General features: G+C 35.6%; 1 protein-coding gene across 1 annotated transcript; it reads right to left on the bottom strand.

Annotated features, from left to right (window-relative positions):
• Positions 1-23,339: 23,339 nt before the first annotated feature.
• On the bottom strand, positions 23,340-62,984 carry LOC126814450 (uncharacterized). Its single transcript, XM_050539585.2, has 5 exons — positions 62,469-62,984; positions 47,294-47,514; positions 42,278-42,478; positions 39,936-40,367; positions 23,340-31,118 (listed from the first exon to the last, which is right to left on the bottom strand). The coding sequence occupies exons 2-5, from the start codon at positions 47,481-47,483 to the stop codon at positions 30,652-30,654; spliced, it is 1,290 nt and encodes a 429-aa protein (XP_050395542.1). The 5' UTR covers positions 47,484-47,514; positions 62,469-62,984; the 3' UTR covers positions 23,340-30,651.
• Positions 62,985-72,089: the final 9,105 nt, after the last annotated feature.

Below are 72,089 nucleotides of genomic sequence, written 5' to 3'. Positions count from 1 at the left end.
CATCTGTAACCACCCACCCCACCTCTCCACAAATCAATACAGTTGTCCAGGGGTATCATAAACACTTATTAAGAGATGGCCAGTCTTAGAAATTTATGTTTTATTAATATATAACACGATCATCATTTATGTCAACATAATCACATTTTCCCTCAATTGTAAACATTGGACCCCACATATATCGAAAACGCCCCCGCAAACGCCTGATCACCACCCAGATTCGGAATCTACGCAAAAAAATTGATCTAGAAAAACTTGGCTTGGGTGGCGATTCCCCCCCTCCCCAACCAGCGAACTATATCTTGATTGTCTTCTCGTTATTGGGGTTGTCAGTCTACTTTCAATTCTACCCCCTCCCCTCCCCTCATTAGGAAACAGAATCGAATGAAACTTTAATTGGCAGGTACCCTTCGTAAGGAATACCAGTCACATTTGATGCTTGTTTTTCTTTACTCACGGGTCATTTAGTTCCTGATTGCAGCTAACCATGTTCATGTTCAGATCTTTAGGACTTAATCATAATCCCTTAACCAAGTGTCAATGTATGGTATGTCATGGTTCACATAGATGTCAAATCGATTCTTCCATGTGCCACAGAACTCAAATTTTCCCGATCATGCCCCCTCCCCTCATTGTCGAACTTAGTCATGACTTTACACCAAGTTTTATTCTGTCCTCAATTCTCTGCCATTGAAATTGTTATCTCCACTTGAACTTAGGCCAGGCATGAGACATCTTAATCGGCTCATTATTGTCGGCCTCCAATAACCGTTATCTTTCCGTCATTTTCGGAATGACAGTGGGCAATTCATTATCAATTGGTTAACTGCATTAGGATACATCTGTGTATCTTCATTTGCTCTGACAAACCGGAAATCTGTTGAAGAATTTTATTTTGAAAAGTGTCTGAAGAACTTGAAGTTGTAGATATTACGTGAAATGATGAACTAGGGAGATTAGGAGTGGCTGAAAAAATATGCATCTCTTCTTCAGCTTTCCTAACAGCAGTCATTAAAACTGAAAATGATACATCAGCATCAAGAATATGCCTAGTATTAGATTTAACTTGTGAATTGCTCAGGCCATGCCAAAATCTGTCCTTCAATATTTTATTTGAAGCAGGTTCAACTAGAATACCAGCATTAATTAACTTTGAAACAATATGTTTGATGTTACATGCCCATGAAGAAATGGATTCATTTTCCTGCTGCTTTGCTGTATATAATTTATTCATCAAAACCTCTACTGATAAAATATCACCAAATAATGGGTCAAAGTGCATAAATACCTCATTAATTGTTTGCGGATTAATTCCAATTAAAAATTCAGCAGCTGTGCCTGGTGCAGCTCTGCGAATGGTGTTAATTATAACAGGCACATAATGTGTACCTTCTTACTGTAGACCAATAATTTCTAACCGCCATTGATTATATAAAACATCCCCCTTATTCCCATCCCCAGAAAAAGTTGATAATCTCGGTGAAGATGTAGAAGGTGAATACGAAACAGTCGGCGTTTCAAATCTGGATGCTGAAGATAATCTTTGAAATGTAGAAGTGGGGTTAATTTGAGCAGATGAAGTATAGGGTATGAAAACAGGAGAAGATGTCTGAACTGGAGGGTTTAACTGAATTGCAGCTGCTGGATAACTCTGCAATGGGTTTCTATTCTGTAAATCTGATGGTGTGTTAACATAAAAAGTCTCATTACGTAATCTTGAGGTTTTTCGTGAAGTAGCATCTGTAATAGTAGAAGTCGAAAAAGCACTGACCGTTGATCGAGGACAATACACAGGAATACTTGGGGTTGACATTGGGCATGACAAAGATGAAGATTGGTCAATTAAAGGGCCATATCCTAATACATCCCTACACACTTCATGTTGCATATCTAAATTTAATTGGGACATCACCACTTTTAATTCATTAATAATTTTACGAGTTGTGTCTTCATTTGCATTTGCTTCTGCCATTGCGTTAACTATGCACAGATGTAACAAAATATTAATGAAAAATACCACATAAATGACAAATAAAAAATTTGGAAATTCAAAATTACACACCATGTAGATGAAAATATCTAAGTGAAAATCAAAATCAAACAAAATTCTCGGACTGGAATGTGGAATTCAATACCGAAAACAATCTACAAAGTTGAAGTCACAACTACAAAACCAGAATATATATGAAGATTTATAACAAAAAATCCAAGTCCCCAAAAAATACCCAACTGAAACTTGTCAAAACTCCTCAAAAATGAAAATACGAAAATGCAAGAAAAACAATCATCAGATACTGAAACGCTAATGTTAAATAAAAATCAAACAAAGTCACGAGCAATCAATTTCCCTTTATTAATTCAAGACGAGTTACAAGGAAAGAAAAACTGAGAAATAGAAATAGAAAGTTAAGTGCAAGTGTTTTGCTGATGTTAAGCTATGAAACTATGTTGAATGTAAACAAATAAAAAATGGCTGTCAATGTCACTAGGTCAATGTCACAGGAAGTAGGTCAATGTCAATGTAACCTATCACCTATAAGAGAAATTTAAAGCTAACCTAATTATAAAATAAATATGTCTGTTTTACACAGGATCTAATATTATAATGTTATGTAATTAATAGCACCTTCATTATTTTTAAATATTGATGTAATGTTGATATCTGTAATGTTAAAGATGTATTTTACCAAATAACTATTTAATGATTGTACTAATATGTTAAATGAATATTTTTACTACATAAATGTATAATGTAAGATGTACTATGAACAATTATTTATAAAATATGTACTTATATACAAGTAGAGTAACAGTAAAATAACCAGTATTTATTTTATGCTTTAGTCACCTTGATTATTTATAATAATCTAGCTGTCTAAATTACGATACGTGTATTTTACTTTGTAATTTATATACATGTACCTTAACACTAAGAACAAATATTATACGCTATAAGTATAAGATAAAGACAGATAATCTAGGCGTCCCCAGATATACATACACATTCACACCCTCAATAATAAATTACACAATATTACAATTAATACAAGTATAATAATATATTTATTGAAACAAAATGTTTACTTGGCCAAGTATAAGAAAAACAACTTACAGAGCTCTTTCGCAGAAATCCAGAAAAATCCAAGAATTTAACACAAAAACACAAATCAAGCAAGAGTTCACAAAACACAGATCACAAAACACAGGAATCAACTGTCTCTATATCACGTTGGGCGCCATTTTGTAGCAGGAGTTTTGACGGACAGACAGACTATCCGGCAGTCCAGGTCGTGGGTAAAGTTGTATAGACTAGTTGACTCCAATTAACAATACAACAGTTTATTTCAGGACAAAATACACTTCATACACATAACAAAAACACTGAAAAGATACAAAATGATTATTTACAAAAGTGAACTATTAAATACGGTATCTCTGTTATAATATAAGTACTATATTATTATGCATTAAAATGAAAAGACTATCTATTTACATTGAACCATTCTAACAAAGATTCAAGATATAAATACATATTTCAAACATACCCTAAGACAGGTGCTTTTTTTCCAGGAAAATAAAGATGATTTATAAAGTTATACACTTTATAGTCAACACAATACGAAACACTATAAAACAAATAGATATCACAATTAAAAGACTTTACACATGAGGGAAAAATATATTTAATCAACATTTACTTATGAAATATAAGGTTATTTAATTTCTATATATATATTATTATTAACTTGCTAATATTTACTTTAATAGTTTGGAATTATTTATATAGTTTAAAATGTCTAGTCCAGTCAAACAAATACAAAACCTACCTTGAAATAAATGATTAATTTGTGCTGTAATTAAGAAGAGCTGTTTAAAGATGGGTAGAAAATAGAAGAGTGAAGTTAGTAACCAAAATCAACAAAGCAGGTTTCCAAGGGAATGAAATCTACTCACTACCTTATAACAATAGCATTTTTAAACTTTAAACTAAAGTAAATATCACCCCTGGAAAGAAAAGGCTAGCTGGATACTCAAGACAATAGAGACTGACTGAAATAGTTAAAGTGGCTATAACACCCTAGTATAACAGTAACAATTCTCTGAAAATAACTTAACTAGATTTGGAAAATAAAGTTAAACAATTTGATTGAAGATATCAAATTGTCCTTACACTTCGAAATCTATCTAATGTCTGATGTACAAAGTGAGGTTTAGATAAAAAGAAAACTTGCTTGTAACCAAGAGAGTAGAATTGTACTCACCCCAAGATTTGGGCTCTAAGAAAACAGTACAGGTTAACAAGCCAAGTTAAAGGAGAGATGTTATTTTAGACCAGTTGCAATTAAAATTAGTGTCAGTTTGTTAGTTTAAAGGTGCACTCACTCAATACACTATATTACTTGACATAATAAAACCTATAAACATATTAAAATCCTGCTTCGCTACATACCTGCTACAATAACTTCTGATAATGGACCTCAATTTGTTAGCTATGAATTTGTCAATTTCTTAGATAATTTGAGTATACATCATATATCAGAACTCCTAATTATCATCCAGAGTCCAGTGGAGCTATAGAACGCTTAAATGGTAGGATTAAGTCGTTACTACAAACTAATGTTTGATCTAAAATTAGTTGGACTTCTGTATTACGTAAAGTCTTGCAAACGATTAGATCTACTAAGCATAATATAACCAATGAAACCCCTTATTTTCATATGACAGGAAGGGAAATGATGACAAAACTCAGTATATTAAAACCTGATAATTTTGAAAATGTTGTAAAAATGGGTAATATTTAATAATGCTTATAATGATACTGTAAGCAGAAATCGAAATAAAATGAAAACATGGTATGATAATAAATACAGAGAAGTTAAACATAAGTTTAAGATTGGAGATATTGTAAGAATTAAGTATAAGAGAATTCATGGAAATAAGTTAAGTTCAAACTTTTCAATACCTACAGAAATTATTGAGATACAAGGAAATATTGTAACTGTGAAAAATGGAAAAAAATGGCATTCTAATGATGTTCCTATGTATAAGGGTTCAACTGAAGATATGTATAATGATGCTGAAAGAAATAATAGAAATCTTTACTTATGGTTTGAGGTACAAAATAATAACGATAATAATAATGTTGTTAATCCTTTCAAGATGTAAATCCAGTACAAGTAGGTAGATATCCAATGAGAAATAGAGTAATTCCTAGATACTTACAAGATACATGGTGAATTTACTTAATACATGTAGGTGAAAATTTCTATGTAAAATGTTATTCATGTTTAAGAGATATTAATTAGTTATAATGTGAACTGCTTTAGATAAGTATTTGTATACCATATATAATGAGATATTATATTTTATTCCTTAGTTTCCATAATTTTCCAAGAGAGGGGAAATATGTGGTGTCTTTAGTTTTATTATGGCTGTACATTGTTTCCATATTTATTATACAGTGAGGTTGGACATGCCAATAAGGCAATAAGAAATAATGCACGAAGCTGTACTTACTTAACTTATATGAAAAACATGTACAATTGGAGACAAGAAATATTTTTATTATAATAAAGAGGAACAATAGACAATATTCTACAACCCCCTCCCCACCCTGTAATAAAACAAATGTGAAATCTTCTGAATTCCAGTCTAAACTACCGTTCCAGTCATTGGTGGGTGTCGTACACGAGGCAATATATGCTAAATTGTTCCATACTTCCCAACATCACTTCTTATTTAAGGAATCAACATAGCTAACTCACTTTGGTCCTGCTATTGTAATTCTAGATTTTTTTAATATAATACAAACTATAATTCACTTTTGGGAACAAAATATTTCATTATTTTGAGAAAACAAATAAATAATCAACGTTTTTCTATTTTCTCTTTTGCACGAGTCTTATTTATATTTATCTAATCTGCTATTTATATGATGTAATGAGTACAGCTGTATTTTTGTGACTTGTAGAAAGAGACTCAGATGACAAGTCGACATCTCGATGTAACGACAAAAATAACACAATGATACAACAGAGTAAAGTGTCGTGTGATTGCGTCAATACTGTCGTGATGTTGTGTTGTCGCGTTATAAAAAGGGCGAGATTTAACACAATCCGGTTAAAACTCAGATCCTATTTCGTTTCGTTTTTATAGTTCAAAATTTCGTTTTACTTGTCTTTACTACACTTGGATCTGGAAGAGTTGTTATTTAACTCGTGTTCTGAATGGTATCAGGGATAAGCCAATGAAACGGTCTGTTACGGCGAGCTTTAGGCGTGTTTTTCACGGAACTTTGGGTAATCCACTAGTAACATCAAAGCTGATTGGTTAATCAAATGTCTGACGTCATAGAGTCATAAGTCAGTCTTTTGGCCCATGACGTGACTTATAGCTATAACTTGTCAGATCTTCATGTAGTGTAGGCCATCGAAAGTATAAAAAAAGTGTGTTAGTCCTGTGGCTGAAGGGGGAATCAACACACGAGCTGTGAATTTATGAGACAAAGTTTTTCCAGACCAGTTTTTTGCGTAGATTCCGAATCTCATCTGGGTGGTGATCAGGTGTTTGAGGGGGCGTTTTCGAGATATGGGGGGGGGGGGGGTTTCCAGTATCTACAATTAGGAGAAAATGTGTTATGTTGACATAAATGATGATCATATTACATGTATATATTAATCAAACAAATTTCTAGGACTGTCCATTTCTAAATAAGTGTATATGATGCCTCTGGACAACTGTTTTGATTTGTGGGGAGGTGGGTTGGGGTAGCAGGTGTGCGTGTATGGAGGGGGGGGGGGGGCATTTTGAGCACAGAAACCACCGGAGTTAAAATAGACCTGAAAAGTGTTTTCTCGTCAGATCTTCATGTAGTGTAGGCCATCAAGAGTATTTAAAAAAAACGAAACGAAATATACATCTGTATTTTAATCAGATTGCTTTTTCATTCAGTACCAATTTCGTCATTCCCAATATTAAATTATAATGGTACTTTGCAAGAGATCTGGAAATGTACATAAAAAAACACAGTAAACAATAGATGTGATTAGATATTAGTTTATTCTTAATCTTCATCAGATGATCCAAAATCAAAGTTCATAATATCAGCGGGATAAATATTTTCCTGATGGCTAATCAACATTATAAATCTTCATTCCAGCCTTGTATCGCAGGGTCCTATTGTTCGATCATTGGTGTTGCAGCCTGTCTCCATATTGTTGCAACATAATTGTTGCATTTAATGTGCAGCAAAAGACTACTCGGGCAAGATGGTAATAAATAAAGAAAGAAAGGTTTGTTATTTTTCATCACAATTAAAATTCCTCCAGAAAATATTTTTTTCTAGTGTCATCTGCTGATGTACATGTAAGTCGCCTTTCGCCGTACATGGTACAAACAATATTTTCTAAACCAGCAATTACGTCATCAGAAACATCATTTGTCTGTCCCAGCTCTTTAAAAATTGTTAGAAAGTTGGAAAAGAAAGACAGATAGTCTTTACCACTGAAAGCATGTAGGCCGAGGGCCCGAGATATTCTCGACACTTTAAATACTAATCTTGATTGGATTAAAAAATATATCAAGAGTAGTATTGAAAGTGTCGAGAATATCCTAGACCCGACAACAAACCACCAGAACACCAAAATAGCTTGCCTACTCCTCTTCGCATAGCAAATTAACGGAGACGCTGAAATAACTTGTATTTTGCGTTCTTGCTCGGGCGAAATAGACATCCCAATAATTCTCATCACAAACAATGATCCAAATATGCACATGTTGATCGATAATGAAATGGGCAAAGGTAGAAAATATCGCGGAAGGCGACTTACATCAGTAGATGATGCTAGAAGAAAGACCGTAGTGGTCTTTTGCTGCATGGCTGGAATGAAGATTTACAATGTGAATTCGTATCTGAAGCATATCCAAAGGATATATGTGATCTAATTGGTCAGCAACCAAGAAGATATTTATCCCGCTCATATTATGAACTTTGATTTTGAATCTTCTGATGAAGACTAAGAATAAACTAATATCTAAACAAGTCTCTGATTTACTGTGTTTTTATACGCCCACTTGAAATGTGATCGTATATTGTTGTCATGAGACGAAGAAGCCTATTGATTTTCAGCGATTTTTGATAATTACAGTCAGAGTTATGGCCCTTGATCACTTTTTAATATCTTGTGGACGGTCAAGAGGCTAAAGTTAATATCCAATTGACTTTAAATTTATACACAGTGTTTAAGGTTATGAGACGAAGAAGCCTATTTATTTTCAGCGACTTCCGATAATTACTGCCAGAGTTATAGCCCTTGATCACTTTGAAAAATCTTGTGGAAGTTCTAGAGGCTAAAGTGAATATCCGATTGACTTTAAATTGATACACAGTGTTTAAGGTCATGAGACGAAGAATCCTATTGATTTTCAGTGATTTCCGATAATTTTTGCCAGAGTTATGGCCCTTGATCACTTTGAAAAATCTTGTGGATGCTCTAGAGGCTAAAGTTAATATCTGATTGACTTTAAATTTATACACGGTGTTTAAGGTCATGAGATGAAGAAGCCTATTGATTTTCAGCGATTTCCGATAATTACTGCCAGAGTTATAGCCCTTGATCACTGAAAAATCTTGTGGGCGCTTTAGAGGCTAAAGTTAACATCCGATTGACTTTAAATTTATACACAGTGTTTAAGCTCATAAGACGAAAAAGCCTATTGATTTTCAATGAATTTTTATGACTTGAACAGCTAAATCGATGATGTTAAAAGTTACGTATACTAAACGTTAGCATGCGGCAGAACTTTATAAAAACCAAACAAATTCTAATGTTTTTTTTGATAATTACCGAAAAAAGTAAAAATATGCGACAACTCTTGTTCACTGCCCGGACGATATAGCTGCTGTGGGCGTATGTTTTGTTGCCTGGCAACCTTTCTTTGTTATGTACGTCTTTAGATCTCATGAAAAGTACCTTTATAATTAATATATTGAATGGCGAAATAGGTACTGAACGAAAAAGCTAACGAGAAACCACTTTTAAGGTCAATTTTGAACCAAATAATTTCTGTCCACAAAAACACATGCCCCCCCCCCCCCAATCCCCACTTATAAACATATTTAGAGATTTTTCATCAAGCCCTAAATCGACGTGAACTGATTTCCCGCCAATCCCCCCCCCCCCCACACACACACACGCTCATCTGTAACCACCCACCCCACCTCTCCACAAATCAAAACAGTTGTCCAGGGGTATCATAAACACTTATTAAGAGATGGCCAGTCTTAGAAATTTATGTTTTATTAATATATAACACGATCATCATTTATGTCAACATAATCACATTTTCCCTCAATTGTAAACATTGGACCCCACATATATCGAAAACGCCCCCGCAAACGCCTGATCACCACCCAGATTCGGAATCTACGCAAAAAAATTGATCTAGAAAAACTTGGCTTGGGTGGCGATTCCCCCCCTCCCCAACCAGCGAACTAAATCTTGATTGTCTTCTCGTTCTTGGGGTTGTCAGTCTACTTTCAATTCTACCCCCTCCCCTCCCCTCATTAGGAAACAGAATCGAATGAAACTTTAATTGGCAGGTACCCTTCGTAAGGAATACCAGTCACATTTGATGCTTGTTTTTCTTTACTCACGGGTCATTTAGTTCCTGATTGCAGCTAACCATGTTCATGTTCAGATCTTTAGGACTTAATCATAATCCCTTAACCAAGTGTCAATGTATGGTATGTCATGGTTCACATAGATGTCAAATCGATTCTTCCATGTGCCACAGAACTCAAATTTTCCCGATCATTCCCCCTCCCCTCATTGTCGAGCTTAGTCATGACTTTACACCAAGTTTTATTCTGTCCTCAATTCTCTGCCATTGAAATTGTTATCTCCACTTGAACTTAGGCCAGGCATGAGACATCTTAATCGGCTCATTATTGTCGGCCTCCAATAACCGTTATCTTTCCGTCATTTTCGGAATGACAGTGGGCAATTCATTATCAATTGGTTAACTGCATTGGGATACATCTGTGTCTCATCATTTTGTGAAATAAATTCGTTGTGTGGCCATCTTGACTCAATTTTCGAGGTTAGTGATCAAAATCGGACACGCCCATGACGCCGCATCCATAGTGAGCTGAGAGTGGCCCCTTTCGCCATGCCTACTACGCTGCTTCCACAGTGAGCAGTTGTCGGCCAGAGATTCTAAATGAAATTTAGTTGATGCTTGATGAAAGTCATCGTATTAGATCTGAGGCAGACTCGACTACCCTTAATCCCCAATGGAATTTCCACATATTTTGACACAGGGGAACCCGTTAATTACCAAGATAAGAAAATGTGTCAAAAATTGGAATCAGCTGCCTCCAAAACGTATATTTTGAGACCAGATGTGATCATTTTGTAAAATTCGAATTTTCTAATGTTTTTTTTGATAATTACCGAAAAAAGTAAAAATATGCGACAACTCTTGTTCACTGCCCGGACGATATAGCTGCTGTGGGCGTATGTTTTGTTGCCTGGCAACCTTTCTTTGTTATGTACGTCTTTAGATCTCATGAAAAGTACCTTTATAATTAATATATTGAATGGCGAAATAGGTACTGAACGAAAAAGCTAACGAGAAACCACTTTTAAGGTCAATTTTGAACCAAATAATTTCTGTCCACAAAAACACATGCCCCCCCCCCCCATCCCCACTTATAAACATATTTAGAGATTTTTCATCAAGCCCTAAATCGACGTGAACTGATTTCCCGCCAATCCCCCCCCCCCACACACACACACACACGCTCATCTGTAACCACCCACCCCACCTCTCCACAAATCAAAACAGTTGTCCAGGGGTATCATAAACACTTATTAAGAGATGGCCAGTCTTAGAAATTTATGTTTTATTAATATATAACACGATCATCATTTATGTCAACATAATCACATTTTCCCTCAATTGTAAACATTGGACCCCACATATATCGAAAACGCCCCCGCAAACGCCTGATCACCACCCAGATTCGGAATCTACGCAAAAAAATTGATCTAGAAAAACTTGGCTTGGGTGGCGATTCCCCCCCTCCCCAACCAGCGAACTATATCTTGATTGTCTTCTCGTTCTTGGGGTTGTCAGTCTACTTTCAATTCTACCCCCTCCCCTCCCCTCATTAGGAAACAGAATCGAATGAAACTTTAATTGGCAGGTACCCTTCGTAAGGAATACCAGTCACATTTGATGCTTGTTTTTCTTTACTCACGGGTCATTTAGTTCCTGATTGCAGCTAACCATGTTCATGTTCAGATCTTTAGGACTTAATCATAATCCCTTAACCAAGTGTCAATGTATGGTATGTCATGGTTCACATAGATGTCAAATCGATTCTTCCATGTGCCACAGAACTCAAATTTTCCCGATCATGCCCCCTCCCCTCATTGTCGAACTTAGTCATGACTTTACACCAAGTTTTATTCTGTCCTCAATTCTCTGCCATTGAAATTGTTATCTCCACTTGAACTTAGGCCAGGCATGAGACATCTTAATCGGCTCATTATTGTCGGCCTCCAATAACCGTTATCTTTCCGTCATTTTCGGAATGACAGTGGGCAATTCATTATCAATTGGTTAACTGCATTGGGATACATCTGTGTCTCATCATTTTGTGAAATAAATTCGTTGTGTGGCCATCTTGACTCAATTTTCGAGGTTAGTGATCAAAATCGGACACGCCCATGACGCCGCATCCATAGTGAGCTGAGAGTGGCCCCTTTCGCCATGCCTACTACGCTGCTTCCACAGTGAGCAGTTGTCGGCCAGAGATTCTAAATGAAATTTAGTTGATGCTTGATGAAAGTCATCGTATTAGATCTGAGGCAGACTCGACTACCCTTAATCCCCAATGGAATTTCCACATATTTTGACACAGGGGAACCCGTTAATTACCAAGATAAGAAAATGTGTCAAAAATTGGAATCAGCTGCCTCCAAAACGTATATTTTGAGACCAGATGTGATCATTTTGTAAAATTCGAATTTTCACGCCAAAACTAACTACCATCTGGAATTATCTGAAATACATATATATATTCCCTAGAGAGCTTTACTACATACAGATCACATACAAGCTATTACCCAAAACATATTTTATTTCTATTTCTATTTTACTGAGGTAATGCGAAAGCCTTCTAATTCTGTGTAATATGACTGACCTTTATAAGTTAAAATGCATTCTACGTTTGACATCACATCACACGTTTGACATCACATCACACGGCGTCGATAGCATGTGGATTGTTTACACAGGACGTAAAAACGTAAACTGGTCTGAGCGGAATGGTGCCTTCACTCATTTTTATATGCCCACATGGAAATGTGGACGTATATTGCCGTCGCCCCTGTCCGTCCGTTATTATCGTCAAAAAGTTATTATCCGATTGTTTTAAAATTGATATGTGGTTTACATTAGTGAGATGAAGAACCCTATTTAATTTCAATAATTTCTATTCATTGTGTCTAGAATTACGGCCCTTGTTTCACTTTGTTGAACCTTGTTAAATTTGTGAAATTTATATGCATAATTTAAATAAGTGAAACGAAGAAGCCTATTGAATTTCAGCAATTTCCGTTTATCATGTATAGAGTTATGGCGCTTGTTTCACTTTATTGAACCTTGTGAATGCTCTAACATCAAAAGATATCATCCGATCTTTGTGAAATTTATATGCATTATTTAAATTAGTGAAACCACGAAGCCTATTGAATTTCAGCAATTTACAATAATTACTTCTAGAGTTATGGCCCTTGTTTCACTTTGTTCAACCTTGTTATTGCTCGACTGATGAAAGTTATCATCCGATATGTATGAAATTTATATGCATCATTTAAATTTGTAAAACAGAGCTCTGTTGAATTTCAGCAATTTCCATCAATAATTTTTAGAGTTATGACTATTGTGAACCTTGTGAAGGTTTGAATGACAAAAGTTGTCATCTGATCTATATGAAATTTATATGCATTATTTAAATTAGTAAAACGAAAAAGCCTGTCAAATTTCAACAATTTCTGTAGATTACTTCCAGAGTTGAGACCCTTATTTCAGTTTCTAGAACCTGATCTGTATGGAACTGTCTTGGAAAGGCCCCCAATTACCTACAAAGGAATAAATATGAGACAACCTTTGTCGACCGTTCGGACGATTTAGCTGCTGTGGCTATGTTTCGTTGTCTGGCTAACTGATGGCCTCATTTCACTCGCAAAGAGATACACCGTCAAAAGTGAAAATGGACGTTTTTGATTTTTGTCTTAATAATGAGTAATTGCTCCACCAATCCTCAGACATTCAGCAGTTCGTCGCGGCATGCTCCTAATCAACCATCCAATCACGATTTGGGGCAATCTGACCCACCCCTCTTGCAATGCCACGGCCAATTCTTGCAGTGTTGTTGGTTGACGTTGACGTTGACGTCGACGAACACGTCTCCCGATCAAATTAAACGTAACACACTAAAGCAAAGATACGCTAAACAGTAAATCTTATGCAAGAACCAATAGGAAAGCCAATATGGATAGATAAACCAGCACGCAGAAGTTTTCGTCAACCCTTCCTTGAAGTGTCAAATTTAACAATGAATCCCTCCCACGTGTATGGCGCTATTGTGTGTCGCTTGTTCAGCTCAGTGGTTCTGTTGGGGCGATCAGTTCTTCATCTGTGAAAATACTCTCAAAGCATGTCAAGTGTCCATGACTATTTATCATATCACAACCTGCATAGGCATTTGCATTTCAATATCCCCTACCTTTTTTGAAGAGTATATTTTGGCATTGTTTGTTTAACTCATTAATTCATGCAGTGAGCACTTATTTTGAGATCGACTGCACTTATTTTGCAACCAACTGCATTTATTTAACGCCTCACATTTACGTCCCTGGGCGACTTATTTGACGGCCCCAATTCACTCGCAAAAATATACACTGTCAAAAGTGAAAATGGACGTTTTTGATTTTTGTCTCCCGCCTTTCGAAGAAAGCAGGGGATTATTAAAATGGGTTCGTCCGCCTGTCTGTCCATTCATCTGTCCGCCGTACTTTTTGGGGCACAATAACTTCCCTTCTAATTGAGCTAGAATGTTCAAAGTTGGTGTAGGTGTTTATTAGGCCAATGCAATGATGAAGTTCAAAGATGAGCATTTTCTGCTTAGGGTAAGCAGTGGTAAGCAATTTGATTGGTTGATGCTTTGGGACACGATAACTTTAGTTCTAATTAAGTGAGAGTGAGGACACAATAACTCTTCTTCTAATTGAGGTAGAATGTTCAAACTTGGTGTAGGCGTTCATTAGGTGAATGCCTTTATCTAGTTTGATGATAAACATTGTCTGCTTACGGTAAGCAGAGATAAGCAATCTGATTGATTGATGCTTTGGGGCACGATAACTTTGGTTCTAATTAAGTGAGAGTGATGAAATTCCGAGTATAGATTCATTATATTATTATTATTATTATTATTTTTATTAAGGATTTAGGTCAAAGACCCATAGATCCAAATCATAATACAATAAAGTGGTCAGATCAGACAGTGGTATGGTATGGATTGGTAATAATACATAGATAAATATATATATATACACATGTAACTATAACAATATAATAAATGATACGTGCAGGTAGATTACTTTTCAACAGCCTCGGTGTATAGAAATGGTGAGATAGTCAGTAAATAGGATTTAGGACTGGGTTTTCAACAATTTGTTTCTTAATACCCATACCCCATCTATAAAAGTAGATAATTGTAACAAACGGTTTTCATCGCATGTTAATAATAAATTATAGAATCCATTCTCTTCGTTAATGTAGTCACTCAAATATTGAACTCGTAGTTCATGATATGTCTTACACACAATAAATATATGGTACAAATCTTCAATTATATTGGGTGTACAAAACATGCAATTCGGATGCTTGGATAGTTTTCTCTTATATAAATTTGCTCCTGTGGAGAAGAGATTTAACCTTAATTTTTTGACATTTCTCTTTGCCTGCTTAGGGATTTGTGCAGACAAGTATTTTTCTTGACACAGATTCAGTTTATAATTCTTATAGACTTCAAGGCTTTCAGAATTACTAATTCTCTCAGACCAGTCTTGCCTATTAATATCCGACAGTCTTAGTTTTAGAGATAAAATAAATAACTTTACATTACCAACAGACTGAGAATACCGTATATAAGCGTAACCTAGAGAACTTAACAAAATTCTTATTTTGGTTGCCCAGGTGTCTCTACCTAATTCATCTAGTTTGCATAGCATAAGATAAACCTGTTTGGGATATCTGTTATGGGACATACCAATTAACTTGATCCAGTACTTTATACAGGATATCATGTATGAAAAAGACAAGTCAAGGCGGCCACATTCGCCCAAGGCTCCGGGTGTAGTGGAGCTCTTATGGATTCCTAGTGCATACTTGACAAACTTGGAGTGAACACGTTCAATATCATAGCGGAACTCGAATCCCCAAACCTGTGAGCCATAAAGTAGTATTGGTTTGATAATTGCGTCAAAAATTTTGAAAGAGAGTTCGATGGATGGATTTGTTTTCTGAAATAAACATTTGATAGGGATTAATGCCTTTTCAGCCTTCGCTGACAAATTGTACAGAGCCTTGCTCCATGACAACCTTGATGAGAACAATATGCCTAAATAGTTATAGTACGTGACACACTCTAACAAATTGTTTCCTAGGAAAAACCTTTCATTATTCCTTAGTGCTCCCCCATTCCTAAATACAACAATCTTGGTTTTTGTGGTGTTCACAGATAAATTAAATTCAGTACAAAACTTATCCAAAATATTGATTTTTCTCTGCAAATTACCAACTGAGTCGCCTAAAATACCAAGGTCATCTGCATATAGCAACATAAGGATATCATCAATGTCTTGAGTGGTAAAAATGCCTCTTACATCCCCATTTTCCATAATATTAACCAACTGGTTTATATAAAAACAAAACAAAATAGGACTAAGAGTACATCCCTGTCTTACGCCAGACACACATTCAAAAGACCATTTTGTAAGAGTAGGGACAACAGTTTGGACCGATTAATCGAGTCAAATGCCCTGGAAAAATCGACAAACAGTGTATAGAAGCGCCCCCTGGGTTTGGACATATATTACTGTGTGAGACCAAACAATGTGAAGATATGGTCTACAGTTGAATGACCTTTTCTGTAGCCAGCTTGAGCCTCTTTGTATTTGTGTTCCAATTCGCACCATTTTTGAAGCCTGCAATTGAGAACAGCACTATACAATTTACCGATACAGTCAAGCAGTGAGATTCCTCTGTAATTGTTTGTATCGTTTTTTGAACCTTTTTTATGTAATGGTGCGATAAGTGCCTTATCCAAAATATTGATTTTTCTCTGCAAATTACCAACTGAGTCACCTAAAATACCAAGGTCATCTGCATATAGCAACATAAGGATATCATCAATGTCTTGAGTGGTAAAAATGCCTCTTACATCCCCATTTTCCATAATATTAACCAACTGGTTTATATAAAAACAAAACAAAATAGGACTAAGAGTACATCCCTGTCTTACGCCAGACACACATTCAAAAGACCATTTTGTAAGAGTAGGGACAACAGTTTGGACCGATTAATCGAGTCAAATGCCCTGGAAAAATCGACAAACAGTGTGTAGAAGCGCCCCCTGGGTTTGGACATATATTACTGTGTGAGACCAAACAATGTGAAGATATGGTCTACAGTTGAATGACCTTTTCTGTAGCCAGCTTGAGCCTCTTTGTATTTGTGTTCCAATTCGCACCATTTTTGAAGCCTGCAATTGAGAACAGCACTATACAATTTACCGATACAGTCAAGCAGTGAGATTCCTCTGTAATTGTTTGTATCGTTTTTTGAACCTTTTTTATGTAATGGTGCGATAAGTGCCTTAGACCACGAGTCGGGAAAACATCCTTCATCAAAGACCTTATTGAATAATAAAGTAATAGCCGGAATGAGGATATCAATGCCAACTTTGTAAAAATCAATACCGATTCCATCCGGACCGGGCGAGGTTCCTGGCTTCATGTTCTTGACACATTGCTTGACTTCTGACTCAGAAATTGGTTTGTTAAGAATACAGTTATTTACTACATTTGTTTAAGTTTCAGAATTTGAAGTAAATTTAGAATATGATACACCCTCTTGTGACCCGAAACATGGATTCAAAATTGATTTGAAATGTTCAACCCAATTTCCCGGAGTAATTGCGTCAGAGATTTGTGATTTGGGTCCGAAAAATTTAACAGTTTTCCAGAATTCATCTGGGTCATGAAGATTTCTTTGAAGTGTGTCATAAAGCGTGTGTTCATATTCTATTTTCTTGTTTTTACAAAGATTTTTAAACTCATTTTTACATGTATTGTAAGCACTTAAGTGTGATTTACAGTTGCATTTTCTGAATTTATTTAATAAATCGAACTTATGTTTCTTTCTAGTTTTACAGACTTCATCAAACCAAGGTGGTTGTTTGTGACGTAGTGTACCTTTAACTACATGCCTAGGCCTGATACTCATGCATGACCCACAAAGTTTGATGAAGTCCGTAAAACAGGAAAGAACAGGATTAATACTTCCAGAAAGTATGTCAGTAAATTGTCTATAAAATTTATCATATCCACATGAAACATTAGTAACGAATTCGTCTCTGAACGCGTCCTGCCATTTTAATTTTGAGTAAGAACCTAAAATTACATCATGCGAAACATTCGGATTCTGGAGACTATAAATAGCAATATCAAATTCTACGGGGTTATTATCTGATTCAGTTCTGGGTCTGACTATGAAATGACAAAAAAGAGCAAACAAACATGATGAGGCTATGACTAGATCCACCACAGATGCGCCGTTATACTTTAGACATGTGAACTCGCCAGTCTTATCGTCATAAATTCGACCGTTAACGATATGCCTGTTGAATATACAACATAGTATCAATAGTCTTCGTCCAAAGTTATTAGTTTCACTATCTTTAGATTTCCTAACTAAATTAAAGCTATCTGTTTCATAGTCAGCTTGTTCCAGTCCCGGCAGAAATTTGATTGAATCCTCACAAAGAAAGTCGTGTATAAGACCCACCCTGGCATTGAGGTCCCCAGCTAAAATAAGTGGAGATTCTGGCCATTCATATTTTAGTTCTTCAATACAATCTTCAAGTTTGTCGAATATGCACTCCTCATTGTGCACTCTTGAGTTCTCTGGAGCCACATAGGAAATTACCAAAATAATAGTTCTTCAATACAATCTTCAAGTTTGTCGAATATGCACTCCTCATTGTGCACTCTTGAGTTCTCTGGAGCCACATAGGAAATTACCAAAATAATATCATTGTCCCATCCAAATGTATGATGATCAAATTTTAAAGCAACGAGTTCACTGAAATCATCTTTAAGACGCTGAACACCTTGTAAGATGTTCTGTCTACATAGAACAACAATATCTCCCCGCTGTTTTCCATTACCACGAATGCAGAAAAATCCATTGAAATCCGGAAAAAATCTATTAATGTCAACTTTACTGTCACACCAAATTTCTAATAAGCATATGGCATCAAAGCCATTTAGATAAGAAACAAAGTCAGCATCCTGCAACTTTTACTTGAGACCATTCACATTCCATACACAAAATTTCAGTCTGTCATTGTAAACAAAGTCACGTGTTATTTCACCCAACGATTCTACTGTAAAAACAACTTCGTGTTGTGAAACTTTCCCATCGTTGTCTCACTCGCTATCTAGGTCATCGGGTGTAAAATGCTCACCGTCGATAATCAATCTATGAAACTTCAGACTAGCTTTCTTTCCACTCTCTCTTGCTCGTAACATATGAGGAATTAATTTTTTTCTGATCTGTCTTACCTTGAAAGAATAATCGCAGGATACATGAAATTCTTCACTACGCATATTTTTGGCAGCTTGTATAATACGATGTTTATCTCTTAAATTCCACAGCTTCACAATTATGGTTTTATTTTTATTCACAAGATAGGCTTTCTCAATATCAACTTGTTCACTTATATTCAGTTTCTCATAAATAAATGCTTCCACAACTCTTTCACATTCTTCACTATTCCTGGCTTTCAGACCGTTTATCACCAAATTTTTCTGTCTCGCTTCATTTTCAATAGATTCAAGTTTTCTTTCAAGATTTTCAACAGTTTCTTTGAGACTACTATTTTCTTCGTCACGGGTTTGATTTGATGAGTTTAAGGACTGAATATCTGTATGTAAACTAGACACGGTTTGGGCTAAAGAGGTCACAACGCCCTGTAGACTTGAGAGCTGAACAACATTTGATTTCACTTCTCCTAATTCCCGCTCTACTCGCTTCAAGATTTCCATCATGGTTGTTTCGGAGCTATCTTCATTTGCACCTGTATCTTCGTGGATTATGGATTTTTGAGTTCTCCTAGATGGACCGGGATTCATCTCAACATTCCCACAAATCAGAATCAGCAACATCAACACAAAAGCCATGATAAACTTCGACTTTATTTGCATCATACAAGCACGAAAAAAACAACCCATCCACCGTCTTGCCTGACCATAATTCGTTGTCATAGATTCATTATATCATTACCTTGACTAAGTTCGATGATGAGAATTTTCTGCTTAGGCTAAGGAGCGATAAGCAATTTGATTGGTCAAGACTTTGGAACATAACAACTCTGCTTTTAAATGAGGGAGAATGTTTAAACTTGATGTAGGCGAATGTCTTGACTGAGTTCAATGATTAACATTTCGAGCTAAAGCTAAGCAGAGCTAAGCAATTTCATTTGTCGATGCTTTAGGACAAGATACCTTTGATTCTATCTGATAGAGAGTGATGAAACTAAGTGTATAGATGATAATCTGTTTGATTGCTTGATACTTTTGAACAAAATAAATTTGCGATAAATTAATATGTGTCATCTATTTATTTTGGGATTTTGGCGAGGGACCCCAGCTTAACTGTTGGCTTGTTGTCTTACTAATGAGTAATTGCTCCACCAATCCCCAGACATTCAGCAATTCGTCGTGATATGCTCCTAATCAACCGTCCAATCACGGTTTGGGACAATCTGACCCACTCCTCTTGCAGTGCCACGGCTAGTTCTTGCAGTGTTGTTGGTGGACGTTGACGTCGACAAACACGTCTCCCAATCATGTCCCAGACATGCTCTGTAGGGGAAAGGTCGGGACTCATGGCTGGCCAAGGCATATGGACAATATGGTGACGCTGCAGGTAGTCATTCACGACACGAGCACAGTGGGCACGGGCATTATCATCTTGAAAAATGAAACGTCGACCTGCACGTTGAGCAAAGGGCAGAAGTATCGGTGCCAGGATGTGGTCACGGTAGTACACACCAGTGACCCTTCCTTGAACAATATGTAAGTCCGTTCTCCAAACGCGAGCATGCCTATCGGTGAAATCCAGAGTAAATCTGGACTCATCTGAGAACATTACAGGCGCCCATCGACAATTACCCCAATTTCTACGCTGCCTACACCTTTGACGCCTGTTTGCAATGTGCTGGCGAGTTAATGGAGGCACAACACACGGTCGTCGTGCATGCAAATGGGCTGCATGTAGCCGATTTCTAATCGTTTGGGGTATAACTCGAATTCCTGTAACTTGGTACAAGTTTACAGAAAGTTGATTGGCCGTTTGTCCTAGATTTCGCAGGACATGTGTACGAATGTATCGATCCTGGGCTTGTGTAGTGGCTCTAGGACAACCTGAACGAGGCCTATCATCAACATTGTGTGTTTGTTGGTACTGGTTCCACAGTCTGCTGATCACAGACTGTGACACATTAAGCATGTTGGCTACTGCTCGCTGTGTAGAACCCAGTTGAAGCATACCAATAGCACGCAGATGTTCATCATGTTGAAGACGTCTCATTGCTAAACAGTAAATCTTATGCAAGAACCGATAGGAAAGCAAACATGGATAGGATAAACCAGCATGCGGCAGTTTTCATCAACCCTTCCTTGAAGTGTCAAATTTGACAATGCACCCCTCCCTCGTGTATGGCGCTATTGCGTGTCGCATGTGCAGCTCAGTGGTTCTGTTGGGGCAATAAGTTCTTCATCTGTGAACATACTCTCAAAGCATGTCAAGTCTCTACGACTATTTATCATCTCACAACCTGCATAGGTATTTGCATTTCAATATCCCCTACTTTTTTGAAGAGTATATTTTATGAACACATTTACACTAAATAGGAACCATTTTTATACGCTCACATTTTCATGTGGACATATATTGTCGTCGCCCCTTGTCCGTCCGTCCACAGTTGTTTGTGAACACTCTACCCTAAGGATGGCTGAGTTCGAATTTCGTAAAAATCGGACCGAAACTGACGGACAAAATGGCCACCCCTCGTTGGCAAAAATTGTCAAAATATTATGTATCATGGTTGTGGACCCTCTGGAGGTCACAATTTTCATCTGATTTTGATGAAACATGAAATGCATGTTTATAACCCAAATATCTTGGTTCCTTTCAATTTCGTACATGTTTGTTGAGTTCGAATTTCGTGAAAGTCGGGCCAAAACTGCTGGACAAAATGGCCGCCCCTCGTACGCAAATAGTGTAAATATCTCGTAAATCAAGGTTGGGGACCCTCTAGAGCTAGAGGTCACAATTTTGATCCGATTTCGATGAAACTTGAAATACATGTTTATAACCCAAGCGTTAATATTGTGAGTTAAACATACATTATGCAAGAGCTAAATCTGATTATTGCAAGTCTTTATTTGGCTTCAGATGTCATAGAAATTATAAATTAGATCTTTATTTACACAACAAGCACAAAATCAACTCTGTAGACCCATGGATGCCTTGGATTCAGCTTGGATTTAAACAGGATTTCGTTCACTGATTTAATTTTAAATGGCGTCGTGAGCGGAGATTAACCGTTACGTTGACGTCATATTCCCGGATTGAGGCTAAATGATAGAGTGTACGAAGCGAGGCCGCTGTTGAGCGATGCCATAACAAATGACATCTAAACTATTTAAAGTGCAATAAACTAAACACATGACAAATTATACAATTCCTGGAGACCGTGTGATGACTAATACAGACGGACAGGTCTTTTGTCTTAATAATATCAATAAAAATATTTTTATTTCCCCAATAGGCACGACGCCACTGGTGTATACCTATAGATTTATCATAATTGTATTATAATATTATGTCCTATATTCATTTGATTTAATGCATGCCCAAAATACAAGTAAGAATGAAAATTTACCCTCTCACTCATTTTGTCCAATTGTTATAAAAATCCAAAAAGGTAAAACACAAATTCGGATATGATGATAGCAGACAAAAGACAGCAGAGATTATGTAGGTGGAGTGAACGCCTGTCAATCAAACGATCAGCCATACTAAGAATCGGTGAAGATGGAATTCAATCCCATTTCTAGTCAAAAATTACACTGGTGATAACTATGTTCAGAATAAAGTAATTTGACTGAAATTTTCAATATATTCTTCTTTCATCATCTATTTTTGAACTGTTATAGCAAGAATGGCTAACTCCTTATAAAAAATCTCCCATAATGTATCTTTAATTAACTAAGTGATTGTAGTGGCCTAGTGAGTATGCACTGCTGATGTGTTTGAGACATGTCCATTTTATTTACCAGCATGGCTTATATCCTTCGAGCCAAGTAATTCAAGGGTCCTATAGATCCTTGTATCATATCGTCTAAATAAATCCATGACAAAAATCCTGTCTTCGATAATTCACCCTAAAACAGGATAAAAATCTTTATCTATTCTTTAGGCCTGAAATGTTATCTAAATTATTAATTAGACATTAATTAACTTATCCAGACCATATAATCAACTCTCGAGGTCATCGCTTGCCTGCGATATTTACTGGATTATGATCCTATTTGCTGCTCAACTTTCATTCATGATTAAATCATGGAATGGATAACCGAGACTATGTTTTTTTTTATCATACCAACTTTTGTAATGATTATCGATTCTAGGCCGGAAATTCAATCGCTAAATTCTCAGATCAGAGTGGATCAATTTGAAATTTACAGCAAATTCCCTTTACATTATCTAGCTTTTAACTATTATAGTGAGAACTGCCAGCTCTTTATCTAATTATCACCCACGTTTTGGGGCTATTCTTGGTTTGAATATCCAGGTGATACATATGTAATATTTCATACATATGGATGAGCTAAGATTTGGGGTGTATATAGCTCATTTGTGGAGAAGTATTATGGTGAAGGTGGTCACTGTACATTAATAAGTCAAATCCCAAATCTGTTTCAATATTACTTTATATACAGTTTAAAAATACATTATTTACAAGATCATATCAAAGGGTTACTAAACGTCTTAACCTTATCTCCTATCTCATCTGATCTCCCTGTATATTTTCATGTCTCTTCTGTCTGTGTAGGGGTCTTTTAAACAAACTAATTTACATACAGACAAAAGGCCAATCATTTCAACAAATCAGATTCAAGATAAAATTAGGGATAAAAATATATTGTAACAAATCAAATGAAAAGAAGTTAAACTAATATATAACTTTCATTGGGTAAAAGTTTTACAATAAAATATTGAATTAGTTAATAAGCTTTAAGCCCTAAGTAAATTAAAAGCGTTGACACTTGATTGGCACAGATCTGACTGCATTGTTAAATGTATAAATCTTTATTTCGAGCTTTCTACTAATAATCCTATTGGCACCCCAAAGATTATAACAGTACAGTCAAGACCATTCTTGCTTTTAGGCAATTACTTTATAGACTTTAAATCAAAATATTGTGGTAGAGTGATTTTATTTAGTTTATGGGTATTTTAATATGATCACAATACTAATGTAATTTTAAGTAATATGTCACACATCAATGCATCTTTAAACTATCCTGTTCTGTACACTCTTCTAACCAGTGAGTTCGAGTTCATCATCTGGTCACTGGGATTCAATTTTCACCTTTGACCCAAAGGTTTCTTGGATTTGTATTTCCTATCTCCTTGGTCACTTACTTATAGAATCTTGTAGTGTGAGGTTGAATATTTCATTCAACCTTGGTAGTGATTTTATATTTAAAGTTTCAATAGTTATAATAATAGTTTCATTTATTCGTATCAATTGTGTGTATTTGGTATTGGAAGAATTATTATCTACAGATTTATTGTTTACAGTTTAAAGGTATGTGTGGCTATTTGTTTTATCAGTTTTATAAGTTTATATATATTTTATTTGTCTTTGTTAAAGTTGTCGGACATGTAGGTTTTAAGTAAAATTGTCAAATAAGTTAAAGTTAATCTGGTTTTTGTTAATTACATTCTGCAAATACAAGGCATACAGTTTATAATAGTAACACTATTTAAAGCATTTCGCTTTAATAATATAATTAATATCAAATACCCCATATTTTATTACAGACAGAGCTATAAGGTACTTCACCTTGTTCCAGACTCTGGTTACTTTATTAAAAACCCCTTCATGGGTAAGAACATTATTATTATTAGTAAGATTATTTAGATTATGCCTGTATATTTCATACGGGTTAACAGGAGGTAGTTTCCCTTTAAAGTATTTATATAGACTAAGTATATATAAAAGTAGTAGTTAGAATAGAGATTTTAGTGTTAATATGTAATATATTATTTTAATGAATATGATTATGAATGAATTGATTTTATATGTTGGATTATGTTATTTATACTGTAATTGTATAATTTCAGGGGTTTTATTATAAGGTAATAAATTGCTGTTTTACTGAACCCTTGGTGTGGTTATTTACTTCATATTTGACCCCCTACAACAATATTAACATTAAAAGTAAAGTCAGACAGACTAATAACCTTAATGTGAGCTTTATTGCCTATGTACGTGAATAAAGAGTTAAGAATTAAATTATGTATTCTTGAAATAAAATTTGAAAAAGAACTAAAAATTAGTATCACTATTCGGTGATATAATCTCCCATAATATATCAACAATATTCTATGGTGTAATTAAGGACAATAAAATTATAGTATTAATAAATTTGTTGATTGAGCGTTCACAAGATTGATTTTACAAAGTGTAAAATGGTCATAACCCTAGAAGTCAAAGGGCCAGATGAAAGGGGGGCGGGGGCATCGGGTAATTTTATTCTTTCGGTATCAAATTTTTTATGGACATTAAATTGGCGTTGGGTGTTGTTTATTTTCAAACGTGGTTTTTCATAATAAAGGTATCTATACAGTTAGTAGAATGATTCAACTTCGCTTTTCGAGAAATGAAATAATAATATAAGGAAAGGCAGCCATCCGATGGCCATTCCAAGAAACATCCATAGCCTGAAGGTCATGTGTTCAATCCCTGCATTGGCCGAGAAAGTTCATCAGGATTTTCCTGCGTGGTTTCCCCTTGTCAGTGGCACAGAATGGAGGACCTGACAAGTACAGCTGTCTAGTTGTTCGGATGGGACGGAAAACTGAGGTCCCGAGTACACATTGACAGTTGGAATTTGATATAAGAGTAGGCTGTAGTGTCGCTGCCTGGGCAAAATTTCCCCTCATAGCACACTGTATGGCGTATGCCGTCTTCATTAGCCCAGTTCGGAGCAGAACAGTATGGCCATTAAACCCCCATTTCATTTCATTTCCATTGTGTGTGTCCTCTTTTCTGATCAAATTGGCTGTCCGTTTAATCGGTAAATTGATAGGTCAATAATAAAAGTGAAAATCTTAAAGGGAATTCTGATAGAGTTCCAATTTAACTGATCTAAAATTTTGCACTGACAGCAGTTTATTAATGTGTAACTCCTCATCGAATTCCAACAAGTACACCAATCTGATTAAAACACAGATCTTATTTGGTTTCGTTTTTTATAGTTCAAAATTTTGTTTTACTTGTCTTCACTACACTAGGATCTGGAAGAGTTGTTATATAACCTGCGTTCTGGTTGATGTGAGGGATAAGTCAATGAAACTGTTTGTTGCGGCAAGTTTGGTTAATCAAATGTCTGATGTCATAGGGTCAAAAGCCGCTCGTATGACCCCGGACGTGACCTCCCATTACAACTAGTCAGATCTTCATGTAGTAGAGGCCATTGAAAGTATACAAACGAAACATAATATAGATCTGTATATTAATCAGGATCTTGTTTTTACTTGCCAGGCCAGGTGTTCTGCATCACTGACAAGGAACTTTCTCTGTCATCGAACCAGGGACTATCTTGTAAGTGAGCCAACACACTAACCACTAAGCCAACCTAGCTCCATGTCTGGGCAAGAATGGGTTATAAACACATGAGCCACCATGCTATACTCTTCAAAAAAAAAAAGTAGGGGATATTGAAATGCAAATACCTATGCAGGTTGTGATATGATAAATAGTCATGGACACCTGACATGCTTTGAGAGTATGTTCACAGATGAAGTACTTATCGCCCCAACAGAACCACCGATCTGCACGTGGGATGGGTTCATTGTCAAATTTGATACTTCAAGGAAGGGTTGATGAAAACTGCCGCTTGCTGGTTTATCCTATCCATGTTTGCTTTCCTATTGGTTCTTGCATAAGATTTACTGTTTAGCATATCTTTGCTTTAGTGTCTTACGTTTAATTTGATCGGGAGACGTGTTCCTCAACGTCAACCAACAACACTGCATGAATTGGCTGTGGCAATGCAAGAAGAGTGGGTCAGATTGCCCCAAATCGTGATTGGACGGTTGATTAGGAGCATGCCACGACGAATTGCTGAATGTCGGAGGATTGGTGGAGCAATTACTCATTAAGACAAAAATCAAAAACGTCATTTTCACTTTTGACAGTGTATCTCTTTGTGAGTGAATTGGAGCCATCAGATAAGCCGCCCATATGAACTGTTTATGTTCATGTGTAGGCAATTGGCCCGTTATTAACATACACGGGTTACCTCTAATAAAAACAGATGTGCATTCCGCAGTTTTGTATTGTTTCTGAATATCCCCTACTTTTTTTTGAAGAGTATAGTAGCACAAAACATAGACATGTCAATCTGATTAAAATACAGATCTATATTTCGTTTCATTTTTTTTATACTTTCGATGGCTGACCGGTTGTAGCGATAGGTCGCGTCAGAGGTCATACGAGCGGCTTTTGACCCTATGATGTAAGACATTTAATTAACCAATCAGCATTGATGTTACTAGTGGATTACCCACAGTTCCATGCAAAACACGCCTAAAGCTCGCCATAACAGACCGCTTCATTGTCTAATTCCTTACACCATTCAGAACACGTCAATGATAACAACTCTTCCAGATCCTAGTGTAGTAAAGACAAGTAAAACGAAATTTTGAACTATAAAAACGAAACAAAATAGGATCTGTGTTTTAATCAGATTGTAGACATATTGACATATTCTGATTTAATCATATATATACAATAATTAACAACTCCTAACTATGTAATTAACCTGCAGCTAATTATAAATGTTATGTTAAGAACTGCAGTATATATCACAATCACGTTTTGGGAAAAGGGGGGGAGGGTAACGTCAGGACATGAGGTCGTGGAACACTGTGCATTTAAAAAAATCTGGTTCACTTGACAATTTTCAGGTTGCATAAGTTGAACGTAATAAAATAAAAGCGAATTCAACGGTTAAACAATAGTAACTTTCACAATTTTGATTTTGATTCAATCTTGTTACAATATATAGTCCAGTTTATCGAATTGTTAGTTATTTTGAGACATGCATGCCAATTTTTAAGGGTTGTAAGAAATTGTGTTAAGTTATAAGCCTTACTAATTACCCAACCCATATAAATTCATAAACATAAAAAAGCAATTTTATACAAAAACAAAAAATCAGCATCAAAATAAATTTATAGATTTTTTCGACAAAATTACTTTAAGCAATTCTGATATATGATACAGTACTAATAAAATGCTAGAACTCATCTCGGCTAAAATATCATTGGTATAAAACATTTTAAAATAATGCACCAAAATGCTGTCAATAACAGATAATGCATTTTAATTAAATAAAATGGGGTTTAATGATTTTTATTCCTACTTTTCTGCTCTAATTAGGCTAATGCTATTAGAGTAATTTCAACCGGACAGCAATACGATCTACTTTTATTTTTATATCCAACTGTCAAGGGTTCTTTAACATGCAGTGACCGCCCTAGACTCTTAAAACCTTTAGCCAAATTAAAATTTTATTAGCTAATTCAGAAAGTTTTAGCCAAATATTTTACATCATTTTTATTCATGTTTGTTAATTAAAAATGAAAATAAATGTTTATCTCCTTGACTGTCCAAAAGTTCACATTATGGAGAATATGAATGCAGATAACAAAAAAATGTTTATAGGATAGATTACTTCACACAGCCACATGATTAATTCATCCTAACAGAAAAGACACGATGATTCTTTTTAAGACACCACTGATCAAATGCTCTGACAAATCCAAAATTTATGCTTTCCGATCCATCCATTTTTATAAACATGAGGTCATTGAGGGTTAGCTCGGTCTAGGTCTAATTTTTGTCCACATGTTGATGAAGCCAACGAATGACTTGCGTCAGAGATGACACTCTCACTTTCAGAAGTAGATTCTGGACTAACAGTAATTGTAGGAAGGAAAAAAGAATATATCCTTTTAATTTTGGGTTTACTAGTATGAGTTGTCATTATTGTACGTTTTATTTATTTGCTGTGTGAGTAAAGAAAATTTGTAGTGAAGCAAATGCCAAACCCAGTGCCAGACAAAAGGGACGTCGTAACTGATAGTTTTATAATTTCGAGACTAGATCTTTCGGTCGTTTTAATGCGTAACATTGACTGATTTGAGACTTGTAAGATTGAGACTTAACTAGAGTAATTAATGTACTAACAAGCCAACAGTGAGGCTGATCCCAAAATAAATAGACGACACACATTAATTAATCGCACATTTATTTTTTTCAAAAGTTTCGAGCAATCAAACTACACACTTAAGTCTCATCACTCTCTATCAGATAGAATCAAGATTATCTTGTCCCAAAGCATCGACCAATGAAATTGATTAGCTCTGCTTAGGCCTTAGCTTTAGCTTGAAATGTTAATCATTGAAATCAGTCAAGACATTCACCTAATGAACATCTACATCAGGTTTAAACCTTCTACCTCAATAAAAAGCAGAGTTTTTATGTTCCAAAGTCTTGACCAATCAAATTGCTTATCGCTCCTTAGCCCAGGCAGAAAATTTGCACAATTGAACTTAGTCAAGGTAATGATATAATGGATCTATATTCAGAGTTTCAAGGTTCTCACTTCATTATAACCAAAGTTATCGTGCCCCTAAAGCATCAACCCAGGGGCATGCTGGCAGGGAGTTTAGGAGGACGGTGTCCTCCCAGGCCCCCATTAAACAATAAGTCCACCCGTATAAGCTCTAATTTTCACGCGGAATCCCCTCAAAAAATTGAGAGTAAATATATTATGCTGACGTGCAAATGTCTGTCACCTTAAGGTGAAATGGTCTTTGATACATGTATTCATGCCTCGATATGTATAAGATGCAATTTATTATTTGGATAGAAATACATTGTATTAGCATTATCTTAAGCAGACCTGTCATGAGTGTCTTGTGTAGTACAGTAGTATGTCTTATAGTCAAAATAGCAGCATAAATTTGGAATATATGATACCTAGATTTCTCCCAGAAGTGCTTGCAAAATGCGTTTCCTGTTGTCAAATTTCAAAAATTTTCTGGAGGGAGAACCCCCCAAGACCCCCCTACCAGCGGGTCGCCTTCGGCGCGCGGTTTGACTTTGACGACCGACAGGTTAGGCCCGTCCTCCCGGGCCCCTTTGGGGCCAGCACACCCCTGCATCAACCAATCAGATTGATTATCTCTGCCTACCAGTAGCAGACAATATTCATAATCGAACTACATCAAGGTATTCACCTAATGAATGCCTACACCAAGTTTGAACATACTAGCTCAATTAGAAGGAGAGTTTTTGTGTTCCAAAATGTTGGCCAATCATATTGCTTAACGCTCTGCTTACCCTGAGCAGAAAACGCTCATTATCGAACTTAGTCAAGGTATTGATGTAATGAAACTATACACCAAGTTTCATCCCTCTCACTTAATTAGGACTAAGTTATCGTGTCCCAAAGCATCAACCAATCAAATTGCTTAACTCTGCTTACCCTAAGCGGAAAATGCTCATCTTTGAACTCCATCAAGGTATTGACCTAATAAACACCTACTCCAAGTTTGAACATTCTAGCTCAATTAGAAAGAGAGTTATTGTGTCCAAAAAGTGTGACGGACAGACAGACGAACCCATTTTAATAGTCCCCTGCTTTCTTCGAAAGGCGGGGGACAAAAATAGACACTCCATTGAGGCAATCGAAAGAAGCCTTGAACAAGACGATTTCAAGTTTAATAATATTAGCAGATTTACGAAATAACACTCTCTAAAATTCATTCGCCAAAATTTTCGCTAGTATCATCACTTTATTCGCCAATAAAAAAAATTGTCGGCATTAGCAAATTGCCGAATGTCTAGGGCGGTCATTGACATGCAGGGCAGCAGTTTGAAAATAAATGATTTTAGATGTTTGAAATTTTTTCTTTTAAAGATTAAAATATATGTTCATGGGCATGCAAAGATGAAAAAGTATCAGCAAATTTAGATTTAAGATTAACAAGATCATAAGAAGAGTAATTTTGATTATTTTCTAAATACTGAAGTCGAGCTTTGAATTCCCTTTCCATACCCAAATACATCTTTTTAAAATGTGGCCCTGGATGAGATTGGATCATATTCTGTGTCAAAGACAAATTGTCGATCAAATCTTTTAGATCTGACACAGCTACAGGATCATTTATACTTCCATCACTTAGGGAGTCATCTATAACTTTGGGGACAGTGTTTTCATTTGCTGTTTCCTGTATAGCATAGCGAAATGAACCATCTAATCGAGCTGATTTGCATGTTATAGAAGACTCAAATGGCGGACTTCCTCTAGCTCTGATATTCTTTGGTAGATCTGTCATAGCCATCACATTTTCTTCGTCTCTTGTAAGTTTAACATAGCCAGGGACCTCTATAAATACAAAAAGAGAATAATTCAAGAATTGAATCCCGAGATGTTACCAGGGTCTATATTTAAGTAATGTCCTTAAACTTTAGATTAGAATTTTGAACTAGACGCAATATTTACCTCATTTATTTACCCTGAACATAGTGCTATAACAAGATTCAAATCAACATTCAGTGTTCTCTCCCTGAGAAAATTTGAGTCAATATCCTGACTTTTGAGGTCATTGTGAGATAACCGTAAATTTGTACAGTTTGTCGCCCCACTACCCACTCACTAGTGGTACTACTAACTGGGCAGTTTACTATAACCCTGAATATGATAGTGATGAGATAGTATAAGGCCACGGAGGAGTGGAGGAAGAATGATGCTATAATAATATATAATTTAAATTAAGCTTTTAATTTTTTGGGACTGGGCCTAAATTTCCTGGCATTTGAGTTTATTGATGGGAGCAAATTCTTGTGAATGAGAGAATAAGAAATGGGACAGAATCTCCAGGCCTGCACAATAAATTCTTTCTGTTTTGTGAGAGTTGACAGAAAATTTGTACAGTTTGTCACCCCAGGACCCACTCACTAGTGTTACTACTAACTGGGCGATTCACTATAACTGTAAATATAATAGTGATGAGAGAGTGCAAGACCACAGATCAGGAGTGGAAGAATGATAATGGAATCGAGCAGGGTAGATGCGAAAAAATTCCAGACAGCTACATATATTTATGTAACTGAGCTTTTACTAGTTTTAGCACCGTAGTCACAAAAAAATTTCAAATAATATGTAATTTGGGACTGGGTCTGAGCTGACTTTGTCTCACGGGGGAATTTACATAGTCTCATGCCCCTCCCCCTGAATCTGTGCCTGGGTACAACAACTTAGGAAATGTAATAAATATAGGAAAACCTGCTGAAGCTATTTTAATTAGTTACAGAGATGTTTATTTTTAAAAATTAGTTTTCCCATATTTATTACATTTCCTAACTACTTGTACCATTCTCAATTCAATAGATTTAAATCTTTTTTTAAAAATTGGGCTAGCCTCACACCTGAAACGTACAGCAGACTGTAATCAAATAGCAGAAAAAGAAGTTGGCAGAATTGACTTCGACTACTAAATTGGATATTTTTTGCCCTATATATTTAGCTTAATACAATAAAATCATATGAACAAGAACGATCTTTCATGTCCACAAACTATTTGTGACATATTTTGGGTAAATCGAGGGCTATATATCGACGAATGACTGATGGATCTCATAGATGTAACCAGATTTTATATCAAAATCTGAAGAAAATTGTAGATTCAAACACATTCACAAATGTTTACATTTAATGTAGTGCAGATAATCCCCCTCTCATCCTAGCGCCCGAAGGGCGTGATGGATGAGAAGGATTATATGAATATATAGCCCGAGGGCTCGAGGATTTATATTGCATATTTCTCATTGTTCTTTCAAACCATGCACAATCGCTCAAACTTTAAAGGCTAAAAAATAGCTCACCGAATCGGCGTGTATAAACACGTGACCACGCTCTATATAAACGATCACAACACTTTCAGTATTGTCTTTTTAAAGATTTGTTGACAGCCGAATATAGCACAGGGAGGGCTCAAGGGAGGGAAGATAAATCCTCGAGCCCTCGGGCTATATATTCATATAATCCTTCTCATCCATCACGCCCTTCGGGCGCTAGGATGGGAGGGGGATTATATTCCATATATGCCCTTCGGGCATCTCGGATTTATATTGCATAGTTTAAAGGGTTGTCAACAAAGGAAATAACAACTAAAACAAATTAGTAGTTCATTTATTATTTATTCCGCAGCCAGCATACAAAATAAACAAATTTCGCACATACTGGTGGTAAAACCTGGCAAATATATATCCATATTTCCTGTTTGCAGCCTTCAAAATGTCTGAATATGAACAACCACCATTAAATGTCGAAGAAGTTGATGCCCCTCTAATTGAGTGGGCTTTAAAAATAGAAGTATCAATACCAGCTAACTTTAATATTTGACTTAAACACCTAGCAGAAGTTCCTGGAGCTACAGCCTTCTTCGTATAAAAGGAAAACAAATCCATGACTGGATTTACGGTATTCTGCTGTTGTACGGATAAACTGTCTCGAAGTAAAACAAGGACAGATCCTGACATCTTAAAAACTTGGAATTTTAACCCTGAATAACGGTGTTAAAGGTTGAGAAATTTTCGAAACCTTATTTACTCTCAAGGTTATAACAGAGCCTGAATCATATAAAGCATTAAGGCAAAAGTCTGTTAAAATTTGACATCTCTAAGCTGTAGCTAAAGCCAACAAACCAACTGGTTTTATATGTCAGTATTCTCAAAGATAAATTTTGCAATGGATACAGCGTACCCAAATAATTTACTAATATTGAAGCATTCCAAGTAAACAGATATTTATGGAGTTACAGAGAATCAAATGTTTTTTACCCTATAAGGAAATTGTTAGACATATCTCCTAAGAAATTTATAAAACTACAGATGATGAAATGAATTAATTTGTTGTCCACAACACCAAAAATTTCATCTTCTCCAGCTAGGCCAATGCATACTGTTCGTAGTAGATGGCCGCCAAGAATTAAGGATGATATTAGCAGATTGCTTTGATATTCCTCTATTATAGAAGGATTGCCAGGTATCCTGCATCCTGTTAGATATAGATTTTACCTCTAAGAGAATGTAAAGCACCATTGTGGCTTAAACGTAAAAAGGTTTTTGCGAACCGGTAACCGAACTGGGTCAGCTGTGAGCATTGATAGTAAAATTGGATACCATACAGGAGTTGACCAGCCTGGAATGATTATGGCTGCTTGATCTGTTTTGAAATACCTTTTCCAGAACCATTGATACATATATAGAAAAAGCATTGCATGCTAGAAAAAAAGGTCTGGATATCAAGAAACATTTTCCTAAATGTCTATTTAGTCTGGAAGCAAACAGATCAACATCATGTATGAAAAAATGATTACAAATCTTTGTAAAGATATACTCGTTTAGCTTAATTCCGTTGAACTAGAAAATATTCTAGACAAAATGTCTATCATTACATTAGATTTACCAACAACATGTTTGGCTGACAAAAGGATTCCTTTTTTCAAAGACCACAGCCAAACTTCTTTAGACAATTCAAAAAGATTACCAATATAACCACCCTGATTATTTATATAAGTAATACCAAAGTATTATCAGCCTGGATACGTGTATAAAAAACAAATATGACCACAGACAGAACATTGAATATTACTCAAACTCCTAAATAATTTATATAGTTTCCTTGCTCTTAAAGATTTCAACGGCCATTGCTTTGGAATTTACCCTGTGGGCACCCCATCCATATGGGAAAGCATCTGATGTTATGAACCATTTATACATGTATACTAGGTGGATGAATATAAAACTCATTATATATAAACCTTAGATATCCACCATTCTATTTCCAAAAACATTGCCTGAATATGAATGATATCATTATCATAGCTGAAGATACAGTGTGACAGAAATATATTTTTCTGTTTGTCTAAATAATGAATAAATATAATGCAAGTATAATAGCAGTTCTACTAAAGGAACACTGACCAATAAATGATGGCTCATATGAATTAATAAATTTGAACTAAACAAAATTTCCTCAGCTATTATTTATTTTAGAAACTCTCTCATATGTCAACAAGCTTGATAACTTTCTGTATTAATTATGAAGCCTAAAATACTTTCTGTATTAATTATGAAGCCAAAACTAAAAAAGCCTGTACATAGCAGATAAAGAATCATCTATAAAGTATGTACATATAATTTTCTGTTTCCTGAGCCAAGCAAACAAAGGTTTGAGAATTTTTGTAAAGATACATGTATGTGTAACTGAAGAAAGACCAAAAGGTAAACATGAAAACACATAAACTTGATCTCGCCATTTGAAACGTAGATATATTTGATGATCAAGACAAACAGGAATCGAAAACTAAGTCTCTTTAATATCAATGGATGTTAAAAAATCGTTCTGTTTAATAGCCTTAGGGCAATTGCAAGTGTTTCCTGCTTAAACAGTTTTTTTTTTTTTTTTTTTTTTTTTTTTTTAATAATAATAATTATAATAATAATATAACTGTATGCTGATGATACAGAATCGATGGCTTTCTTAAATATCATTTAAATGACTTCCTCATCCATTAAAGACATCTGTTGATGATTAAAAGGCAGGCTATTTGGAATAGCCTTCAAAATAAATGAGTTGAATTAAAGTCAATCTTATAACCACTAACGATATTCACTGATCTGAGGTAATAGTGGCCCAGTAATATATAAATTTGTCCAGCATAAAATATTTATTACTTTCCAATGTCTAGAGGTAGTTTTGGCGAGGTAATCTGCCTCTCGCCCTGCTCCAGTTGGAGATGACAGCCCTTGAAGGGCCTGCCGGAACAATCCAGCCGGACAAAGTGTCAACAACAGGCCTTGTTGTTAAATATATTGGGTGCTACCTTTTGCTGCTTCAGAGACAACTCTAAATGGGCCTTACCTAAGGTTATGATAGAATCTACAATAGAGGACTACCTCAGGGTCAATATTTTTATTTAAAAGAGGTATCAGAGGGCATAAACCCAGACATAACAGTTTTAGAACCTCCTGAAGATAACAATCCTGAGCCGCTTAGGGCAGGGCATGACAAATATCCTGGTCCAACAAAGGTGGCAACAATCTCTTGCATTTAACTGATAGCGGATAGGAGAATGTCAATTACTTTTTCTCGACCCTTTTTATTGGTATTTTGGTTTATCACAGAATCATTAAAGACATCATCACCCTAAAAGATTTTGGGGATGTCAAACTTAGTTTCTTGTGTTTACTCCATGAATTCATCATACAAACTTTGAGGATCCATGATATCTAAACCTGATCCATTATTAGTTACCGGTACTTAAAATGTTATTGTATACTTTTTATCTTCATGATGTACTGATACCGCATCTTCAAAATCATGTGATGCAGGTCTATTAGCCGACCTAACAGACTGATGAACATCAATTACCATCAAGACTTTGATTTTAAGATGGATTGTTATATTAAATCAGTGAAGACTGGACATCAAGGAAACCTGGTTTTGAAGAAACTCAAATTCATTTTTATCTACTAAAATGCCACCACCTGAAAATATTACTTGCATTATGATTTAAGCCTATAGCAGTGGCCGTAACGGCTCATTTTGTCGTAACGACATTATTTGTTGCAGGCTTATTAATAACAACCTTTTTATTAGATCTACTTATATACTTATTATTATTACTGGTATAAGGGTAACCCTCTTTACTATTGTTAATATTATGTTAATAATCAGTACCGGTAATAATGCAAAATAATATTACTTGCACTATGAATATGATTCAAGCCTATAGCAGGGGCCGTAACGGCTCATTTTGTCGTAACGACATTTTTTGTTGCAGGCTTCTTAATAACAACCTTTTTATTAGATCTACTTATATACTTATTATTACTAATAGTATAAGGGTAACCCTCATTATTGTTAATATTATGTTAATAATCAGTACCGGTAATAATGCAAATTAATATTACTTTCACTATGATTCAAGCCTATACTATAGCAGGGGCCGTAACGACATTATTTGTTGCAGGCTTATTAATAACAACCTTTTTATTTGATCTACTTATATACTTATTATTACTACTAATATAAGGGTAACCCTCTTTATTATTTTTAATATTATGTTAATAATCAGTACCGGTAATATAATGTTAACATTACGATCATCATTAATTTTTTTTTTTTTTTCATTATGAACATGATCATATATCAATCAAATTCTGTCAACTCAACACAATTGAATTGGATAAAGTTACAAACCAACTATATTATTGGCGTTCAATTCTCGTTTATGAGATTTAAAGGCCTTTACAGACCTTTTAGCGGTAAATTTCCGTTATTACGCTCGTTTTTACCTATGGGTATGCTAAAAATGTTATTATCGAGTTCGGAATCGGAAGTATACCTACATCATCGGACTGCTGTTGTAAACATCCGGTTTATTCTCGATTGTCCCACTCATGGGGAATATATTATAATCTCTTGTCAAAAAAGCCGTATAATAATTACGACATTTAAATCTAGCAAGTTTGCAGTTACATTATGATCATTTAAAAGATCTGCCTCGCAGAATCCCTAAAAATCGCTTTCCTCCATATAAAGAGTGAAATTTAAAGTCAACACTTCGTGATGACCGCGACTAAAAACAAACAAAAAAAACCCCGGTGAATCAGCGATTCTACCTTATACCTGTCGATGAAAACGAAGGTAGATAATATAAATGGACCTAAAAATACAGGTCCATGATAAAACATAAATGATCAACACACATTGAACACAATGGAAAGAAAATTTAAGAACATGATAACAGCGTTATCACGAACACACGAATGTGCACGGTCTAGATCAAAAGAGAAAAAGACAATACTGAAAGTGTTGTGATCATTTATATAGAGCGTGGTCACGTGTTTATACACGCCGATTCGGTGAGCTATTTTTTAGCCTTTAAAGTTTGAGCGATTATGCATGGTTTGAAAGAACAATGAGAAATATGCAATATAAATCCGAGATGCCCGAAGGGCATATATGGAATATAAACATGATTACTCTTATATGGCCATATGAACAAATCTGAAAAAAAAAAAAAACTTTAAGATCTCTGCAGTTGCCCCCAGGATAGCTGGCAATTGCCGAGACAGTTTCGTTCAGTAAATGCTGTGGAGACTGTTCAGAAGATAGACATAAGGATAGACATAGGTGAAGACAATACAGTTGGGTCATTCCATGTCAAGTATACCAAATTTCAGAAAGTTAGGAACCTGACAAACACCTTCAAAAAAAATTATAAAAGATATATGTTATAGTGACGTTAAACTAACAAATCCGAAATTTTACCTCTCTAGGTCAAAAACCGCTGAGATATAGCCATTTGAAATTAGGGTGTTGAAACGGACCATAAATTCAGTAATTTTCTTTAGTTTCACCTGTTTTAAAATAACATTTCTAATATGATTAGAAGTATCTAACTTTGTATTCTAAAACAACATTTGGTATAGATTACAAATTTAGCTTCACACTCAATATGCGATTCATACTTTTTCGCCACCATGTGGCAAAATGTGGAACTAATTAACTATTTACTTATTTTTCAGGATTTCGGCATCCTGGCAAAGTCACTCAATGCAAAACCTCCAGAATTGGTATAGTCAAAGTCAGTTGGTCTGTTATCAATTTACAAAAGATTTTGAGTCAATGGGATATATACTTTCCAAAATATTCAGCCTCGAAATTCATTTCACACTAAAATTATGCAAAATTTACCCATTTTATCCTTCCATTTTGGCCATTTACCCTGCTATAACACACATTAAACCCCATCTTGTGTATTTGATGGCTTATATCTTTAACTGGCACTGGAAATTGATGGAGTTTTATAGGCTGTTATCGCCTATTATTAAAATTGTTGACATACTTGATACTTTGTTGAAATCTAAATCAGTATCAGATCAACAAGCCCACAGTGTGGCTTATGACCCCCGCAGAAATCCCAAAATAAACAGATGACACATTTATCTTTTTCAAATCAAACTGATTATCTATGCTTAGTCTAAGCATAAAATGCTCACGATCAAACTCAGTCAGGTTTCATCACTCTCCATCAGTTAGAATCAAAGTTAACGTGTCCCAAAGCATCGACAAATGAAATTGCTTAGCTTTGCTTAGCTTTAGCAGGAAAAATTAATCACTGAACTCAGTCAAGACATCTATATCTCAATCAAAAGTTGAGTTGTTACGTTCCATAGTCTTGACCAATCAGATTGCTTATCGCTACTTAGCCTACTTGATATAATGAATCTATTCTCAGAGTTTCATCGTTTTCACCCAATTAGAACCAAAGTTATTGTGTTCCAAAGTCCCAACCAATCAAATTGCTTATCTCTGATTAGCCTTAGTGGAAAATGTGCATGATAACGCTCTTGAGCAACCAGTTTGTTGGATATTCAGCGCTTTATAAATAGATTATTATTATTACCGAACTATGTCAAGGCATTCACCTAATAGACACCTACACCAAGTTTCAACATTTTACCTCAATTAGAAGGAGAGTTATTGTGTTCCATAGTCTCGACCAATCAGACTGAAGTCTCTACTTTGCCTAAGCAGAAAATGCCCACCATCGAACCTTGTTAAGGTATTGATGTAATGAAACTATACACGAAGTTCAACCACTATCACTCAATTAGAATCAAAGTTGTCGAGCTCCAAAGTCTCAACCAATCAAATTGCTTATGGCTCTGCTGACCCTGAGCCGAAAATGCTCATTATCAAACTTAGTCAAGATATTGATGTAATGAAACTAGACACCAAGTTTCATCTCTCTTACTTAATTAGAACTAGTTATCGTGGCTCAAAGCATCAATCAGTCAAATTGCTTATCTCTGCTTACCCCAAGCAGAAAATGCTCATCTTCGAACCCCATCAAGGTATTCACCTACCGGTTATAAACACCAACACCAAGTTTGAACATTCTAGCTCAATTACTTAATGTGTTCTAAAATGTGTGAATCGCACATTCAGTGTGATGCTTAATTCTTAAACTGCTGAATTTATGGTCCGTTCCAACACCCTAATTTCAATTTCGGATTTGGTAGTTTAAGGCCATAAACTATAACATATAATTTTTTCGGAGGGGGTCGGGTTTCCACCATTGGTTCAGTTGACATGGAATGACTCAGTCACAACATATATACTTACCACCGTCATATAAAGGCAGTGATTTAACACTTATCTTACATCTAAAGAGTTCAATCCATAAAAATATTTCTTGAGACAGGTGTATAGGATTATCAATCTCTTTAGTACAGCACTGATCTTGAAAATAACAATGAATCTTTCCATCAGATGTCAACCATATGCTAATTGCTCCCTGACACTTTTTATCAAATTTTTTTACCATAAATAAGTTCCTCGTATTTGGCATTGATGTTAAACCAGAATTTGATAAAAATATGCCGACAGTCCACCAATTGGCCTTTGGATTACCCAAAACATCAATTTGTCTTATTTCTTTTTCTTTCAAAGGCATTTCATACGCAACATAAGCACCAGGATTTTCATTGTAGAGCTTAAGCTTGGTGCCATTCACATTTCCCATTTCATCAAGTGGTATAAAAGAGTTGACAGGTGCTGAAATAAAATGAAATATACCACAAATGATGTTTTTGATTAAAGGACCAAAAGCCAATAAGGATGCAGCAATAAATATCCCAAACTATTCTCTGTAAGTACAGAAATACAAATGATGCCAGTCATTTGCCGATATATTCATTATTAGCTAAATATAATATAATAACCATTTCTATACACAAAGAACAACTTTTAACGTAATTTATTGAAATTCACAGCGAATATGGAATTTTCCGATGACTATGCATAACAATAGATCGCCCTCATTTCTCAGCCAATCAACGCCGGGAATCTTATTTCCATGTACGGTTCCATGCATACTACGGGCATAGTAACTGAGATTAAACTTTGGCACGAAAATTGCATGGGATTCATGGACATGAATATCAAATACACGTTATCATACGTGGAGTTCCTGATGCCGTTTGGTGAGTGATTAAACTGTCAATGTAATTGTAAAATACCTTTTTTATAAAGCAGTTAAACGATGTATGTTTGTTGAAGAGTTCCCCCGTAACTTTTATCGTTTGTTCGTTCGTGGGGTATTACGCACACGTTCCACCTAAATGTCTTTGATCTGGCCGGCGTAAAAAAGATAATTACCTAATCAGCATTCTTGATCCCACATCGAGATATAAATTAATCTATGACCCCATGTCTGTGCAGTTTTAGTCGGATTGATTAATGACAGATATTAACGACACTACACTTTATTATTAATACACAAAGATAGTTGGATGACCCTTCTCAATCTGTTATTCGATTTAGATGGTTAACAAAATTTATTTGTACTGTTAATTCCAACGTATATTGAGCTTTTTTTCCATATTTCATTTTTACGGTCTATTTCAGAGTAATGAAGTCAAATCCACACGCAGAAAGAAAGGCGCCGTACATCATCATTTACAAATCACATTTCAATCATGTTTGACTTTTATGATACATTTTGCATAACTTCATCTTTTTACTCCTGTACTGTTTTACTCGAGGAAATTAGAACAACAATACTCTTCTGGCGGAAATGAATCATTTGGACTGCACTCGATGGTAGAGGGACTCTATCAAAAAGTCACTTTAAAACACAGTTTCAAAATCACTGTTGTGAGAAGAGATGGTCGGACATTATACATGTAAAACAAAATCTAAATTGGATCTTAAATTAAAATAAATTACAAAACAAATTATTCCGTAGTCAGTTGTTTTATTAAACTAGGGGATTAAGGAATCAGTCAGGCGTTAATGAATAACACACCGGCTGTATGTAGGTAATTAAGGAATAAACATTCCGAATATGCATTCGGTCACTGTGACGTCACAGGCATCTGAGGGGATTAAGAGTGTTTTTGATAACTGGCAAAGTCGTTTTTACGGCAAGTCTATATTTGCAACTTTAAGTGAAGATAGCTCAATTAATTTTAATCAAATTGATGTTAACTTGCCGTAAAGTGCATATAGTAACCATTGGCTACCGAAAAGTTTCCTTGTCCATCTTATGTGCCCTTTAAGTAAAGAAAGCATTTGGAGAAATTGTACATAATCAACCAGATTAAGCTTATCTATAAGATTATCTAGACTACAAGTGTGTGTTTGGAAATATCAACAATCCTACATAAAACTGAATGTTTTATTTCTTTAAGCTTAAGAATGCCAAGGATGTAGATAATAGTCAGAAAAAATAACTTTGCGGTTATTCTGTGAATTTCATCCATTGATTCAATGATAAGAAATAAAAAGAACAAAATTATTTTCATTCAACTTGATACAGTATCTAATTATCTACATCCTGGATGATATGATAAAGGTATCTAATAATCTTTACATGGAATTAACCATTTTTATTCATTAAAATATATCTGTGACACATCCTTTAACACATATATGTAGTTTTGAGTTTGTGCATTTTTATTTACCTGTTCCTATATCAAAAACCATATTTCCAAAGCGTATATCAAAACAGATATGTAATCCAAGTGTTTGATTAACTGTAGACCATTTGATAGTTTGGCTTTTATTATTTACAATTATCTCAACACCTTCATTTATATTTTTGATATATCCTTTACCAAATTCCTTTTTCAATTTAATAGAACACCTTAATACAACAGCATCACCTGAAAAATTTATCATGAAACTTTGATCAGTAACTAATAAATAGTGAAATAACCCAGTTCAACATGTGATTTACCTCCCTTGAACAAGGGTTATCTCAGTAATTCTGTGCCCTGTTTCACAAAAACTTAAATCTCCTTAAAATCGTCTTAAACTAAAATTCAATCCTAACTTAAGATAGATGCGTTTCACAAAAAGATTTTAAGCATTTTAGATAAAATCCACTAAAATAATATTGTAAGTTAAAATTGTATCTTAACTTAAAATAGTGGCGTTTCACAAAACTATTTTAGGGACAATTTTAACTAAAATCAATTTTAACTTAGGACAGCTGTCGCCCTCCCCTAACTTAATATCATGACATTAACAAACATTGATTAGAGTTACGTTGTGAGATCTATTGTGACATATTTGGAATAATGATAAAATTGCCAATGGCCCGGGTTATATAATTTAAACATACTAAAATAATTTTCATTAAATTTCTTTTCATTGCACGGGAAATATAGCTGCGGCCCACCCGTTTATTTTATTGTAAGGCAATATAAGCAATTAAATGACTCAAATTAAAACCCTAAGAACAAAAACCCCAGTAAACAAAGCTCTTTGTTACTATTTTATATATTACCATATGATTCAAGTATAAATTATACTAGTTGCAAATAATTATAAAAAAATATCTTTGTAGGCCTACAATTGTTTAAAATGAGAGAGAGAGAGAGAGAGATGGGGTTTAACGTCCACTAGACACAAACTAGATCATTTCGGGACTAACACATGATCAATTGTATTTGAATAATTCGCTTGCGCGTAGGGGTCTTTAGTAGTGGGAAGAAACCCACCGGCCACCAGGTAGGACAGGCGACCCTACTCCCTGTCACGTACAACCGGGAAAATCGAAACCCTGTCAGTCCTATAATACTAGATACGCCATATGCAATATTTATGGTTTTGGGGTTATGATGACAAGGGTATTTTATATTGGGAAAAAATCATTTGAATTTAGTAAGATAGATAGGCATTATCTAATAAGGTGTGTGGCACTTTGGCATTTTCAAAGTATTATTGAAAGGGTCCGTGGGACTGACATTTCAAATCTATTTAAGTTGTTAAATACTTTTAAAATTGGACAATACTTTAGTCTAGATTAATCCTTTGAGTCAGAAGTATCACATGTTTGTGACAATTCTCAATAGTTTCTGTTATCCAAAATACCATAAAATTACGAAATTCAAGCAATTTAGTTTATCGATACGCATTATTTCCATTGAAGCCTGCAAGTAAATCAAATGCCAAGGTCACGAAGCGACATGCAAGTTCAAGGTCAACCAACTGATACATTTCAAGACGAATAATACTCAATAAACTTATTTATTTCATTTCTATACGACTATCTGACCATGTGCAGACATTGTTACAACGTATGAAACACTCCTGGCAACCTGGTAACAGTTTTCAGTTCCGAAGTGTTTATGCTTACACCCTAAGTGCCCTTGCCGGAATTGTGCATTGCATTTTAAGTTATAATCGATCTTCGTGAAACGCATAAAATTTCATTTTGATTTTAGTTAAAATCTATTTTAGTGATTTTAGTTTAAGTTTTTGTGAAATAGGGCCCTGAGCAACAATACAATGATGGTAGTAAGTTTCTGTCATACAGAAACCAGCGGCTGCCAGGCAGGATATGCCCACATTTTCGAGAGATGGATAGAGAACAAGCTAAAAAGAAAGTGATTTTTCCTACAATCAAGGGCCATAATTCAGGAAATTACAATTCGATATGCGCAAATATCGAAAGGAACTGAGATCTTTGTGTTATAAACTTACATTTCAAGTTTCAACAAAATTGGATTAAAATTGTGACCTCTATAGGGTCCACAGCCTTGAAATACCATATTTTTACGCTATTTGAGAACTAAGGGCGGCCATTTTGTTTGTCAGTTTTGGGCCGATTTCGAACTCAGCCGTCCTTAGGGTGTAACGGTGATATAATAAGACGTTTTTTTAAATCGGATAAAAATTATGACCTCTACATGTATAGGGTCCACAAGCTAAAAACGCGATTTTTCGCACAATCAGGGCCAATAATTCAGGAAGTTACAGTCCGATATGCGCAAATATCGAAAGGAACCAAGATCTTTGTGTTATAAACTTACATTTTAATCTTCAACAAAATTGGATTAAAATTGTGACCTCTATAGGGTCAACAGCCTTGATATACCATATTTTTACGCTATTTGAGAACGAACGGCGGCCATTTTGTCTGTCAATATTGGGCCGATTTTCACGAAATTCGAGCTCAGCCGTCCTTAGGGTGTAAAGGTGATATAAAAATACGTTTTTTTTTAAATCAGATAAAAATTATGACCTCTATGGGTCCACAAGCTAAAAACGTGATTTTTCGTACAATCAGGGACCATAATTCAGGAAGTTACGGTCCGATATGCGCGAATATCGATAGGAACCGAGACCTTTGGGTTATAAACTAACATTTCAAGTTTCAACAAAATCGGATAAAAATTGTGACCTCTATAGGGTCCACAAGCTAAAAACGTGATTTTTCGTACAATCAGGGGCCATAATCCATGAAGTTTCGATCCAATACATGCCAATATCGAAAGCAGCCGAGATCTTTTGGGGATAAACCTATATTTAAAGTTTCGTCAAAATCGGATAAGAATTGTGACCTGTAGAGAGTCCACAAACAATTGTGGACGACGTCCGGACGGACGGACAGGGGCGACGGCATAATACGGCCACATGAAAATGTGGGCGTATAAAAACTATAGTTTGATGTATTATTACACCATCACATTACTAACATCGAAACATCCCATCAAACATGGCAACCATTTTGAAAATGAGCTCATATTAGAATACCTTCTGGTTTGAACATATTTTTATGTTTATATCTGAAGTAGTTGACCCTGAAACCAATATTTCAATAAATTACACACTGTAAAGGCACATTATTATATTCCTTCCAAAATGAGCCCCGATTTTTTAATTTGGACCCCTAGCAGATTTAGCCATCACTTTTCCGAGGGTTACCCAGGCTGTTTGGATTCAGCAGGTAATCTAATACAAAACACCCCAAACCCAGGCCCGAGAGAATTTGTCACAAATTTTACCAAACTAAATAACCAGAAACTACCTCATGGCAGCCATCTTGAATATTTAAATTTCCCCAAGTATGCCAGGGTGGCATCATCTGGATTCTGAATCTACACATATTAAAAGATATAATCCATCAAAAAAAGATAGGTTGCCAGGCAACAAAACACGCCCACAGCAGCTAAATCGCCCGAGCAGTCGACAAGGGTTGTCGCATAATTATTCTTTTGTAGGTGATAACTCTGGAAGTAATCTGCAGAAATTGTTGAAATTCAACAGACTTTTTCGTTTTACTAATTCAAATAATGCATATAAATTTCATACAGATTGGATAACTTTTGTCGTTCGAACTTTCACACGGTTTAACAAAGTAAAACAAGGGCCATAACTCTAAAGTAATTGACGGAAATTGCTGACATTCAATAGGCTTCTTCATTTTACTAATTCAAATGATGCATGTGAATTTCATACAGATTAGGTGATAACTTTTGTTGTTCAAGCGTTCTCAAGATTCAACAAAGTTAAACAAGGGCCATAACTCTACTAATTTAAACAATACATATAAATTTCATACAGATCGGATAATAACTTTTGTCGTTAGAGCATTCACAAGGTACAACAAAGTGAAACAAGGGCCATAACTCACAGCGTAATTAACGGAAATTGCTGAAATTCAATAGGCTTCTTCGTTGCAGTAATCTAAATGCTGGATATCAATTTCAAACAGATCGGATGATAACTATTGCCGTTAGAGCGTTCACAAGGTACAACAAAGTGAAACAAGGGCCATAACTCAAGAAGAAATTAATGGAAGTTATTGAAATTAAAAAGGCTTTTTCATATCACTAATGCAAACAACATATATCAATTTCAAAACAATCAGATGATAAATGTAGTCTGTAGAGTTCACAAGAAATTGTGGACGATGGACGGACCGACAGACAGACGGATGGACAGGGGCGACGGCAATACATGACCACATTTCCATGCGGGCGTATAAAAATTAGGTGGACTATATTTCCATGACAAGGCTAAACTCGTTTTTGGCTGCATGACTAAAATGTAATGTGTAAAGTAACTTAAACATGCATTATGCAAGAGCAAAATCTACAAGTCTTTCTTTAGGCCCGAAATGTTATCTAAATTATCAATTAGACATTAATTAACTTATCCAGACCATAATAAACTCTCGATGTCAAGGCTAGCCTTCGATGTAGGCTGGATTAGATTCCTATATGCTGCTAACGGCCAAAGATAATTAAATCAGAAAAAGTGGATAATCGAGACTATGCTGTTTATAATAATGATTTTAGTAATGATAACCGAGACTATGCAAAAATTTCACTGGCTTCTTTCTCGGCTCATAGTGGATCAATTTGACTGAAATTTTCAGCAAATTACCTTTACACTATCTAGTTTTTAACTATTATAGCGAGAACTGCCATCTCTTTATCTTATCTACCATAATGTATCTTTAATTCAAAGTTGTCTCATTCAAGCATAATAATTGTAGTTTGAAAAGTTTACTTTGCATTTTTACAGCATGACATTATAATTAGTATTTTGAAATGTTGTCTATCTTCAGATTTTTGGCAATGTTATACTTCCATATTTCCCTACTGTTCTGAAATCATCATTTCTCATTTAGTTGAGAATTTCACACAGCTAACTGTCTTACCGCAAATTAGTTAAATAAACCTTACCAGACATGAGCATGACGGATCCATGACCAGTTCCACTATACTCAAATTCCTCAGTGTGTGATGAAGTTGTGAATAAATTTGTAGAGCGGAAGAAATGAGGACTTCTATCTTTCCATGATGCTACAGTCGAACCTTCATCAAGGATGATGTTATTACTACATGAATCATGTGATACAAGTGATGAATCCATTTTCACTTGTGCAATTGTACGGTTTGTACCCCTGTGAAAAAAAGGCACTGCAGTAAGTTTACACAATTTATAATCAAATATAATAGAAAGGAATTCGTCTGGCCTCCTAATACACCCACACCAGCAAGATTCCTGTATATTTCCATTACAAGATTTATGAAACAGCAGCTAAGCTGTCTGAACTGTCCATAAAGATTGCTGCAGTGTAATTCTTTAGGTAAATAAAAAGCAAAATTTTTCTACTGAAAAACATCACTTACAGTAACGCACAGCACTGACAAGATTCTACAACATACAGTCATAAAGGTAAAAAACTCCAGTAATAGATTGAAATTGTTGTAATTTTAAAGTTGTTAAATTGAAATAAAGCATATCAATTTCAAATTATAGTGTTTACAGCATTCTACATAAAGTGAGCAAGCACAATAACTTTATAATCATGGAAATTGTTGAAATTCCACACTAAAGCTAGTTCATCTTCCTAATCCAAACAATGTACAGTACACAAATTTAAAGCATATAAATGTATGACATCACTAATTGTGGACATAGGACAGACAAACTAGTCAAATGATGTGCGAGTGGTCGACAAGGGTGTCGCATATTTATTCTGTTGTAGGTAATTTGGGACATTTACAAGACAGTTTCATACAGACCAGATTATAATTTTTGTCATTTGAGGGTTCACAAGGTACTACAAACTGAAACAAGGGTCTTAACTCGGGAGGTAATTTATAGAAAATGTTGAAATTTGACAGGCTTTTTCGTTTTACTAATTTAAATAATGCATATAAATTTCATACAGATAGGATGATAACTTTTGTCATTCGAACGTTCACAAGTTTCACAAAGTAAAATATGGGTCATAACTCTAGAAATAATTGACTGAAATTCAATAGATCTCTGTTTCACAAATTTAAATGATGCATATAAATTTCATACATATCGGATGATAACTTTCGTCAATAGAGCATTAACAAGGTTGAACAAAGTGAAACAAGGGCCATAACTCTAGAAGTAATTATTGTAAATTGCTGAAATTCAATAGGCTTCGTGGTTTCATTAATCTAAATGAGGCATATAAATTTCATAAAGATCGGATGACAACTTTTGGCGTTAAAGTGTTCACAAGGTTCAACAAGGGAGAGGGGTTTATATAGGCTTTGCCTGTTCTCCAATCCCCTCAGTTTCTGAATAAATATTGTTTATAAAAACAAAAAACAAAGTGCAACAAGGGGCATAACTCTAAACATAATAAACTGAAATTATGTATACAGCACGCTAAGAACTAGCCGCAACACAACATTTCACTGGTGTTATATAACAACTCTTCTAGATCCTAGTGTAGTAAAGACAAGTAAAACAAAACTTTAAACTATAAAACCGGAACGAAACAGGATCTCTGTTTTAATGAGATTGTTCCAGACAGACAGGGGCAACAACAATATATGTCCGGATGTACAAGATACATTTGATTAACCAATCAGCGTCAATATTTCTAGTGGGATCCCCACAGTTCTGTGCATCGCACACCAAGAACTCACTGCAACAGATCATTTCATTGGTTAATTCTTCACATCAACAAGAACGCGGGTTACATAACAACTCTTTCATATCCTAGTGTAGTAAAGACAAGTAAAACAAATTTTTGAACTATAAGAAACGAAACGAAATAGGATCTGTGTTTTAACCAGGAAGTTACTGGTGACAGAATAAATGTCAGTTAGGGTTCTTGGTAGACAGTAGTTAGCTTATTGGCCTTGAGTAGGCTAACAGCTAAAGGATAGGTTGCTAGGCAACCAAACATACCACCACAACGTCTAAATCGTTGGAGCAGTTGATAATGTTTTTGTGGGTTAGTGTTGAAAATTGGATTGAGATTTGGTATCCGAATACTTTTGTTTGCTATCCGAATACTATATATAAAATTCTTGAACAAAATTACTCAAAAAGTAAATATACTTGTAATTTCTTACGTCTTTATGAGTATCTGTCTATGCCGAGTACAGAGTAGACTTGGCGATCGGTGGCCAAATTGTACTTTCGATATTTTTTTAGCCAAAATAAAAAAAAAAACATGCCTACCTTTAGCCGCATATTAATGATATTAGCCATTAAGACTATTCATGATATACAAAATTCAATGAGGTGAAGAAATTTGTGTATCACTTCCCTTCCAATTCCCAGCCCTCTCACTTTTCATTCATCTCAATCAACACGAATAAAAAAAAGTAAAATAAAAACATCACTGTGACAGGTCACATTTATTCCACTATGGTCATTCACCTCGTTCTGGTTATCTACTGTGGGCAACACAGAAGATAGGTTGCCAGGCAACGAAACATACGCTCACAGCAGCTAAATCGTTCGAGCAGCCAACAAGAGCTGTCACATGTTTTAAATTTTGTCGGTAATGAAACATTTATAATACACTAAAATCTAATTAAGCGTAAAAGCTCATTAAGTAATTATCAGAAAATCATTAAAATTTGTTTGGCCCATGCTAACGTTTAGTATACAAAACATTTAATATGATGGATTTAGCTTTTCAAGTTATAAAAATTCATTGAAAATCAATAGGCTTCTTCGTCTCATGACCTTAAACACTGTTTATAAATTTAAAGTCAATCGGATATTAACTTTGGCCTCTAGAGCGTCCACAAGATTTTTTGAAGTGTTCAAATATGAAAGGGTATCGCTGCCAATATTAAATGCTCTGCGACAATGTCGTTTCCTTTGATTATATGTAAAAAGTACAATGTACAAAGTCCTAATACCGATATTGATAAAGTCAAAATACCTCTAAGGCAAGAGTTAAATGTAAAACGTCAAATGTTAAGTGTTAAATGACAAATGTTTTGTGGGAAAATGCTTTTTTTGACGTGTCTACATTTTACATTTCTCTCATTACATTTTACAAACAAATTGTGGACGACAAGGGCGACGACAATGTATGTCCACATTAAAATGTGGGCATATAATAAGGGCCATGACTGTAAAAATTGAATAGGCTTCTTTGTTTTTCTAATCTAAATATTTCTCATAAATTTCATACAGATTTGATGATAACTTTAGTTGTTAGAGCGTTCACATGGTTTAACAAAGTTAAACAAGGGTCATAAACGGAAATTGTTTAAATTCAATAGGCTTATCCGTTTTACATACTGGTACATAAATTTCATGCAGATTGGATCATAACAGTTCTTGATAGAATGTTCCTATGGTTCAACAAGGGCCATAACTCTAGACTAGAAGTAATTAACGGAAATTGTTAAAATTCAATGGGCTTATTCGTCGAATCCTTTTACTGATCTAAATAGTAAATAATGCATATAAATTTCATACAGATCAGATCATAACTGTTGTCGATAGAGTTTTCCCAAGGGCCATGTCTCTTTAACAGTTATTAAAGGAAATTCCTGACATTCAATAGGCTTCTTTGTTTTACTAATTTAAATATTAACAAGCCAACAGTGAGGCTGGTGTCCCCCACCGAAATCCCAAAATAAATAGATGACACATTTTGATTTATCACACATTTATTTTTTTCAAAAGTATCAAGCAACCAAACTGATTATCAACTATACACTAAGTTTCATCACTCTCTATCAGATAGAATCAAAGTAATCTTGTCCTAAAGCATTGACCAATGACATTGCTTAGCTCTGCTTAGCTTCAGCTCGAAATGTTAATCATTGAACTCACAAGACATTCACCTAATGAACATCAATTTTTACATTCTACCTCAATTAAAGGCAGAGTTGTTATATTCCAAAGTCTTGACCAATCAAATTGCTTATCGCTCCTTAGCCTAAGCAGAAAATTCTCATCATCGAACTTAGTCAAGGTAACGATATAATGAATCTATACTTGGGAGTTTCATCACTCTCACTTAATTATAACAAAAGCCCCAAAGCATCAGCCAATCAGATTGCTTATCTCTGCTTACCGTAAGCAGACAATGTTTATCATCGAACTAGATCAAGGCATTCATTCACCTATTGAACAACTACACCAAGTTTGAACATTCTACCTCAATTAGAAGGAGAGTTACTGTGTTCCAAAGTCTTGGCCAATCAAATTGCTGATAGCTCTGCTTACCCTGAGCAGAAAGTGCTCATTATCGAACTTAGTCAAGGTACTGATGTGATAAAACTATACACAAGTGTCCTCACTCTCACTAAATTAGAACTAAAGTTATTATGTCCCAAAGCATCAACCAATCAAATTGCTTAGCCTTAGCAGAAAATGCTCATCTTCGAACTCCATCGAGGCATTGACGTAATGAACGCCTACACCAAGTTAAAACATCCTACCTCAATTAGAAGGAGAGTTATTGTGTTCCAAAGTCTCAACCAATCAAATTGCTTATCGCTCTGCTTACCCTGAGCAGAAAATGCTCATTATCGAACTTAGTCAAGGTATTGATGTAATGAAACTATACACAAAGTTTCATCACTCTCATTTAATTAGAACTAAAGTTATCGTGTCCCAAAGCATCAACCAATCAAATTGTTTATCTACGCTTACCCTAAGCAGAAAATGCTCATCTTCGAACTCCATCCAGGCATTGACATAATAAACACCTACACCAAGTTTGAACATTCTTCCTCAATTAGAAGAAGAGTTATTGTGTTCCAAAAAGTGTGACGGACAGACAGACGGAAGAACCCATTTTAATAGTCCTCTGCTTTCTTCGAGGCGGGGGACAAAAATATCTCAAAATATTATCTTGTGTTGTTTCCACCAAACATTTGTGTTCAAACTCCAATACTTTTTAGTCCAGTCGAAGTTGCTCTGTGATAAACAAGTACAGTTACTACTCATCATCTGTTTTCAGGAACGAACTGGGCCTCAGCTCAGCTCCTTTTGGAAAAACACAATTTGACATATTTTTTTTTTTTTTTAGAATAACTAAAATTCATCTTTGATTCCACTGAAATTGATAATGGCTTCAATCCGAGGAGAAAGATGATATATGAGTGAGGTGCAGGAATAGTGAATCAAACTAGTTTTGTTTTCTCGTCATGTAACATATTCTTCACTGTGATGGGCACCCAATGAAACAGTTGGTCCGAGGATCTCAATGGCCTAAATCTGAGAAGAAAAATGATCAAGAGTGAGGTAGCAGGAGCAGTGGATCAAACTAGTTTTGTTTTCTCATCATTTCACAAATTCTTCACCCTGACTGGGACCAAACAAAACCAGTTGGCCCGAGGGCCCAGCGCTACCCAGTCCTCCCTTGACAGTTTTAATTTAATACAGGGGTAAATGCGAAATTGTGATTATAAATGGTTGCAAACTTGTAGCACTATGTGATAATGTGATAATTGTCAAGTAAATGCTATATTTATACTAAAAATTGTGAAGTTGACATGAAATTAAATATTGGCAAAAACACCCGATGCCTTCATCCTATGCAAAGAATGTGCTATTGGTTAAATTTTGATTTAAACCAAAATGCGGAAAACTTAATGAACAAGGGAACATACAGAATTTTACGTGTACAGCTATTATTCCTGCTTTCTATGGCAAGTGTTATCAGTGTGCAAGGGAGCCGCAGTGACTCAGTAAGGGGGCTGGCTCACTTACCGAGAGATTCAGGGTGTGATCCTGGTCCGGCGTGGTTTCCCCATGTCCGTGGCTTACTAATCAGGAGGTCCGGGATTTGATCCCTGTGTTGACCTAGACAGTTCCCCAGCGTTGTTTCCCCTTGTCTGTGGTGTAGGGAAGTGTGTGTGTGGGGGTGAGGGGGGGGGGGGGTAGACAGCATCTAGTTATTCGAATGGAAAGTAAAACTGAGGTCCCGTACACATGTAGACCATAACGTCGCTGTTTGGACCAAATTCCCCCTACAGGACAATGTAGGGCTTATGACGTATGTACATCTTCATTATTCTGGTTGAAACCGAACAGATAGCCATTAAACTCCATTTAATTTTTTTTTTCTCTTCACTACAATTGCCACTCCCTTACAGTATTATTTAGGTTTTGCCCTATTAGTCTTTTTTAGTGAGAAAATAACATATAGATGCTTTGTTTCAATTCAAATATTTGTTAGGAATTTAGTCTCAAATCTAATCTGAACTAAAGGTTTACAAATATACTGAGCGCCATGGAAAAGGCATCACTTTTTTCCCAAATATTTTATTACTAGGTGGTTTTGTATGTATAATATTATGCAATACTATGAACTATTGTTTCACACAAGTGCTCCCAAACGCAAAAAATATCGGCCTGTGTGCACAAAAAAAAATTGCACGAGATGCACATGAAAACCCCAATATTCACGTGCAGCATTGTGTGTGAGCCCTTCAAAAGCATGTTTTCAACTTAATGTGCAGTACATGAACTGTGAAACGTCAATCTGTCGTAATTTGTTGTTGGACATGTGAAGGAATCGAGCTAGAGATGCCGAGACTTACTGAAAATCAATGGAATGAAGCCATGGGAATGTCCCGGGCTGGCATGTCTACACGTGCTATTGCCAGACAATTGTCATCAGTCCACTATTGTAAGGTTGGTGGAACGTGTTCGAGTTACTGGATCAACACGTGACCGTCAACATCCTGGTCCACAACGCGTTACAACCCAGGCTCAAGATCGCTACATCCGGGTCACTCATCTGCGTGACAGATTCCGCCCAGCGACTCGAACAGGTGCAGTAGTCGTCGGAAGACAAGGACCAGTAAGTGCCAACACCGTAAGACGTCGTCTAAGAGAAGTAGGACTCCGTGCACGACGACCTTATGTTGGAGCTATCCTTGGGGATCATCACCGTCAGCGGCGTTTGATATGGGCTCAAGGACACCAGACATGGAGAAGAGTAGACTGGCAAAGTGTGCTCTTCAGTGATGAGAGTCGCTTTCATCTTTATCACGCTGATGGCTGTCAACGTGTGTGGAGACGTTTTGGGGAACGTCTTGCAGACTGCTGTGTCTTCGAAACGAATCGATGGGGTGGGGGAAGTGTAATGGTGTGGGGAGGCTTCACATTTCATCACCGGACCGGCCTACACATTTGCAGGGGTTGCGTTGATGCTGTAGCCTACCGTGATGATATCTTGCAACTAATTGTTGTTCCGATGTTTTACGAGCGCACCCACAACTTCAGCACTTCCAACAGGATAATGCACGTCTGCATACTGCCCGTTTTAGTATGGACTACCTGACTGCTAACAACATCAATGTCTTGGACTGGCCAGCCATGTCTCCGGACATGGCACCGATAGAACATGTCTGGGATGAGATTGGACGCCGTCTGTATCGGAGACCACAGATGCACACCATTGCTGCTTTAGAAGCTGCTCTTGTCCAAGAATGGAACAATTTGCCCCAGGCCTTCTTTCAAACATTGGTTAATTCCATGCGACGTCGCTGCACAGCGTGCGTAAGAGCCCGTAGGACACACACGCTACTGACATCTGTGTCATACTTTTGGTTTTGACCCCTCTGACTTTGTACAGTTGATTACAGATTAAACATCCATAAGTGTACAAATGTGTTGTTATTGATGTGTTCCCATTTGAATATTGTTCACAATAAGAAGCAAAATAAATAAGATATGTTTACAGGATCATTTTGGTATACGAAAAACTAAGTGATGCATTTTACATGGCGCTCAGTATATATTAGTAGAAATACTGTTTTGGGAGAACTTGTGTAATTAATCAAAAATAAACAACCATCACAGCTTTGAGGAAAATTTGTTTTAGTTATTAGTTAATGATTGATTCATTCAGAAAATTTGGGTGACAAAGAAAATTTTCGGGTAAATAGGCTCATACCCCCTCCCCCCTCTCAACTGAGATAGAACAACTACGCCCATGTAGCCCCTTATCTGTTGTTCAATCCTATTCAGTTTGTTAAATCAAATATTGTTTAAACTATTGTTTTCCCTCCCATCCGAACGACTGGGCATTGTCTTTCCAGCCCCCTCCCATCTCGTACCACAACCTTGACATATACCATATTTTTACACTATTCGCGTGCAAGCGGCGGCTATTTTGTCCGGCAATTTTGGTCCGATTTTCACGAAATTCGATCTCAATCTTCATTACGGTGTAACGGTGATATCATCAAACGTTTTTTTAAATCGGATAATAATTGTGACCTCCAGAGGGACCACAGGCAGGATACGCCCACATTTTCGAGAGATGGATAGAGAACAAGCTAACAAGAAAGTGATTTTTCCTACAATCAAGGGCCATAATTCAGGAAATTACAATTCGATATGCGCATATATCGAAAGAAACTGAACGAACGGCAGCCATTTTGTCTGTCAATTTTGGGCCGAAATTCGAACTCAGTCGTCCTCAGGGTGTAACGGTGATATAATAATACGTTTTTTTAAATCGGATAAAAATTATGACCTCTATAGGGGCCACAAGCTAAAAACGCGATATTTCGTACAATCAGGGGCCATAATTCAGGAAATTACGGTCCGATATGCGCGAATATCGAAATGAACCGAGATCTTTGGGTTATAGACTTACATTTCAAGTTTCAACAAAATCGGATAAAAATTGTGACCTCTATAGGGTCTACAACCTTGATATACCATTTTCTTACGCTATTTGAGAACGAACGGCGGCCATTTTGTCTGTCAATTTTGGGGCGATTTTCACGAAATTCGAATTCAGTCATCCCAAGGGTGTAACGGTGATGTAATAGAACGGTTTTTTAAATCGGATAAAAATTATGACTTCTATAGGGTCCACAAGCTAAAAACGTGATTTTTCGTACAATCAGGGGCCATAATTCAGGAAGTTACTGTCCGATATGCGCAAATATCGAAAGGAACTGAGATCTTTGATTTATAAACTTACATTTCAAGTTTCAACAAAATCGGATAAAAATTGTGTCCTCTATAGGGTCCACAAGCTAAAAACGTGATTTTTCGTACAAACAGGGGCCATAATCCATGAAGTTTCGATCCGATACATGCCAATATCGAAAGCAGCCAAGATCTTTTGGGGATAAACCTATATTTCAAGTTTCGTCGAAATCGGATAAGAATTGTGACCTGTAGAGAGTCCACAAACAATTGTGGACGGACGGACAGCATAATACGTCCACATGAAAATGTGGGCGTATAAAAATTATGACCTATATAGGTTCCACAAGCTAAAAACGTGATTTTTCGTACAATCACTGAATCACTGAATCAGGGGCCATAATTCAGGAAGTTACGGTCCGATACGCACGAATATCGAAAGGAACTGAGATCTTTGGGTTATAAACTTACATGTCAAGTTTCAACAAAATCGAATCAAAATTGTGACCCATACAGGGTGGGTCCACAACCTTGATTTACCATATTTTTATACTATTTGCGTACAAACGGTGGCCATTTTGTCTGGCAATTTTGGTCCGATTTTTACAAAATTCGAACTCAACCTTCCTTAGGGTGTAGCAGTGATATAATAATACGTTTTTTTAAATCAGATAAAAATTATGACCTCTATAGGGTCCACAAGCTAAAAACGCGATTTTTTGTACAATCAGGGGCCATAGGCCTAATTCAGGAAGTTACAGTCCGATATGCACGAATATCGAAAAGAACTGAGATCTTTGGGTTATGAACTTACATGTCAAGTTTCAACAAAATCGGATAAAAATTGTGACCTCTATAGGGTCCACAAGCTAAAAACGTGATTTTTCGTACAAACAGGGGCCATAATCCATGAAGTTTCGATCCGATACATGCCAATATCAAAAGCAGTCAAGATCTTTTGGGGATAAACCTATATTTCAAGTTTTGTCAAAATCGGACAAGAATTGTGACCTGTAGAGAGTCCACAAACAAATGTGGGCGTATAAAAACGGTGAGAGTATTGTTCGTCTCCAAACAGTATTGTTTACATTGTATCCGTGTTGATAGCCTCGATTGTCATGCAATTAGTTTTTCTGCAATATTCTTCTATGCACTGGTTAATTGGGCATAATAAATGACGTGAGTAACGTTACGTAAACATGTTTGGTCCAGTTTGGAGCTCTGTTTAAAGCGTAATGATATTGTTACACAATTAGCTATTGGTTGTTAATCAGACCATTGACCAGTCATAATTTGGAACAGGAATTTGCATCCATTGCAACAGTGTTAAGTGGGATAAGCGCTAATCAAATGAAACACTGCAAGGAGTATGACGTGGGTGTGGGTTTATATTTTAATGGAAACCAGCGGCTGCCAGGCAGGATACGCCCACATTTTCGAGAGATGGATAGAAAACAAGCTAAAAAGAAAGTGATTTTTCCTACAATCAAGGGTCATAATTGAGGAAATTACAATTCGATATGCGCAAACATCGAAAGGAACCGAGATCTTTGGGTTATAAACTTACATTTCAAGTTTCAAGAAAATCGGATAAAAATTGTGACCTTTATGGGGTCCACAGCCTTGATATACCATATTTTTTTGCTATCTAAAAACGACGGCGGCCATTTTGTCTGTAAATTTTGGGCCAATTTTCACGAAATCCGAACGCAGCTGTCCTTAGGGTGGAAAGGTGATATACTAAAACGTTTTTTTTAAATCAAATAAAAATTATGACCTCTATAGGGTCCACAAGCTAAAAACGCGATTTTTCGTACAATCAGGGGCCATAATTGAGGAAGTTACGGTCCGATATGCGCGAATATCAATAGGAACTGAGATCTTTAGGTTATAAACTTATATTTCAAGTTTCAACAAAATCGGATTAAAATTGTGACCTCTATAGGGTCCACAACCTTGATATACCATATTTTTACGCTATTTGAGAATAAACGGCGGCCATTCTGTCTGTCAGTTTTGGGCCCATTTTCACGAAATTTGAACTCAGCCGTCCTTACGGTGTAACGGTGACATAATACTACGATTTTTTAAATCGGATAAAAATTATGACCTATATCGGGTCCACAAGCTAAAAAAGCGATTTTTCGTACAATCAGGGGCCATAATTCAGGAAGTTACGTTCCGATATGTGCGAATATCGAAAGAAACCGAGATCTTTGGGTTATAAACTTACATTTCAAGTTTCAACAAAATCGGATAAAAATTTGTGACCTCTATAGGGTCCACAACCTTGATATACCATATTTTTACGCTATTTGAGAACGAACGGCGGCCATTTTGTCTGTCAATTTTGGGCCGATTTTCATGAAATTCTAACTCAGTCGTCCTTAGGGTGTAACGGTGATATAATAATACGTTTTTTTAAATTGGATAAAAATTATGACCTCTATAGGGTCCACAAGCTAAAAACGCGATTTTTCAAACAATCAGGGGCCATAAACTTACATTTCAAGTTTCAACAAAATCGGATAAAAATTGTGACCTCTATAGGGTCCACAAGCTAAAAACGTGATTTTTCGTACAAACAGGGGCCATAATCAATGAAGTTTCGATCCAGAGTCAAGAGAATTTAACTGGTTAAAAAATGGGACTAGTTAAGAAAATTTTGACCATTTGATTAACCAGTTAGGAATATTGAATAAGTAGGAATATTACGGTAAAATTCCATTCCTAAGTTTGGATTATTGGCTGAGCGTTAGTTTGTAAATGGCGGCCCAATTCAAATGAAAGTTGTTTATGTTTTTGTATCACACAATTCTACATGAAAATAGAGTTGGATTTTTGTAAATTTGTGTCGGATGTGGCAAGAAATGGTTCCTTTTAGCGACCAAAGAAGAATCACTGTGAAAAATAGACGGTAAGGATTCCAAAAAATGCCTTAGAACCGAGATAGGGGAAAAGCCTTATTTTCATACTAGTTGTCATTAGGAGCTGACAGTAACGTAGTAGCACTAGCAGGCAGAGCTGATACAATTTACGTTACTAAAGTAACTAACCCGGCCCAGAAAGTCTATTATACCAGCCCATTCCAGACTCCAGTGATGGCGTGGCGGCCCTTTAAACATACAACAGGATCATCATCACTCCATGGTCGATCCAATAGGCTACCCCCACCCCCCCCCCCCCCCCCAATATATATAATGACAATGTTCAGCAGAAAAAGATTTTTTTTAGACGAATTGGACAAAATTATTTTTTTCGTTTTTTGTCCGACCGGACCTTCAGTCAATTTGACTGAGCAACTTTTTACTGCTAAACGGTAGGGTGTCAGTCCCTGTGAACGCCTGAACAATGTAACTGAACATCACTAGGGACCTGGTATCATTCAGATTTGATGAAAAAAGGAAAGAAACTGAGCTTACCATCTATAATCAAATACACATATTCAGTTAATAGATTGCCATGCAGAAAGTGTTAAATACCATCAAGATTCATCAAAAACCACCCAGTTTGTGCGGTATCCAGACAACTCATCCCAAAGACAATTCATCCCAAGACAACTCATCCCAAGTTAGAAGACAACTCATCCCAAGTTAGAAGACAACTCATCCCAAGTTAGAAGACAACTCATCCCACTATAAAAGACAACTCATCCCAACTTTAAACCAACTTTATATAACTTATAAGTGATATTTGTTTCAATACAATTGCTATCTTTGAAGACCACTCAGACCATAACCAATCAGAATTTGTTATCTTAATCAAATTGATATTGTTGTTTTAATCAAATTGGTGATTACTCTTTGTTTTATTCAAATTGATATTGTTGTTGTAATAAATTGATGATTACTGTTTGTATTACTGTTTTAGTACTTTGTTGTTTTAACACATTGGTAGATGTGTTTGTTTTATTCTTTCATCATGAAGCACTTCAAACAAAATCAATTAACAAAACAACGATTAACTAAACTGAGTTGTAGTATTTACCCCTATTACAAACTAATTAAATTGGTGAAGCACATCAAAGACAAATATCATAATATTATGTAAATATTACCATCAGTTTTCATAGTAACTGAATAATGACATCAGTATAATAAGAAATATTCAATATAATAAGCAATAATAATAATTACACCATTATTTTCTAGATCAATGAAGAGTTTTTGGCAACAGCTATTCCGGAGGTGTTTTTACAGAAAGACATACACACAAAAGATGGCCGACACCTACTTTTTGCCACAGAGAAGCAAATTGAACTTCTTGGAAAAGCTAAGACATGGTATATAGATGGTACTTTTAGAATAGTAAACAAACCATTTTACCAGCTATTGTCAATCCATATTTTTTTAAAATCTGGTGAAAGTATCAAGCAAGTTCCCTTGGCGTTTGTACTGATGTCAGGAAAGTCTAAAAGAGACTACAAGAAGGTATGTAAATATTTTAAGAAATATTATTAAGGTCAGCAGTAAAAAAAAGACTTATTACTAGGTCAGCGGTAAAAAAAGACATATTACTGACTACAAACAAAGACATTTTAACAATTTTATTTAATCTTCACAGGTATTCAAGGCCATCATGGATATGACACCATCAGCCCCTGCAGTGCAGGCTTTTGTTGCAGATTTTGAGGCAGTCATCTGGGAGGCTTTAAGGTCAGTTTTCGACAACCCAATTATACATGGCTGTGCGTTCCATTGGGGTCAGGCGGTTTGGAGAAAGATCCAAGAAAACGGACTTCAGGTATGTTACTTTTGAAATAATTGAGTATTTGAAAACGATATTATTATTTGATATTATTCACAACTGTCTGGTATTACTCACAATTAGTCTATGTTTTTTTTGTAGACTGCTTACAGCCAGAAAGATGCTGTATATAAGTTTTTTAGAAAAGTCCTTGCCTTGCCATTCCTACCCGCTGAACATATATTGCCAACATTCAATAAATTAGAAGAAAAGGCCACAACCGATCAAATTAAAGTGGTTATGAAATACATAATGGATAATTGGCTGACCAGTAATATATGGACCATCCCAACATGGAGCGTGTTTGGCAGGACAATCCGAACCAATAATGATGTCGAGGGATGGCATAATCGAATCAACCAAAAGGCCAGAAAAGGGAATTTACAGTTTTATCTACTGATATCTTTGTTGTATAAAGAAGCAGCGCAGCTACCGACACAAATGAAAATGGTCTCAGAAGGAAAATTAAGAAGACACCAGAAAAAACAATCACGAACTACACAAAGCAAGTTATTTCAACTTTGGAATTTATATACCAGTCAGGAAATACGCACCAACCAGCTACTAAAAAGATGTGGGGGGATATATGGACCGAACTGAAGGACAGACTTACGTAATAAATGACTGACTGAACGACAAACTGGCAGACTAAATTACTAAATGACTGGCCTAATAAAATGTATTAGTTGATGATATTGAGGTTATAATAAAATGTATTATTTAATAAATTGTTGATGTAATAAATTCATACATAAATGTATTATTTAATAAATTGTTGATGTGATAAATTCATACATAAATGTATAATTTAATAAATTGTCGATGTAATAAATTCATACATAAATGTATAATTTAATAAATTGTTGATGTAATAAATTCATATATTTGTGATTATTTGTGGTATTTATTTGTAACTTGGAATGAGTCGGGTGTTTTAAAAGTTGGGATGAATTGTCTTTTGACTTGGGATGAGTTGTCTTTTGACTTGGGATGAGTTGTCTTTTGACTTGGGATGAGTTGTCTTTTGACTTGGGATGAGTTGTCTTTAAAAGTGGGATGAGTTGTCTTTTATTGGGATGAGTTGTCTGGGATGAGTTGTCTTTGGGATGAGTTGTCAGGGAATCGTTTGTGCTACCATTTAGTTTGACATCGGTTGTCTAGTTTATGAAACTAAATGGTCATAAAATGGATGACCAATATCAAAACTAAACTAAAATGGTCATAAACTAGATGACCGATGTCAAAACTAAATGGTGTTTCTTAAACTAAACGGTAGCACAAACTGGGCATTAATTGATGAATCTTGATCTTGATGGTATTTAATACTTTCTGCATGGCAATCTATTAACTGAATATAATATGTGTATTAGATTATAGATGGTAAGCTCAGTTTCTTTCCTTTTTTCATCAAATCTGAATGATACCCGGTCCCTAGTGTTAGTGAGAAAATAAGACCTTGCTTACCTCCTAGAACCAGTATGATCGGCACAACACTCTGTTAAAAAATACGTCCCCTCATCTAACCATAGATAATACGCGAGGGCACGATAAAGTAGTACTAGTAGGCCCTAGTACTACTAGTGTAGTAGATTTTCCCGATCTGAGAAATATCTTTCCGTGTATATTAATTTATACCCACAATTCTAACCCTAACCCTTCAGAATAGTTTTAGCCACAATCCACCGTTGTTACAGCTTCAATTTGTACGTTTGACATGTAATTCATAAACCTAACCCGAACCCTAAACCTAGAGAAAGATATTTCTCAGTAGATTGTGCTTGACGGATGCCATCATAGATAATACCGTATGATTGCCGACTCATGAATTCTCGACGTTATGTTGCGAAACGCGTGAAACGGCGAGAAAGGTGGTTGATCACTTCCGGTCTTCTGTTCTCGCTGTTTGTTTACTATAGGCCCAGTAGCGATATTTTTATTTAGCGCTTTCTTGTAGTTTAAATGTGGCATCATCTGGTTAAATGGAAACGAGAAATAGAAGGAATGTTCGAGGTAAGAATAAAAATGAATATCTTATAATTTTGATATTATATTGTAATATGTAACAGGCATTGCCCGAGTAGAGCGAAGCTGATTATTGTCAAATATAAAACCTTCATAATTAATTTTCTCAAGTGATACAAAAAATGTTAAATAATTTAGTTTTTCCAAATTGATTTTCATTTAGATCTAAATTGTATACATTAATTTTGTTTTTTAAAAAAGAACAAAAAAGTGTGAGAATTATTTTCATTGACGTCAAAAATATGTGACGTCATTGATTAGACGCGTCATAGAAATAGTTGTATGAGGCGCGTAATCTCGCTTGGGCGAGATTTGGTAAGTTGACATGCGCATTGCCTGTTTTGCCCAGTGTATCCGGTTCCGGTCTGATTTTTTTTTTAATCAACAGTCTGTGGGTGACAATTTCAGTTACGCTCCTGTGTTACCGGAAAAGAGCTTTGCTCAAGCACCGCGCTTCGCGCGATGCTGTAGAGCTTCGCTCTATATTATAAATAAGTATTACATTTCATGAAAATCTCGACACGTGTGTTGCCCAGTTAAGGCAAAGTTTGACAGCTTTGACCTACTTTTAAAAATCGGCAAAATAGAGTTTTCAATTCATTAATTTGTAAAATAATACTTGCAGATCAGTAATAAATCGTAAATATATAAAATACAGTTTGGTATGAATAATAACATTGCTGTGCTGCTTATATATAAGCTTTTAATTACACAATTTTTTAAAAATCTTTTGTATTTTCAGCAGAACTGTACTGTACTGCCTGCTACCTGTCTTTTGTTTGCTACCTAGGGGCCTAGGGGAGTGCCAGCTTGTGAAGCAAATATATTTCATGTTGATTTATTGTGATACTGATAAATAATTGTATGTTTTATTTATGTTATTTACTTCTTTTCATATTGTGTGTGGGGGGGGGGGGGGTATAAATATGGAGACACTAGACACTAATATAGGCCTATTGATAAAGTATTTTATTTTATGTATCTATTTATTTATAAATATTTTATTTTTTTTTATTTCATTTTTTTTTTTGGGGGGGGGGGGGGATATTATTATTTTCATTATTTTATTTTTTTTATTTTAATACTCAACAAGGGATTTGGTTTCAATTGTTTGATTGTATTATATCATTATTGATTTTAATTTTGTATAGTTGAATAAAGCATAATTATTTAATTTTATGTATTTCAAACATATGTATTTCAAACCATTCAAGCTATGTGTAATGTGTTTGTATGGTTATGTTGATGGTTAAATAGGTTGTAATTGAAGCCAAATGACCAATTTTCGCGAAAAAGGGATCTGCCAGTTGGTGTTACAGAATTCAGTCAATTTTGCTCCGATATTGATAATGTTGGTTTTGTTACAATGCTGAGATGTATGGCTTTTCAGGAAATAACACGGTTCTGGAGAAAAATTAATATTTAAAAATAGCTGCCGGTCGATATTTAAGGATATGGGTTTACTGTTCCATGTAATTAAATTAATCATTAAAAATATAACCTACAATCAACTCTTGATGCCATCTGATTGCTCAGATTTTAAATAGATTAGAACGGTATGGTGGTAAATTTTCAATATATTCAATTTGCATTACCTATTTTTGAAATATTATAGTTAATAGCGAGAACGACCAGCTCTTTATCTAAATCTTACATAATTCCCCTTCAAATTTATGTCTATTGTTATTGTATTATTTTAATTTAGGACATAAAGAAATATATTTTGGTTCTTGCTTGGATAACGTGTTTTAATTTTTTTTTTTTTTAAAAAAAACCTAACAAAACAGTCTTGTTAATTACTGCATGTAAATATTTTACCCCCGTTACACGAAGTAATTCTGCAAAAAAATTTGACTAGATCTATAGGCTAATTTGTCAAGTATGCAAACAAGTTAAATGTTAATGACATGAATGATATTGGATACCGTTATCATATATTCATATAAACAACATGATGAGATAAATGTAGTGCCTTACAATTTTTAAAAACTCATCTGTTTCAAACAAGTTATAACTTAGAGCTAAAGACTTCGTGTAGGTATGTTTTGTCAAGCACTATGAACACAATTTTTGCAGAGTTTTGGCGCTATACAAATGGACGTTCATTATATTTATTTATTTGGTTCTTCTGGAAAAATACATACATCTATTTAAACACCAAAAGTACTTGGTTGTTCAGTTCAAAAGCTTATAGTTCCAAATTTTTAAACAAAACATCTTTCACATGATTTAATTAGCTATTTATTTTTATATCGAAGCCCGAAGAACAGGAAATCAAATTGGTGTGGCCAACATTGAAATATCAGATATCAAGGATGAAGTTGCCTTTATCAACTCTTGTAAATCTTTTAATGTACAGGATTCCTGGAAGCATCTATTTTAGAACAAAAATTCCTTTTCATTGATAACTAAAGTAATAATTCCTTTTTTATTTAATACTAATAGTGTTTTCTTTTTCCTTATATATAATTGTTATATCTACTGAAGCTAATTTAATTTCTCAACAAAGCCTAGATCAAAAAGACTATGAAATAATTGCTTACATTGGGGTGGATTTATATAAGTAAACTTTTTTCCAGTTGTGCAAGCTGAAAAAATAAAGTGTGTGTATTTTTTTTTTTTTTTTTGGGGGGGGGGGGGGGGGTCTGCATTTATAAAATTAAATGACAGAGGGACTTAAAATAAATAAATGGCCATTTTCTAAAATTATTAATTAGGCCTAGATTGGAAAAGAATTTTGTAGGGATATTTACATCTTTATCAACTAAAGTATACAAACAAAGCTGAATTTATTTAAAAAATGCACATTTGAATATAAACAAGATTTTTAAAACTGTTCTAATATACCATGCAATTGATAATAAAATGCAACATCTAATTTTATTAATCATACTATAGATAGGCCTATACTGTAGGCCTGTGTGTGGCACAGAGGTGCGGGTTAGTTAGCTCGCAATATAACCTTTTTCCTTTTGCAAATTAAATTGTAGAACATTTTATTTGAAGTATTAGAAAAATAAAAATAAAAGTGTTTGAAGTATTATCTCTATATCAAAAATATTTCCTAATTTTAGTGTAAATTGGTACGGTACATGAAGGCTGGGGCTATTTGCCACATGTGGTAAGACAATCCGGAGACTATTTGCCACATGTGACAAGTCTTATTTCATGTGGCACGGCTACAGACCACAATTATCAACCGATTTCAATGAAACTTACAGATTATAATAAGAGTATTAATATCTCAAACTAGCTTTCGGCCACTTCCGGTTAACGGTTTCCGAGATATTAGGTTACCACACATTTCATGTGGCACGGCTACAGACCATAATTATCAACCGATTTCAATGAAACTTACAGATTATAATAAGAGTATTAAGAGCTCAAACTAGCCAAAATTTCGGCCACTTCCGGTTAGCGGTTTACGAGATATCAGGTTACCACACATTTCATGTGGCACGGCTACAGACCACAATTATCAACCGATTTCAATGAAACTTACAGATTATAATAAGAGTATTAAGAGCTCAAACTAGCCAAAATTTCGGCCACTTCCGGTTAGCGGTTTACGAGATATCAGGTTACCACACATTTCATGTGGCACGGCTACAGACCACAATTATCAACCGATTTCAATGAAACTTACAGATTATAATAAGAGTATTAAGAGCTCAAACTAGCCAAAATTTCGGCCACTTCCGGTTAGCGGTTTACGAGATATCAGGTTACCACACATTTCATGTGGCACGGCTACAGACCACAATTATCAACCGATTTCAATGAAACTTAGAGATTATAATAAGAGTATTAATATCTCAAACTAGCCAAAATTTCGGCCACTTCCGGTTAGCGGTTTCCGAGATATCAGGTTACCACACATTTCATGTGGCACGGCTACAGACCACAATTATCAACCGATTTTAACGAAACTTACAGATTATAATAACATTAATAATATCTCAAACTAGCCAAAATTTCGGCCACTTCCGGTTAGCGGTTTCCGAGATATCAGGTTACCACACATTTCATGTGGCACGGCTACAGACCACAATTATCAACCGATTTCAATGAAACTTACAGATTATAATAAGAGTATTAATATCTCAAACTAGCCAAAATTTCGGCCACTTCCGGTTAACGGTTTCCGAGATATCAGGTTACCACACATTTCATGTGGCACGGCTACAGACCACAATAATCAACCGATTTCAATGAAACTTACAGATTATAATAAGAGTATTAAGAGCTCAAACTAGCCAAAATTTCGGCCACTTCCGGTTAGCGGTTTCCGAGATATCAGGTTACCACACATTTCATGTGGCACGGCTACAGACCACAATTATTTACCGATTTCAATGAAACTTACAGATTATAATAAGAGTATTAATATCTCAAACTAGCCAAAATTTCGGCCACTTCCGGTTAGCGGTTTACGAGATATCAGGTTACCACACATTTCATGTGGCACGGCTACAGACCACAATTATCAACCGATTTCAATGAAACTTACAGATTATAATAAGAGTATTAAGAGCTCAAACTAGCCAAAATTTCGGCCACTTCCGGTTAGCGGTTTACGAGATATCAGGTTACCACACATTTCATGTGGCACGGCTACAGACCACAATTATCAACCGATTTCAATGAAACTTACAGATTATAATAAGAGTATTAAGAGCTCAAACAAGCCAAAATTTCGACCACTTTCAGTTAGCGGTGTCCGAGATATCAGGTTACCACACATTTCATGTGGCACAGCTACAGACCACAATTATCAACCGATTTTAACGAAGCTTACAGATTATAATAACATTAATAATATCTCAAACTAGCCAAAATTTCGGCCACTTCCGGTTAGCGGTTTCCGAGATATCAGGTTACCACACATTTCATGTGGCACGGCTACAGACCACAATTATCAACCGATTTCAATGAAACTTACAGATTATAATAAGAGTATTATTATCTCAAACTAGCCAAAATTTCATGTGGCACGGCTACAGACCACAATTATCAACCGATTTCAATGAAACTTACAGATTATAATAAGAGTATTATTATCTCAAACTAGCCAAAATTTCGGCCACTTCCGGTTAGCGGTTTCCGAGATATCAGGTTACCACACATTTCATGTGGCACGGCTACAGACCACAATTATCAACCGATTTCAATGAAACTTAGAGATTATAATAAGAGTATAAATATCTCAAACTAGCCAAAATTTCGGCCACTTCCGGTTAACGGTTTCCGAGATATCAGGTTACCACACATTTCATGTGGCACGGCTATAGACCACAATTATCAACCGATTTCAATGAAACTTACAGATTATAATGAGAGTATTATTATCTCAAACTAGCCGAAATTTCGGCCACTTCCGGTTAGCGGTTTACGAGATATCAGGTTACCACACATTTCATGTGGCACGGCTACAGACCACAATTATCAACCGATTTCAATGAAACTTACAGATTATAATAACATTAATAATATCTCAAACTAGCCAAAATTTCGGCCACTTCCGGTTAGCGGTTTCCGAGATATCAGGTTACCACACATTTCATGTGGCACGGCTACAGACCACAATTATCAACCGATTTCAATGAAACTTACAGATTATAATAAGAGTATTAAGAGCTCAAACTAGCCAAAATTTCGGCCACTTCCGGTTAGCGGTTTCCGAGATATCAGGTTACCACACATTTCATGTGGCACGGCTACAGACCACAATTATCAACTGATTTCAATGAAACTTACAGATTATAATAAGAGTATTAATATCTCAAACTAGCCAAAATTTCGGCCACTTCCGGTTAGTGGTTTCGGAGATATCAGGTTACCAAACATTAAAATCTTTATCCCCATAGGATTTCAGTTTAGCTTGTGGCACAACTAATGAGTGTGTATTTTGTGAGCGAAGTGGTCGATCTGTTTGATATGATTGAATGAGATCCGTGGGGTAAGGTGGAGAAAGGTCATGTTGACGCATACAGTATACACCAATGTTAAAATCTTGAAAGTTATCCGGGCTCCTATGGGTAACTCATGTAAGGATTTTAGGATTGGAGTCATGTGAGAGTATTTTTGTGTTCTTATTATTATTCTGGCGGCGGTGTTTTGAAATTATTTTGAGTTTTGCAGACGGGTTTTTGGGAACTCTATTCAAAACACTGTTACAGTAATCGAACCTCAAGATGTGTGTATTGAAAATTAGCAGTAAAATTTGTTTTAAGCGATCGTGGCGTAATGGCAGAACCTATGAAGATCGCAAGTGGTTCTGAAGTTTGGATTTGATGTTGATCAGTGATAGAATCTTTGTTAATGGTCTATTAAAAGTTGATAATGGAGTTTTGACATGACTAATAGTTATTGTTGTCTTTGGTGATCACACACAGATGTCTCTGAAATAAATAACACAGTATTTAGTAATCTTTTGTACCATTGTGTTCTAATTAGCTCTTATTTGTGCCATCAATAATAGTCTACACACCAAAACAAAGTTTAAGCAGATACATTATGCGCAGATCCTATTCTAATCCTCGCGCAAATAAACTATAGAACCAATGCTGCCTAACTTTTCATTGTCTTTTATAGGGGTAATCTTAATATTTTGGAGTCCGTTATACCTCAGCCATTTGTTTTGAATGCGTATTATACATGTAAAATGTGCATTATTATGAAAAGTTATTCCGATTAGTATGTAAGGTGTTGTAAGAACGTTTATGCTAATCGGAATATCTTCATAGTGTAAGTTGTTCATGTTACATGCATGTGGTTGATATATTAAAAATGGTGGTGGTTGTTGTTTCCAAATACGCCTGATACTTAATTTTGTCGTGCAATTCAGACACGGCTTATCCGTTTCACTGCCCAACTGATGCCATGTTTCTAAACTTTTGAGAAAAGCCGAGTCATTGGGGGATGGGAATGGTTTTATTGCCACTGCAGTCTTTCCGTCAACAAATTGTTGAACAAAATTACAATCGGGTTGAGAGCAAGAAAATATTTCTGTAGTTTGAAACATGAAAGTGAACTTCGAAATAAATATTTCATATTCACTTCCATACAAATCAACTGATATTTGGCTAGAGTCATGTTTTCCAAAGAAATGATACTTACCCTCAAAATCCAAACCTTTAGAGAGCAACTCAACGCTTTTAAGCAACCTCTGTATTACAGCCTGGTTCGTCTCTTCAAGTTCGAAAGATGAGAAGTCAGTCATAACTTTAAAAAAACATGCCCTGTTACACAAAAATATGGCAAGAAAATTATCAATAGTACAAGTGTTGGACAAATGAATCAATTGATTCCATTCATTTACCCCTCTCCCTCCCCAAGAAGGCAGATTCCCAGTCGACTCCTTAGTAATGAACCCAAAGTCAGATGGAGATGGGTAGTTTGGCATACTTTCTGGAACTGCCGGCACAAGCTTGTTAAGGGGGGTTATGCTGGATGGAATAAAATTATAGTGAGTTTTTAATGGTACCCAATGGAGGCCCAGATTGATGGCTGCCGCCAAACGCGTATTCCCTTCGTATAAAAAGGCTGTACCCCTGATAATATTATCACAGGAATACCTTTTTATTGCCAATTCAAGTGGCTCTTTTATACCTTCTTTCCTTATTGATTCTGTTAATATGGGAAGTGACATTTTGTCTTTCTGTACGACATTTCTGTCAACTTCCATATAGGATATTAGATCTAGCGGATCTACATGCTCTATTTCGGATGACAGCAGTATTGGGCGAGGGACTGGTTTGTGTCGCTGCAAAAATATCTCAAACCTTTCCTTATCTGACATGGTATTGTTGCACTTCTTACATGTAAAAGTATGTAAATCATCTATGCCAGAATGGACAATGCATGTTTGGTGGAACCATTCCAGACATTTTTGACATTCTACCATTGTTTCCGGAGATGTCGAAAAAATGTCTAAAGCCACTTCCGGTTTTCTGCAATAGCAGTATACTTGCAGATCCATTGTTATGTAATCATTATGCATAATTTTTACTGAACTTGGACATTGGCTTATTGCATTTTCTAAAATGCATTTCGCAAGATGTTTTCGACTGGCGTCTACTTTAAAGCTGCGCATATTCCGACTTCCTGTTCTACATAGTTCTATTGCTGTTGCAATTGCAATAATGCCCGAGTTATTTTTATGCGTAATGTTGGAATCATGAATGAACAGCTCCACAGACTTCCCTACCGTCATTTCGATTTCCATTAGAGAAGTTACTTGCATAATGAGAGACCAAGTCTGTGAATCTATTCTAGTAGGGTTCTTTAAAATTTCAGGATTTGATTGTATATTAAGAGCAAATGATGCGTATATGTGACATTCAGATTTGTCACTGTCACCAAACAATACAACATACAGATTGTCAGGTAAAGGAATTATTTGGGTGAAAACTCCTCTGTGCCGAGAGTAATCAAGATTGTCCGCTTTATTTATTGGTTCCAACCCATGCGCTTGCGGATATGTCGTTTTGATCATATTTTGAAAATGATCAATTGTATTTTCCGACAATTTCTGATCAGAATCAGACACCTCCTTAATCATGAGGTCATTAATTTGTTTTACTTGCTGACTTAAAGGTATCCTTGCTCTCTTTGGGGATGCCTTTATTGTAACAGATTTTTGCTTATTTCGAGAACCTTTTGGTCTACCCAACACCTTTTTATTCCTCGAGATTATTATTTCTTCCGGTTGTGTTTTGGTGTTTATACTATTTATTGGAATGTCGTTTTGGGGAAGATGTGTTTCGGAAGACATGCGCCTGCGTTTTGTTTCCCTAAAATCTAAGGACCAAGACTCGCATAAGTGTTTTAGTACATTAAATTTTATGTGGAATTCTTCATTCGAAACAAGCGATAAATGTTGTGCTATTTGTTTAGAGATGGCCATTGTTTTATTGTATTTTTCTGATGCTTCTAATTTTGTTTTGGTGTCTGATGCATTTTTTTGATTTGTTATAGAATATTTGTTATTCTCTGAATTTAGTATTCCTTTACAATTATCTACAGCTTTAATATCGATGTCAACAGGTAAATCAAAATCGC

This window comes from Patella vulgata, chromosome 3 (assembly GCF_932274485.2).
Source record: "Patella vulgata chromosome 3, xgPatVulg1.2, whole genome shotgun sequence".
NCBI lineage: Eukaryota > Metazoa > Mollusca > Gastropoda > Patellidae > Patella > Patella vulgata.
The sequence above is the reverse complement of the archived record's forward strand: the minus strand, read 5'-3'. Positions and strand labels throughout refer to the sequence as shown.

What these genes read in the sequence shown, in the direction of transcription:
- LOC126814450 (XM_050539585.2), bottom strand. Translation starts at nt 47,483, where the DNA reads ATGGATTCATCACTTGTATCACATGATTCATGTAGTAATAACATCATC. An exon ending in ATCCGTCATGCTCATGTCTG is followed by an intron (nt 42,479 to 47,293) that starts GTAAGGTTTATT and finishes TAAATTTTTCAG; the next exon opens with GTGATGCTGTTGTATTAAGG. An exon ending in ACTGCCTTTATATGACGGTG is followed by an intron (nt 31,119 to 39,935) that starts GTAAGTATATAT and finishes TTGTATTTATAG; the next exon opens with AGGTCCCTGGCTATGTTAAA.